Source organism: Panicum virgatum, chromosome 9K (assembly GCF_016808335.1).
Source record: "Panicum virgatum strain AP13 chromosome 9K, P.virgatum_v5, whole genome shotgun sequence".
In the NCBI taxonomy this organism is placed as follows: domain Eukaryota; kingdom Viridiplantae; phylum Streptophyta; class Magnoliopsida; order Poales; family Poaceae; genus Panicum; species Panicum virgatum.
Window position 1 is genome coordinate 63,650,488 of NC_053144.1, and position 61,145 is coordinate 63,711,632.

At 49.9% G+C, this 61,145-nt stretch overlaps 8 protein-coding genes across 9 annotated transcripts; 4 read left to right on the plus strand and 4 right to left on the minus strand.

The window, feature by feature from the left end:
* Nucleotides 1-3,486: 3,486 nt before the first annotated feature.
* Nucleotides 3,487-5,849, minus strand: LOC120648870. The gene is made up of 2 exons (XM_039925509.1): nt 3,878-5,849; nt 3,487-3,785 (listed from the first exon to the last, which is right to left on the minus strand). Exons 1-2 carry the CDS (start codon nt 5,808-5,810, stop codon nt 3,727-3,729), a joined length of 1,992 nt encoding a protein of 663 aa, XP_039781443.1. The 5' UTR covers nt 5,811-5,849; the 3' UTR covers nt 3,487-3,726.
* Nucleotides 5,850-9,330: 3,481 nt separating this feature from the next.
* LOC120648221 (probable BOI-related E3 ubiquitin-protein ligase 2) lies at nt 9,331-10,068 on the plus strand. Its single transcript, XM_039924955.1, has one exon. The coding sequence runs from the start codon at nt 9,429-9,431 to the stop codon at nt 10,011-10,013; it is 585 nt and encodes a 194-aa protein (XP_039780889.1). The 5' UTR covers nt 9,331-9,428; the 3' UTR covers nt 10,014-10,068.
* A 1,807-nt stretch (nt 10,069-11,875) lies between these two features.
* Nucleotides 11,876-13,762, minus strand: LOC120646924 (probable protein phosphatase 2C 29). The gene is made up of 2 exons (XM_039923457.1): nt 13,205-13,762; nt 11,876-13,033 (listed from the first exon to the last, which is right to left on the minus strand). The coding sequence occupies exons 1-2, from the start codon at nt 13,506-13,508 to the stop codon at nt 12,135-12,137; spliced, it is 1,203 nt and encodes a 400-aa protein (XP_039779391.1). The 5' UTR covers nt 13,509-13,762; the 3' UTR covers nt 11,876-12,134.
* A 20,381-nt stretch (nt 13,763-34,143) lies between these two features.
* Nucleotides 34,144-36,891, plus strand: LOC120646925 (54S ribosomal protein L51, mitochondrial-like). 2 transcript variants are annotated; one of them, XM_039923459.1, is made up of 3 exons: nt 34,144-34,421; nt 35,277-35,353; nt 36,435-36,891. In XM_039923459.1, exons 1-3 carry the CDS (start codon nt 34,342-34,344, stop codon nt 36,605-36,607), a joined length of 330 nt encoding a protein of 109 aa, XP_039779393.1. In that variant the 5' UTR covers nt 34,144-34,341; the 3' UTR covers nt 36,608-36,891. The 2 variants fall into 2 exon arrangements, with proteins under 2 accessions (XP_039779393.1, XP_039779392.1); XM_039923458.1 differs by having other exon boundaries at nt 34,148-34,421; nt 35,277-35,383.
* A 695-nt stretch (nt 36,892-37,586) lies between these two features.
* On the plus strand, nt 37,587-40,769 carry LOC120646926. Its single transcript, XM_039923460.1, has 5 exons — nt 37,587-37,846; nt 37,938-38,076; nt 38,543-39,193; nt 39,289-39,472; nt 39,981-40,769. The coding sequence occupies exons 1-5, from the start codon at nt 37,770-37,772 to the stop codon at nt 40,007-40,009; spliced, it is 1,080 nt and encodes a 359-aa protein (XP_039779394.1). The 5' UTR covers nt 37,587-37,769; the 3' UTR covers nt 40,010-40,769.
* Nucleotides 40,770-41,725: 956 nt separating this feature from the next.
* Nucleotides 41,726-43,880, minus strand: LOC120646927 (probable E3 ubiquitin-protein ligase RHY1A). Its single transcript, XM_039923461.1, has 2 exons — nt 43,564-43,880; nt 41,726-42,576 (listed from the first exon to the last, which is right to left on the minus strand). The coding sequence occupies exons 1-2, from the start codon at nt 43,798-43,800 to the stop codon at nt 41,992-41,994; spliced, it is 822 nt and encodes a 273-aa protein (XP_039779395.1). The 5' UTR covers nt 43,801-43,880; the 3' UTR covers nt 41,726-41,991.
* A 721-nt stretch (nt 43,881-44,601) lies between these two features.
* LOC120646928 (BTB/POZ domain-containing protein SR1IP1-like) lies at nt 44,602-47,650 on the plus strand. Its single transcript, XM_039923462.1, has 5 exons — nt 44,602-44,898; nt 45,188-45,257; nt 45,365-45,967; nt 46,054-46,602; nt 46,745-47,650. Exons 1-5 carry the CDS (start codon nt 44,852-44,854, stop codon nt 47,309-47,311), a joined length of 1,836 nt encoding a protein of 611 aa, XP_039779396.1. The 5' UTR covers nt 44,602-44,851; the 3' UTR covers nt 47,312-47,650.
* Nucleotides 47,651-54,524: 6,874 nt separating this feature from the next.
* On the minus strand, nt 54,525-58,833 carry LOC120646929 (CASP-like protein 16). The gene is made up of 3 exons (XM_039923463.1): nt 57,931-58,833; nt 55,500-55,632; nt 54,525-55,163 (listed from the first exon to the last, which is right to left on the minus strand). The coding sequence occupies exons 1-3, from the start codon at nt 58,149-58,151 to the stop codon at nt 54,951-54,953; spliced, it is 567 nt and encodes a 188-aa protein (XP_039779397.1). The 5' UTR covers nt 58,152-58,833; the 3' UTR covers nt 54,525-54,950.
* Nucleotides 58,834-61,145: the final 2,312 nt, after the last annotated feature.

Below are 61,145 nucleotides of genomic sequence, written 5' to 3' on the forward strand. Positions count from 1 at the left end.
GGTCTTTGTATTTCGTTTCTGAACTTTCCTTTTCAGAACAAAAAAAAGCTTAATATCTATCTATGCTTAAAATCAAAATGTTCAGAGACCTGGCACTGACACTCCAGATCCAGACCCAAGTAGGCAGTAGCCATTGCTCCCCCTTCAGATCATCCTCTGCCCTGAGCCCCTGAGTGAGGGGCCGAGTCCTTGGCCAGTTGGCCGCTTCTATATCCGGAAAGCGGCTACGGGCACTGGCCCATCATGTGCGCGCCCAAAGCACACCGGCCGCTTGTTTTAAACTGCGCGCATGACCACTTTTAGCACCAAATAACCGCCTGTCAGTGCCAATCATCGCTGCCGGCTTTTGCTTTGCTTAGGGCATGGATCGACGTGCAAATTGCCTGTACGATCGCTGCAATATTCTTCAGCTCTATCTCAGCATCGAGTAAGGAGTCAGGGCATGACCGGCACTCATTAGCTCTCCTAATCATGCGCCCGTGTCGGCTTCTGCACGATCTAACGATCTTTCTCTCTTTCGTGATCTGTTCTTGCTTTTCCTATATATTTCTCGCAACCGTTAGTTTCAATCCATCTGCTTTCATCGTACGGTCCTGGTGTATAATACACTCGGTTTTCGAATGGGAGTGTTAAGAAGCTTATTAAGATGTACGTATGGTGATTGATTAGGGCCTTCACGGGGATGGAATTAATGTGGTCCTCCGATCCATGGCTCCATGAGCAGGTGGCAAATTATGTTGTGTACATGCTTGTATGTAACTTTACAACACAAAGGAATTGTATGCTTATGAATTGCATGCATGTGTCGAAGCTCTGTAAATCACAATGTTCAAAAGATGCATGCATGAGACTAAACAATTCAGCCAAAAACTAGGAATCCACTTCCTTAAAAAAAAAACTAGGGATCGATCCAAGGGCTCAGTCTATCATCATTCAGGGTTCTTCATGCCATGTAGTGTGATTGTTTTCAGTACTAACTAATGGTATAAATGGGATTGGATTCAGGACCAGTATGGAACAAATTATTTGACACTGGACAATTATTTGTGACGAAGATGACTAGATGAGATCCCTGATTGGCTCCTTTATTGTGCTATATCTTTTTCTTCGCTTTGCTGTGGGAAGAAAGGTTCGATAGTTAGGCAAACGGTTAGCTTTTTTCCTTTCATTTTTTGGGCAATATACGCCCCCCCCCCCCTACCTTTATCTTTTTTTTATAACACCACGTTCTAATAAAGTTTACACTAACGTAGTTTGGTTGATTCAGTTGAGAATGGTTTATAAATTGGAGAAACACTATTCTTAACAAAAAAAATCATGCCAACCATATTATCAGAAAATAAAATAAGTAGAAATACAACGTTAGGAAGAGGAGGGATGAGACCATATTAGGGTCGAGAAAAAATTTCAGTAAAGGTGAAGCAATCGCAATTGTTACAAAAGCTTTTTATTGAATTTGCCAAATCGGCCTCGATTGATGGTAGGTATGAATTAGGGTGTTAAGGTGTGGTCCTCCATGACCATGCACACAATTATGTACATATGCAGGCTTGTAGCTTTACAACACATAAGTATTGTTTGCTTAGGAATTGCATGTGCTAAAGCTCAGTTTGTCAATCACAGTATTCATAGATGAATGAGAGACAGTAAAGATTTGAGGCAAACAAAGCAGAAAACCAGAGATGCAGGCTATCATACTGATGTACTTTGGTGATCTTCTTTGTGAAAAGCAATTATTAGTGAGATCCGATGTACGTGTCACGAGGATGGTTCTAGCGCTCCACATCTTTCTCTGTTGACGGCCTCTTGAGACCCTGTTTGGTTTCTAAAAGTTCCTAAACTAATTTTAGTCCCTGGGTTAAAACTTTAAGTTCCACCTTGTTTGGTTTTAGAGACTAGAGGGACTAAAAGTCATTAAATGAAGCTGACAAAATATCAAAATGCCCCCACTACATGCATGCACAGTCCCTCTGCATGCAAGTCACGGGTGAGCGGGGGGGGGGGGGGTGTCACGGGCGGAGGAGGGTGGCGGGGGACATGTGGGGACCGGGGAGGGGTAGGGGGAGAAAAAGTCCCAAAAAGCTCCTTTTGAGAGTTTTTGTTTTCTTTACCCTCTAAGGGATTTTTAGCTCCAAAAAAGTCCCACCTGTTTGTTTTTTTAGACCCATAAGTCCCTGGACTTATGCAGAAGTCCCACGAAACAAACAGGGTCTGAGTTGCTCTATCATTTCTTGCTTTATACTGTGCAAACCCCATGTCGCAAAGGAATTATTCCTTCCTAGGAACAATTCCATGTTCCTGAGAATAATCCCCCTTATATATATAGTTAATGCAAATATGCACATTTCGTGTGAATTTTCAGGGGCATAGAGGAATTGCATGTACTAAACCTTTTTTCTTCTTCTTTTCAAGATAACCGTTAACTTTCCTTCAGCATTTATTCGTTATGCTCGCTCTAGTTCATGCTATTGTAGTTTAAATGTTTTTTTAAAATGTAAATGACAGGAACAAATCCCAGTCTATCATGCAATGCAAACAGGACAGTACATAGCGTTTATCAAGAGTGTGGCGGTGAAGTCGTGGATGCACGAGTCGATCGACTAACCAAAAGTTCAAATCCTGGTGTGAGGCTGTGAGCCTTATTTAGATATTTGTAAGTTTTGTTACCGAAGCAATACTAGTTGGTACAGACCAACACAGAGGTAAGAATGGAAGTAAGAGACTAATTTATTAACTAGCTTTTCCACCGGGGCAACAGATGTGTTCCAAGCCAAGTTCCTCCACAGTCAGCATCACTTGGCCTCCAGCCTGAATCATGTAATTTTCAATACTTATATTAATTGAACTAAGGTTATCAGTGAAGTAGAAAAGTATGTATGTATGTATGTATATATATGAGGATAAAGGGTCATATAGCAATAAATGTGTGATACAGTTGTAACGGTTTTGTTTCATCCAAAGTTTATAAAAAAAATCATATGCGAACTCCAAACGGATCGGAGACAGATTTTATAGAACTTTAGAACCACTATAGTTGAGAATGTTTCAGTTGAACATTGTATTTCGATCACATTATTTTCTATCCACTTTGAATTGACATGTATTAATTGGTCGATCTGTGTATAATTCCAGTTGCACTTGGGATTTGCCGAAGTATGAAAGAACTGGAATCTCCATAAGGGTGATACAGATATTTTTATAGCCATATTGTTTAATTTATTAGTCCATTTTCATAAGAATCATGACTAAAAAGAAGAAAGGAACATTTTAGGAGAATCCTGGGCATTGCACATCACCAAAGTGTACCTAGCCTCTCCTGCTACGACGATTGTCTAAAACATCTATGCGAATTATGTATCATTCACACTTTAACCATATCTCTATCAGTTAGATCAACAGATTTTTTGTGTACAGAAATAAAGGAAGATTTCAGTAGATATTTAGGATGAGAAACTAAAATAAAATTATAAGTGTACATGGCTCGAATCATGGGACAACAAATTGTCGAGAAATGGAGAAATATAGCTCATGATCATGATTAAATCAAACAAGTGAGCCTACAAGAACAAAAACAGAACTGATCCCTGCGTATCGAAGATTAGCCATTGCACCGATCGAAGATTCTATCTTATAAGGGGCGGTGAAGCCCTAATTTTGCTGTAGTTATCATCAGCGAGCTAGCTAGCTTACTACGGTGGATCATGAGATAACAACAGGTTTGCACTTTTATGTCATCCGGGCTAATCTCCTCCAAGCATCCCCCGTGACAATTGGCAACTCCCTTCCTGAATTAAGAAACCATTTCATGATTAATGCTACTGATCAATTCAAGAAATGTATGTTGTCAAACAATTTAATTTCATCACGAATTACTAACCTGACTTGCAGATCTTCAACCCAGCGTTGTCAGCAAATTCCTCCTCGCTTTCATCGTCATCTTCGCGATCATCTTCGTCGTCCTCATCGTCCCCGTCATCATTTTCGCCGCACCGTGGCATGCAATCATCACCCCCTACCATGTTGCCTTTCATAGACACGCCGGCGAACAGCCCGGTGACGCTCATCTGCTTGCTGATCATCCGCGCGACGCAGTACGGCAGCTTTGGGTTCGCGCCGCGGGCCGCCCTGCGCGGGTGCCTCCGGCGGTCGAGCCACGCGCCGGCGAAGGCTAGGCAATCCAGGAGGCTCTCCCTGGCCATGGCCTTCATGTCGTACGCCTGCGCGCGGCGCCACAGGCTTCTGGCGTGCGCGTTCGCCGGCCGCGCCAGAGCGAGCGCGCGCGTCGCGTCGCTCACCGCCGCGTCGGCCTCGCGCCGCGCGAGCCGGCACTGCGCGAGGTTGCTGTGCAGCACCAGCCGCTCCCTCCTCCTGCTCAGGGGGCACAGCTCCAAGGCTTCGGTGTACAGATCAATGGCCTTGTCGAAGTCGCCGTGCAAGAAGCTGTCGTTTCCTTGCCTCTTCTTCTCCTTGGCTAAGATCTCTCTCTTCAGCAGCTCATCCCTAGGCATTGCTTCCTCTGTCTCCTTCCTCTCTAGCTTCAGCTCCCTCAGTTTGCCGATCGTTTCCTTTGCTTCCACGCCTAGTTCACGGCCACCGACATGGTCGCCATCACGAAGCAGCGCAGTTGCAATGGCATCGCCGAGTCGTCGCCTTGGACCGAGGTGCCGGAGATCGACCAAGTCAACGAGGCACGCTGCCGTGGCATCAGCAACGGCGTGCCATGTGTCGCCGTCGTCGAGGAGGAGGAGCAAGCAATCTACGGCCATGTACTGCCAGTCGTCGGACGAACGCGCGAGGTCACAGAGGCTGGAGAGCGCGTCGCGGCACGCCGCGATGGCGGCGCGGCCGACTGGGCTCCTGCAGAGAAGGCGCAGCAGCCCGACGCCGGCGGGCGAGTCGCCGTTCGCCAGGCCGCCCCACATCCGGGACAGCTCGCGCAAGAACACGGCGTCCTGGCATATCATGGCATGAGATGACAGGTCCCTGGAGGCGAGGCAGCTCAGGAAATAGAGCGACCAGCACTGGAGCTGGCTCGCCCACTCCTCTGCCTTCCTGTCCTCGGCGTCGGCGCCGCCGCCGAGCCCGCACGACATGAGGTCGCGCTGGTACTCTGGCCGCCTGATCGGCGCAAGCGCGACGAAGCTCGCGTAGACGTCGGCGATGCAGGTGGACGCGACGCGCACGGCGAGCGGCACCGCCTCAGCGGCGTGCCGCGCGACGGCCGGGAACGTGGCGTCGTAGCTGGCGAGGTGGCCCAGGGCTCGCGCCGCCGCGCGCCGCTCGACCCACGTCATGGCGCCGCCGAGGAGGGCCATCAGGGGACGCACGGCCCCCGCCGCGACGGCCAGCTCGGCGTGCGCGGAGGAGCGGATGGTGTACGAGCCGATGACGTGAGCGGCGTAGTACGGCACGTACACGTTGTCGCCGCGGCCGCACCACGCCGCGTCGGCGAGCGCGCGGGCGAGGAGGAGGGACATGCACCGGATCGCGCCGAGCGACGGGAGCTCCGGGTCGTCGGGCGCCGCCATGGCCGCGCGCCACACGGCGCCGACTGCCGCGGCACATGACTGGCCGTTACTGCCGTCATCCTCGCAGTATGGCAGCTCCCTGAAGAAATCGGCAAGGCTGGCGAGGCGGAGCCGGGCGTCCGGCTGTTTGATGGCGCAGAGGAAGCACCCACAACCGCTTGAGCTGAAGAAATCTTCAGCTTCCTCCTCCTCTTCCACGATCCTGGCCATGGCTTTGCCCTTGCTGTTGCTAGACTGCTTGCTTCTGGTGTTCAGCTCCATTTGGTACAATGTGCTTCCCATCTTAGCAACTTCCGGAGCTAGGTAGAAGAAAGGAAGGGGAGTGAGAGCAAGTAGGGTTTTGTAGAAGTAGTGGGGGTAGAGATGCAATTAGTCAATTGACATGGATTTTTTAAGTCCTTGTTAACTTCTTTTCATGAAAGAGCGTAGCCTTCTTTTATACATGTTCATGATCAGCCGGAAACAGAGAACTTTCTTGAGCAAATAATACTGGGGTGTCAGAGGTTGTAAACTGGACATCAGTTGGCAGTCAGTACGAGGTTGCAGATTAAAATTTACGCTAAGTTTAATTTGCATCAGCAGGTGCTAGTGTCAGATGACTCAGATGTCTTGACTGACACACACCAGTCGCTATTCCATTCTGATGGCAATTAGGGCCGGCCGGCAAGATGGGCACTACCGCACTAGGGCTACGTGGAGTGCTTCAGTTCCGCACTTCCGCCCAAACGCTCGACAGAGGTTTGGCACGCGTCGCTTTGTTTATAGCAGCCAGGCGCAGACTCTGATTGACTGAAGCTGTGTTCATGCATGCACTTATCTTCAGAAGCTGAACGTATTTCCAGCTTCCACTTGTGATAATTTGCGATGTGTGAAGGTCTAAAGTTGCGGCTGTTAATCCCCACAAAGCCAAGCCTAGTTTAACCAAACTTTTCTACCAGCAATTACCTAATGAAGGTAGCCAACGCGCGTCAGATTCCACCCAATTTATTATGCTGATTAGCTTGGCGTAGCACCTAGTAATTGTACCGTTTTTGCTACTAGCTTTACTAGTTTAGCTGGATGGCAGACTTTGCAAGAAATACGCTTTCTCTAACCAGTTTAGCTGTTTCTAAATGACGTTGAATTTTATTGTTGGTAATGTGTCAACCTCGATACCCTGTATGCAGTTTGGCTCGTGAAAAGGTATGCAAGCCATTTAACCAAGTTTGATCTTTGCTACAGGATCTGAAGAACAAGTTAACAATAATACATGATTGATGTGAATCTGATCTGATGAAGTCTCTGAACCATAACTAAGTAACTGTATTATTGTAGGTGGACCGCACAGATTTCTCAAGTCTGTTATAGATACTCCAATGATAAGTGATGTTCAAATCAGTTTAACCAATGAACTGTGATGCAGTAGTACTATAGCTTCCTTGTTTATTTCTGAAAGTGAAGTTCCAACTCAGAAAGGGAACAGTGATGCATTGCAAAGAGGGAAAATGCACTGTGGTCCTTGTGGTCCTTCAAGTGAAGAGAGTATGATTTGCATGCGTGCTGTCTGCTGCCCACCGAGGGGGAAAAACACGGGGAGAAAGGAATGCGAATAAAAGTACCTTTATTTCATCTGATAGACAGGCAACAAGCCATTAGTGTACTTGGTAGCGTGATTAAACAATGCTATGGGTAAATTACTCGAGCAGATCAATCTTCTCAGGAGGCCAATGGCAAGAGCCGCCATGGATACGCTTTGGCTTTGGTGAGTTCCCATGACGTTTATTTCTTCTTCTTCTTCTCTTCTTCTTCTACGTTTTTGTAGACTTGTTCATGATCTGTCTAGTAGAACTATGGGCCGGAGATGGGCTTGGGCTTTACTTTCTCTCACATCTGGCCTAGGCCGAGCTAAAGCCAATATGACGAAGGTACAACAGATCTTGTCCATTTATAAACAACAAAACAACACGGAGTACTCCCTTTGTTTCAAATTGGAATTCATCACAAATTTCTTGGAGATTCAAACTATTTTTATATTTAATAAAAATTATGAAAAAAATTATAAAGATTTTTAGCACCAAATAGATATACTATGGAAGTATATTTAATGAAAAATCTAATAATACTTATTTAGTATCATAAATATTAGTATTTTATTATAAAATTTTGGTCAAACTTGAAATATTTTGACTCTTCAAAAAAGTCGGAATGACTTGCAATTTAGAATGATGGGAGTAGTTGTCAATACTCATGAAAGGAAAGGAAAACATCATATAGTATTTATTACAGACATTTCATGTAGTACTTACTCCGTATATTGTTAGCTGTTTTAGGCCTTCTGGTTTGGGGAGAACGAGAGGCACCGCTCAGGCAGGATCTATTTTTGCATCCTCTTGGGAAATTGGCTCACTCCTCTAGTCCGTCCCCTAGGTAGTCCCTCCGACTACGATCTCCAGTGCCCTGGTCATCAGGTCATGTTTCTTCTCGAGTAACAACAAGCCTGGACCGCAGCACACTATTAGAGTGTCCATAATGATTAGCTATTTAGTTAGCTAGATATCATATGGCAATGAAAAAATAGAAAAGAGTAATCATTAGTGTCGAGCAAATAGCTCATCTATTCCACATAGTTCAAAAATATGTGAGAGGAACGTGTGAATCTCATAATATAAAATATTTTTTTATCTCTTACATCTATGTCAGCAGACTTACATAGTTACTACTAGTTATTACCATCCTTTATCAGGTCTTGTTTAGTTGCGTAAAGATTTGGGTGTAAACCACTGTAGCACTTTCGTTTGTATTTGATAATTATTGTCCCGTCATGGGTTAACTAGGCTCAAAAGATTCGTCTCGCAAATTACAATCTAACTGTGTAATTAGTTATTTTATTTAGCTACATTTAATACTTCATACATGCGTTGAAACATTCGATGTGACGGGAAATCTTATAAAGTTTTAGAATTTCGACCGATCGATCTGTCAGGATTCGGGTCTTCAGGACCTCTGTCTGTCCCCACGAGGCTCGTTCAGACGTTACAGGTTTGCAGACTCCTCCGTCCTTTTCCTACTCTGAACCTTCTCTCGCACCCGTCGCCGCCTGCAATTTCCATGAAGAAAACGCCAAGCCAGGGCGTGACACACACGGCGACGGCGACCGCCGCGCAAGCAGCCCCCAAATCGAGTTAATTCCCTGAATGCCATCAAAATTTAAGGCACTTCCTTGAATGCCATCAAAATTTAGGCTATCCCTTCATTGCCACTAAAATTTTATTCTAATCCTCTCAATGCCATTTTCGTTAGATTTCGGATGGAAACCGTAAAATCACTGTACAAATACGTTAAACTTCGATCTGTCTAATTTGTTTGTTCCGTTCCTACCCCGACGCCAACGCCCGCCCGCACTCCCCCCTCCACCTCTTCGGGTGTGCCGCCCACCCCTCCCCCCTTCGGATCGCGGCGCAGGAGGGCGACGCACCCCCACCGCTAGGAGCCCGCACTCCCCCGCCGCCACCCCTTCGGATCGCGTTGCAGGAGGGCGGCGCGCACGCGCCCCCGCCGCCAGGAGCCCCCCGCGCCAGCACCGCGGTCGATCCGCGCGCCGACGACGCGGCGCCAGGAGGGCGTTGCGCGCGGACCCACCCCCGCCAGGAGGCCCCCGCGTTGCGCTGCAGGAGGGCGGCGCAGGAGGGCGACGCGCCCCCGCTGCCAGGAGCCCCCCCCACACGCTCGTCGCCGTCGATCCGCGCGCCAGCTCTGCGCCAGCACCGCCGATCCGCGCACCAGCCCGCCGGCGGCGGGGATGCAGGGGCTGGCGCCGCTGCCGGTGCCAGGGGCGACCGGAGACGACGCGCGGAGCAGGGCGGCGGCACACCCCGGCGCTGCTGGCCGCCGCCCCGCGGCGGCAGGGCGCCCGTGCTGCGGATGGGCGCCGAGTGCCAGGCGTGGATGGGCGTCGCCAGGAGCCACGAGGCCGTCGTCGCGGGCCTCCGCGCCACGCTCGACCAGGTCCTCCTCCGGCCGCCCACCAGCTGCGCCGCGGGCGACGGTGGTGGGGCCGAGGACGCGCGGTCGTGCTGCTTCGAGGCGCCGCGGGCGCCGGCCGCGGGCGCCGGCCGCGGGCGACGGCCCTTCGTCGCCACCGTCGTGCAGGTCCTGCGGCGGCGGCGAGGCGCGCGTGCTGCTGCTCCCGTGACGGCCGGAGGAGGACCTGGTCGAGCGTGGCGCGGAGGCCGAGGACGCGCGGTCGTGCTGCTTCGAGGCGGCGCCGCGGGCGACGGCGCTTCGTCGCCACCGTCGTGCAGGTCCTGCGGCGGCGGCGAGGCGCGCGTGCTACTGCTCCCGTGCCGGCACCTGTGCCTGTGCCGCGCGTGCGAGGCCGGCGCGGACGCGTGCCCCGTCTGCGCGGCGGCCAAGAACGCTCGCTCCTTGTCCTGGTCTCCTGAAGCCTACGGCGTCCGTTCGCCCGTCCGTGCGCATGCCAAGAGCCCAAGACCCAAGGGGCAATAACGTCTTTTCATCTAATTTAACAGTCAATCTAACAGCTGACTCACGAAATGGCACTGAGGGGATTGGATTAAAATTTCAGTGGCAATGAGGGGATGGCCTAAATTTTGATGGCATTAAAGGAATTGCCTTAAATTTTGATGGCATTGAGGGAATTAACTCCCCCAAATCCGAACAAACCAGGGCACGTCAGGGTGTTTGTCCGGCCCTCTCGAGGTCAGCGTCAGCCGGCAGGCTCTCATCGAAAGCAACGCATCGTCCTAACAACCTCGACGGATCCAGTCAGGCCTCGTCCAGATGAAACGCAAAAAAAATTTGCGATGAAATCTTATTAATTTGAAGTACTAAATAAAGTTTATTTATAAAACTTTTTGCACAGATGAGTTGTAGATCACGAAACGAATCTAATGATGCTAATTAATTTATGATTAATTCATAATTAGCGGATGGTTACTGTAGCATCACTGTTGCAAATCATGGATTAAGTAGGCTCATTAGATTCGTCTCGCGATTTACAGCTCATCCATGCAAAAAAAAATTTAAATAGATTTCATTTAATACTCTATGTATGTGTCCAAACATTTGATGTGATGTTTTTTTGTTTACAAGGTATACGGGTTGTGATCTGTGCCTCAGACTTTTAGAGGCTTTCTTCTTTTTCCTTCCGGGTGCAGTGCAGATGATCCGGAACGAAGAAGGGAAGGGGGAGAAAATACAGACGCATCTGCTCGGCCTGGTGGGTTTCCGTGCGAGTCCCGACCACCACCGGTCACCAGTCGCGCGTGATGCTAACAGAAACGCACAGGACGAGAGCAGCAAAGGCCAAAGGAAATCTCCGTGCGTGCAGCCGTCTCGGACCCGGTCCGAGTCAACCGGTCAATGGAGACATCGACGGTTTCGTGGTGACAGGATTAGCTTGCGTCCACGACGGGGCCACGCCGTGGGCTCGCCTCTGTCTGCTTCAGGCGAGTGCTCCCCGGTTCAGCAAAGCTCCTTCGCAGCAGCCTTAGCCTAGCCTTTTTCGAGTTCAGAAATTCAGATATGTTCAGACATAAAAAGGAAAAATCCCTAAACGCGTTGACACTGAAGCTATGCTATATCTTGTGGTCTCTGCTGGAGGCTGCGTTCGTTTCGATTGGGAAGAAACTCTGTTGACTGAAAAAGCCACATGTTCCTGTTTTTTTTTTAGGGAAAGCCACATGTTCCTCGTCGAGATGATCCACGGCCGCCAGGACAAAGGCACGGTTTAGTTGAAACGCAAAAAAAAAATTCGAAAGAATCTTACTAATTTGAAGTACTAAATAAAGTCTATTTATAAAACTTTTTGCACAGATGGGTTATAAATCGCGAGACGAATCTAATGATGCTAATTAATCCATAATTAGCAGATGGTTACTGTAGCATTACTGTTGCAAATCATAGATTAAGTAGGCTCATTAGATTCGTCTCGCGATTTACAGCCCATCCATACAAAAAGTTTTATAAATAAACTTCATTTAGTACTTTATGTATGTGTTGAAACATTCGATGTGATGTTTTTTTTATGTTTACGGTGTTTATGGGATGAGAAGCCAAAACCCCCAACCGACTGCCAACAGTTCATGATCAGTTCACGGTCCGTCCACCGTTTCTTGTGATTCGCCAGAGCATCGGTGCCATTACTCCTTTTGACCGAGAGGTCAAGCATTATTAATGCCGGTTGAACCGATCCACGACAGCAGCCGCGCATATTCCAATGCAGACCGGCCCGTCGTCACGACCATGATGACCCGCTGACCGCTGACGAGTGACGGCCGGCTTGGCTGCTTCGCAGCTCACTCGGAACGAACACACCGGAAGAACAGGTAGGATAGGAAGCAGGATCGTTGGAGTGCAGTAGAACATTCACATTCTCTTAAAACAAAAGAAGGAAGGAATAGATGAAGGTTTACAGTTTGCTACACTTGATCGCCACGACACTGTAGTATGTTCGTCTGTTCGATGACACTTCTTTCTTTACAGGCAAATTCTCCTTGAAACGGGATTACGGGAAGCAACTCGATTCACGTACCTCTCGTTTCAAGAGCGAAATAAATCGCATGAACCGAACGAAAGAACAGCACACCAACCAGGATCAGTCTCAACTCAACGCCGCAGGACGGGCCTGGTCGGGTCCTCGTGGTGATGGTCGCCGGCGGGGCTGCAGGAGAACACGTCAACGGGCGCGTAGGTGCCGCCGATGTCCCCGGCGCCGGACCGCGCCGCGCCCCGGCAGCTGTCCAGGAAGAGCACCACGACGGTGATGTCGTCGTGGAAGTGCCGGCGGTGTCCCTTCTCGATGGTCCGGATCTTGTCGTACTTGACCTCCTTCTTCCGCGCCGCCTCCAGCTGCGCGGCGCGCACCAGGCGCATGGCCACGCCCTTCCTTGGGCTGCCCGCCACGATGCCCACCGCGTCGTCGTCGCCGAGCTGCTCCCACAGCCCGTCGGACGCGAAGATGACGAACCGGTCGCCCGGGCGCAGCTCCCGGGTCGTGATCGACGGCACGGCGCTCATCACGGGGCGGCGCAGCGGGAACGGGCACAGCGACTGCTGCAGCATCGGGTTGCCCCGGCACATGTCGGGCCTCTTGAGGTACACGTCGCCGATGGACCGGGACACCTGGATGATGCCCTTGATCCGCCACACGCCGTGGCTGTTGAGCACGATGTGCGAGTCGTCGGGGTGCATCTCCGCCACCTCCCGCCGCACGTCCTCGTCGGCGACGTTGTGGTCCCGGGACAGCCGCTCCGCCACCACCCGCTTGTTCCCCCGGCCGGGGGCGGCGTCGTCGCGGCGGCCGAGCACGGCGCGGGAGTCGCCGAGGTTGGCCACGTAGAGGGTCCCGTTCTCGATGGCGCCCACCAGGCAGCAGGAGCCCACGGACATGATCCGCGGGTGCGCCGGCCACGACTTCTGCACCATGCCCACGAACTCGTCTTCCGTCGCGCCGAAGGCCTTCTGGATCACCTCCGCCGACAGGCCGCCGTTCTCGGCCGCGTAATCTGCAGAAAAAACATCACGACGCGCGCGCAGACATGTCGTCAGAACTCGGAAGACAAGGTTTTGATTTGATCCCGGCCGGGGAGCAGAAATGCAATCGCTGGAGCAAGGACCTGGCTTGAGGAATCGAGAGAGAGCTCATCCATAGATAATCAGGTTCTGGCAGCTCTCACCTTGGATGAGGGAGAAGAGGCGCCTGTTGACGAAGCGCGCGGCCTCGGGCCCGCCGTGGCCGTCGTAGACGCCGACGAGCGTGGCGCCCGGCGCCGAGAGCACCTGCGCCTGGTCCTCGAGCGCCTCGTTAGCCTGCGCCACGGCGATGGAGTAGTCCCCCGACGCGTGCGCCTTGAGGGGCACGTCCCACACCAGCCCGTCCGCCACGCCCCTGCCTCCGCCTCCGCCTCCGCCTCCGCCGCCGCCGCAGCAGCACCCGCCGCCGCCGCCGCCGAACGGCAGCCACCGCCTAAAACCTCCCATGGACAGGAGGAACGCCCGATCTTAGTGTGCGCGATTCACTTGCGGTCACTGCCTCTCCCCGGCGATCGACCCAGAGATGGGTGTGTGGGCGCAAGCGCAAGGCAAGACTGCGACTGCGAGTGGGAGAAACGCAGGGCGTGTGCGGCTGCTGTGGACGGGCGCGCGTGTGTATAGGCGGGCGCGGCCGACGCGGCGCGTCAGGCAGCGCGTGTCCACCGGTGGGCCGCGGGAGCACGGCACGACGGGTGGAAGACGCGTTCTCTCTCCCAACTTTTCCCTCTGCTGGCTTTGGCTTTGGCTCCTTCGGGATCGGGGGGCGGCGTCCGGCTCATCAGAGTAGTCTTTGGTGCTGCAACAGGGAAAAGCTGGCGCGGCCGGTTGCGACGCGGTGTGGGCATGTCGGGCGCCTTTGGCTTTCGAGGAAGATGATGGCGCGCATCTCTATGATGGAGACTACCTCAATTCTCACCTGACGAGACATAGGCCATGTTTAGTTATCATCCATTAAATCCCGTAAACGCAAAAAAAAAACATCACATCGAATATTTCGACACATGTATGAAGTACTAAATGAAATCTATTTACAAAACCTTTTACATGGATGGACTGTAAATCGTGAGACGAATCTAATGAGCCTACTTAATCCGTGATTTGCAATAGCGATGCTACAGTACCATCCGCTAAATATTGATTAATCATGAATTAATTAGCATCATTAGATTCGTCTCGCGATTTACAACTCATCTGTGTAAAAAGTTTTATAAATAGATTTCATTTAGTACTTCAAATTAGTAAAATTCCATCGCAAAATTTTTTTACAAAACATTTAAACACGGCCATAGGTGTAGGACTAGGGCATCTGGACATGGATGCTGTGAGCAACTGCAGAGAGGATTAGGCTCGTCGTGCAGGCTCATGCTGTGTTTAGTTCCAAAAAAACTCCCCCCAAATTCCAAATTTTTCATCACATGGACATCACATTGAAACATTAAATATAGCAAATGACACATGCATGGTGCATTAAATGTAGGTAAATAAAAAAACTAATTGCATAGTTTTGATGTACACGACGAGACGAATCTTTTGAGCCTAGTTAGGTCATGGTAGGACAACAATTACCACAAACAAACGAAAAGTGCTACAATATACTACAGTATCCGATGTGACTTTTCACATCCACTTTTCCCCATCTAAACACACCCTATTTCTACGCATCTGACTGAAAGAAACTTGACAGGATGGATGGACTAGAGATTCGGCCGGGCCCATTTTCATTTGGCACGACCGAGAATAGGTCAATAGGCTGCTAGAAAAAGGAAAGCAAACCACCAGTGGGTTAGACCAATGTTTGATCTTTCAGCTACTAGCTACCTTGGTGATGGGTCTCCTTAACACGGATCTCATTTTTCAAACACCAGCACAGCTAACATCCTGCTACGATTAATGAATGTGCTTTAAACAAAGTTTGCTTTGCTTTATGCCCAACAAGAGTAATAGAAAATGTGCATACATATAACGACAAATAGCAAGGCGAAGACCCTTCCAAAAAGAAAATGACTTTCCTTGGCGTACCCGTCTATTGAAAATTTTTCCATGGGATAAATGCACTCGCTTAGCAGATCACACGTTTGGCCGATTTGAATTTGCATGCATCATGTTAGTTCGTGCTAATAAGTGCCACTTTGTATTAGGATTTGGAAGACTCAAACTTCATAAATTTTTACCAACAATTAGTCAAATCATATGAATGTTTAGTGTAACAACATATTCACGTTTAGCTGGATTTTACAGTCAAATCATATGAATGTTTAGTGTAACAACATATTCACGTTTAACTGGATTTTAATTTTGCATAAGATACTTGTTTCATAGCAATATAAATGAACAAAGCATATTTAAATAATTTCCTCAAATATTCATACAGTCTATAAAAAAAAATGAGAGACTACTATTCTATCTCCTCCAATATATTTATAGCAAAACTTCATTCAATGGCATTGATGCCAATTAATTTTTTCAGTAAAGATTTTTGTTTCATGTTTTTGTGCGTGTGTGTGGGGGAGGGCGGGGGGGGGGGGGGGGGGCATATGCCCGCTCGGACAACTGAAGTTGGAGGAGCTGCGGTCATGCTGCACGGACCCAATAACCATGGCACTCGCATCAGGCGCCACTGTCCGCAATACTGTACTTCCTCTCCCTGCTCAGCCTGGCGGCGGCCGCGGCGGCTACACCCTCTAGGAGCACGATGGCTGCAACGGGCTTGATGAGGATAAAAGTAACAGGTATATATCCCTAAACGCCGGATAAAACTAAATATCATGTGCTTAGCAGATTGGAAGGCCCAACTGACATGTGCCGAGTTACAACTGAACAGCCCGAACGCGGCACAGCCTTGGGGAAATGGCCCCAGGCCGATTCGAAGTCCCACTGAGGGGGGAGCCCGCCCTAACCAAGTTCCGGGAGGGGAACGTTCCGCCCCATCCGACACTCATGGGTGAGGTCTGCCTCGCCTGATCCTCGCGGGGGCTCCCCGATTCGTCCGACCACAGCGGACAAAGGGCCCGTGCCGCCACGTGGCAGCCGACCGACCCAGAGGAAGGAAGAGTGTTTTCGGTCAAAAGGAGGCCCCCGCGTGCAGTCACATTGGGCAAATGGGAGGCCTGACCACCCCACGCCATGATGGATGTCGAGTTGACAAGTCCATCCCGGGGGAGGATGCCGCCCGACCACTCCTCTCAGAAGTCAGCACCGGGGGACGTGCTGACCATCATGATGAAGGACACGACTGATCGACCATCACCTGCAAGTAGCTACGTCATCGGCAGTACACCATCCCCATCCCCGTCCGCCACGACTGGCACAATACCAGGGATGGGGACGGACACCCTCCGTCCAGCGGGGCCATCAGCGGACGTGCGGTGGCATCCCTGTCTCTGCACACGACACGCCTAGAATCGCCCTCCACCGTTCCGCGACCCTCCAGCTCCCCGTTCCTGGGGTCTTCTTCAATTTGCGATGGATTTACTTGTTCACAACAACTGGACTTTGGACTAGAGTGAGGAATACATTGTATGTTGGGTGTGGGTCAGTACCTGCCCTGTGGCCTCTATGCTTTGATCCTAGAAGCTTTGGCTCTTTGACCCTGGAAGCTTTGGCTTGCGGGGATGGTGCTGCTCTAGCTCGGGACAAGGGGGTGCAATGACTTATTTTAGAGACTGATATTCAAGAGTTTTTGAAGCTTTGGAAGGAGGGCGCCAATCAACGCTCAAGGATTGCATCCACAATCAGAGAAACTCGGGATCTTAGCTCTAGTTTTGTTGATTTTTCTATGGCTTTCACAAGCCGTTCTTGGAACCGAGTAGCTCATGTTCTAGCTAAGCAAGTTTCTAGTGATAATAGGCTGGGTGAATGACAGTTATACCGAACCTGTGTGGATCACCTGTTAGCTCCAAATTGTAATTCCGATTGATCTGAGTGAAATCATCAAATCGCAAAAAAAAAGTTGATGAAAGGGTCTCAACTTTTTTTGCGGTGTTACGGCCCTGTTAGCCCCCCTTGGCTCAACCGTTGCTTATTACTACATCTTTAAACCGCAAGACAACGATGAGCTTCAAAGCCAAGTAGGACGCCGGAGTCACACACCGAGCTCAGCTCCAGCCAGGCGGAGCCACTCATCCATTCGTGTCCATGCAATCTGTGTTGTGCTTCTCTTTCTAACCCTGGAATACATCGGACGCAACGCGTAATCCTGAGAACTCATAGAGCGCAACGGCGCGATGTCCGATCGGTGATGGAGGAGAAGGATTCTGACGAGCGCCGAAGGTGGCAGAGCCATAAGAAGGCCTAGCCGATGCCAAGCGCAGTGCTGGCAGTTGCCGTCGTAGCACCACCGGTTTCCGGCTTCCTTCAATTTCATATAGTACCTCGGCAATGATTGGGCTAAGCCGTTGGGCCGGCTACTAGCCCACATAACACCCCAAATCTCTTTCGCTGGGATCGAACATTAGGCTGCCCGCACTGGGTGCTCTAAACCATACGCATCGCATCGTCCAGTATTGGTTTTCAGTAAAAACCGCCATAGCGGCCAACTCTAAAAGCGACTGTATCGTTCCGTATCGAGATCCACGCGCCAAATCGAGTGAGCTTGTAGGAGGAATAGGACGCAACAACGTGGCACGGGGCCTGCAACCCGCGCGCCATCGCAACCACCATCGGCGAGGAGGGGGGAGAGGGAGAGGGAGGGAGGAGAGAAGAGGAAGGGGCGGTGCGCGCCATGACCTCCGTGAGCTCGAGCTCCGCAGAGGTCGTCGAGGCCCGCCGAGGCCCCCATGGGACCGCCGCGCGCCTCCGCCTCGCTGTGGCTGTCCCGCGATTCCTGCGCGTTCTCCATCCCCCACTCGCCATCATCCGTGTCCTCAGCGCCGGCCCGCTAGAAGTGCATCTAGGCCCCTAATGGATTTTGGTGAATTGAATGACAACATGATTAAATGACTAACAGCTTATTTGAGATATCATGAGCAGGAATTTATTTGTATATTAATTTGTGTATTGACTCATGTATCAAGGAATCAAATAAAAGAGAGCTTATTGGACAAAGTCAAGCATGTTGTGATATGAAATGAGAAACAAGTATTCATGCAATGTTGACATATGGTTTCTATTCATGGCTTGACATATTTGAAGCATATTTGAGATATAAATTGTTGAAAGTGTTGATTGCAAGGCTTCATGGAGTAAAGCAAAAAGAAGAAGACATACACACATGAACTATATATATATATATAGGCCTTATATTTGGAAGCTTGCAATATTTGAAATATGGTTATTATTCATGACTACAAAGCAAGACAAGCACGATATGAAGAAAGATAGAAGCATGTGCTCATGAGTTATTCGATGGTTTCTAAATATGGCTTGTCAAAAATTAAGTATGCTTTGTCTAAAGGATCAAAGGTTCATGATTGCAAAGCTAGACAAAGAAATAAAGATACAAGAATGATATATGGACTTCATTGTTGATGTGTAAAGTTTAACTCAACATGGCAAGGGTAAGTGATGAAGAAACCAACCGAGATGACTAGTGCGAGGGACTAAGTAAGCTTTGGTGAAGCGACGGCTTACCATGTGTGCAAGTGCTAAGGTGAAGTGCTAGTATCCGCGGGGTGTTCGAAGTATCATATCCAAGCCTTGATTGAGAGAAGCAATATAATGCATCAAATATTTTATTGGAGTGATTTGAGTATTCAAGGACAGTTTTGCAAAATAATTTGGAGCTCAAGTATGGATTTGCTCAAGAAGATGTTGTGCAATGTTGGTATCCCAAAGTTAAAGAAAATCAATGTATGGCAAAACTGAAACAATTCAAGGCTCAAGTGGATGAAATATGTTTTATATTTAATCTTGAGTATAGGTATGCCATACTATCAAGAGGGATGCAACATTGATTGATTGACTCGGTCAAAAGTGCTCATAGGACACCCAAGTGAGAATCCTGAGAGAAAACCCCCTGAGAACTAACTTTGTGCTACTTGGATGATCAAGTGTTGACTTGGTGGACAAAGTGGAACACATTAACTTGGGTTTGCGCTTCTCTGGCTCGGACCGGTCTGGCCGGTCTGGTTGTAACGACTAGCTAGTTTAAACAGACTGGTCTGACCGGTCTGCACTGACAGTAGCAACGACTAATTTCTGGAAGCAGGGTATTTATACCCCTTTGCCCCCTCTTGCGTGGGCTGCTGGTTCTTTGTCATCCTTTGAGCTTCCTAAAGAAATTTTTTGACCAGCTAGCTCTCCCCAACACTCTTTGTGAGTTGTGCTAACTAGATTGCATATTTTTGGATTGGGTTGAGAGATTGAGCGTGTGTGAGATTGTTGAGCATTGTGAGAGCTGCATTTTGAGCAGCAAGTGAGCAACCATACCTTGAGCACTCGAGATTTGTCAAAGCATTCAAAGTTCACATTTGTTACTCTTGGAGGGTTTCCTCCTAGACGGCTATGCGTCACCGGCTAGCTCCCAATGTTGTGGTGAGTAGCGGCAAGTTTGTGCGGGCGTGATCTTGCCCCCTTGGTGGAAAGGATCAAGATTGTGGAATCGGGGAAGCGGTTGAAAGAGATCCAACTCAAGGGATCGAGTTGAAAGAGACTCACACCCAACGAGTTCCTCAACAGAGACGTAGGATTCACTGTGGCGAATCTGAACTTCGGAAAACAAATTCTTGTGTCTCCATTGTGGGTTGTCTTACTACTTTGAGTTCTAGCATTGTTTTATAATTCCGCATCGATCTACTTTAGTGCGTTGTTTCTGTGTGTGCAGGGACTTGCAATACATTTATAATCACCTGCAGGAACACTACATCTAGTTGTATTAGTGCTAGAGCTCGAGGAGGGGAGAAACTCTGATATTCGTGCAGATTCTGCAAGTGACCGGTCTGACCGGTCACCCAAACCTATCTGACCGGTTTGTCTCTTGGTTCAGCGTCTAAGTATTAGACCGATCTGCCTGACCGGTCCGACCGGTCAGTGGCTGACAGTTTGTTTTAAGTGTTGTAATTTGCAAAATTTATTGAAATGCCTATTCACCCCCACCCCCCTCTAGGCGACATCCGAGGTCCTTTCAATTGGATGCGGTTCCCCTCCCCCGTGTGCTGGTCCGGGTCCGGCGGACAATAGAAGAGGCAACTTCTACCGCCGTGGCAGCATTCCGGCGGGAGTGGACGGCTCTAGAGAGTGAGCGTCAGTGCCTCGGCGACTGGCACATCCGCCTGGAGGAGCGCACAAAGGTCGAGGCCTCCCGTACAGTTGTCGCCCGGTCCGAGCTTGAGGCGACGTTGAGGCCTATAGAAAAGAGCTTCGGAAGGTGTTCGACCGGGAGCTTGCAGCGGCGGGACGGGAGAAAGCCTTGGAGCAGCGGGAGGAGGCTATTGCCAAGGAGGAGGTCAGCCTTGCGGCCCAGCGATCCGAGCTCGAGACTCATAGCCAGGGAATCGAGGTCCGCAGGTAGGAGCTCAATGAACTCTCCGAGTCTCTGCATCGATGGCGCCTGGAGCTGCAGGAGACTGCCAGCCAGCAAGCTGTTGCCGAGATGGACCTTGAGAAGGAGAGGAAGTCCCTTGTACGGCGGGAATCTCTCACCACTAGCATGGAGCGCTCCCTTGAGCACCAGTGCGAGTCTCTAAAGGCCCGCCATGAGAAAGCGGCGCAGAAGGAGGCCTCGCTCCAGGAGAAGACCCGCCAGCTGGAAGCAGCTCAGGCAGCACTGGATGCCCGGGTGCAGGAGGCGGTCCAGGAGGCAGTCCGGAAGCTGCAGGAGGACCAGCACATGGGGGCCCAGCGAATCATCGATTGGGCGGGGGAAGCAAGCTCAGCTCTGGTGCCACTTGGAATGAGTCCAATCCAAGTGGCGGAGCCGCCAGCTTCAATTGTTGATGCCCTCTCGGTGCTGGACTCTGCTTCAGAGAGACTCCGGCGCCTGGATCAGATCCTCATTGGCCACCTCGAAGCCGAGTACCGTGAGCTATGCTGGATGGTGGCGGAGTACATTTTGACCTGCCTCTGGAGCCACAACCCTGCCATCTCACTAGCCCCTGTTGTTGATGGTCTAGTGGCGGAGACGGAAGCCTCCGCCCGGGAGAGCGTGCAGGAGGTCGTCGACTTTGTTGCTGCTTATTTCAAGCGGGAGCCTGCAGATTCCTGAGTGGCGTACCTGCAAAATGACAGGGGACCGCTGGACCATCGTACCAGTAGAACCTTCATTTGTTTTGTGTATGTAAAAATACAGTATTCGTTGAAGTTTAGTAGAAAAATTTTCAACTTAGCTACTTGCTCATTCGCTTTGGTTTGTCGTATGCAGCACAGCGGCGCCCTGGCCCCCTGGTAGATAGGTTCGATTGTTGGAAACTATCTGCCATCTGAGACGGACCTTTGGTCTGCATGGAGTCGAAAACAGATGCTCCGGACCCCCTGGTAGGCAGGCTCAATGGTTTAGGCTAGCTACCACCAGTTAAGGCTTATCCTGCATACCACTCAAAGTCAAAGCTTAGTAGCGGGTCCGCGGAACCTACCCTGAGCCACCCCCCAAGCTTGTATGAGGTCCGGACGTTTGGGTACGCGGGTCCAGGCAGCAGGATGCTTGTTACAGAGTGGTGGAGTGTGTAGGCTTAGGGTACGGAACTAAGCTTAAGCGGCTACACAGGACTCCGGACCACACCAGGAAACAAGCACCTCTTCTTCGGACCTGGTTCCCGACGTTCCGGACCCCTCCTAGCAGTGGGGGAGGTCAGTCTGTCGTACTCGATCCTTTGAGATATGCAACCGGACTTGCTGTGTAGAAGTTAGGAAGCCAACCCTTGAGCTAGAACGAGGTCCGGGCCCCTAATTACCCAGCTCCGGGTACTAGAGCACTCGTTACAGGGTGGTGGAGTGTGTAGGCTTAGGGTACGGAACCAAGCTAAGCGGCTACACAGAACTCCGGAACACCCCAGGAAACGAGCACCCCCTCTCCAGAGTGGGTCCCTAGGGGTCCAGACCCTTCTTCCGGCAGAAAGGGAGTCCGGACCTGTATGGCAGTCCGGCAACTCAATTCGGATCTTGGTTGTAACGACAGGGGTGGAAGTCCACGCGGGGGTTAGAAAGGGAAAAGTTCGTGAATCGAAATGCCAAATAAAATTTGACACAAAGACAGGACTGGGAGCAAATCTTTCCTTTGCAACTTGATATACATGGCTTGCGCGATGGATGTTAGAGGCCGGGTTTATGAGGGCGGACCTCTACCGCTCTGGGCCGCGCGTTAATGCTAGCTGGTGGTACGATGAATGCCAGAGGCTGGGTTTACGAGGACAGACCCCCACCGCTCTGGACCGCACGCTGATTCTATCTTGTTACAAAGGAAAAGTTCATTTCCTGCTCTGTCTAAGCGTAGAACTTACGCAGATGCTCTATGTTCCACGGATTAGGCAGCAGCACTCCTTCTGTGGCAAGGCGGACGCATCCGGGCCGGCATACTTCTGTCACCTTGAAGGGACCCTCCCAGCTGGGGGAGAGTTTATGGAGCCCTACTCGGTTCAGGCTTCGCCTTAGGACCAGGTCCCCAACCCGGAGCTCCCTACTATACACGAACCGTTGATGATAGCGCCTGAGCGCCTAGTTGTAGCGTGCATTTCGGATTGCTACTCGCCATCTTCGTTCGTCAACGAAGTCTACGTCGTCACGCCGCAGTTGTTCCTGCATGGTTTCATCAAAGGCCTGGACCCTTGGTGAGCCCAGGTGGATTTTTGGGGGAAGGCATGCTTCGGCCCCGTAGACCAGGAAGAATGGTGTCTCCCCGGTGGCTCGGCTGGGTGTGGTGTCACACCTAGTTTTAAGGACAAAACCGAATGCATAGCTATATGTATGCCAGGATCAAGTTTCATACATATAGAGACATTATAAGTGAATAATCAGTAACAGTATCACGAAAAAGAGAACTAAAACAAATAAAAGACTATCAGAATTATACAGCTTATCCTGGAAACGAAGGCTCCAAACTTCACAGGCAATCGACTGGGGGTTGCGTACGCCTAGAACTCAGCAACATCTTCAAAAGACTTCACAACAACTTTTCCTTCTGAGCAGCAGTAAGCAAGGGTGAGTACACTTATGGTTGGTACTCAGCAAGGCCACAAGAAATAACCAAAAAGTGATTTAAATCCATCTTTAAGTTATTCATCATGTGAGGGTCCAAGCCGCTCTTGACCGTGAGCACGGCTAACCGGTTAGTTTTAACTCTGCAGAGGTTGTACACTTTCACCACAATTCGTGTAAAAGTTCCGAAGAACTTTGAACCCAACCACGCATATGTGCTGATCAGGCACAATACCACACTTCCGGGGTGTGATTGCATAGGGACGCTAGAGGCCTTTACAAAGAATCCCTATATGTATGTGTTGGTCCCTGCCATTGCGGTCCCTCAGAAGACACAGCTTCCTTCACCCGCTCCACAACACAAACTCATAACCACCAAGCGAAACAACCCCAACACAACATATAGTTCATCTAATTACTTAGCCAAGACCAGAGCCATATAGTATTGTGGTTGTACGGTTTTCTTGGGTGGTTCTCCATGTTCCAATTAATTCAAGTACTCTTGTATATAAGCATAGATAGAAATATGGTTAAGGTCACTTGCCTTTCTCCAACAAAAAGCTACTCTTACTACTCTTCAGCTTTTGCTCACTTGCAATTCTTGATCTTCAATCTTTGAATGGCGATCTTCTACTCGGAACAATCTTCGGGCAAACATACAAAGCAAACAAGAAGATACATCTAAGAACAATACACCAAAATAAAAGAAAGACTTTAAAAGGGCGTACTAAAGGATAGGGGGTCACTGTTACGGTTACGAGAGCGCAAGAAACGCGAAAAATGGAACTAAAACGGCAATTATATAGACTAAACGGTGCTTCAAGGATCTAGTCGCGATTAACTAAAAGGTTAAGGACTAATAGAAAAGATTTGTAAGACACAACAAAGTGTGCTCACAGAGGATAAAAAGGGTATAAAGCTATTGCACATGTCACAAGGATCACGTGAGCGCAAGAATCGCTGAAAACGGAGTTGAAACGTGAAAGATATGGCTAAAACAGTGCACCAAGGACTTGTTTGTGAGAGTTTTGAACTTCCAGGGGCTAGCTTTAAAGAAACCAGGGACTAAAATGAGATTAAACCTAAACTATAGGGGCTAGAAAGCAAAACTAGAGGTTCTGGGCGGCGGGTTAGATTTTAGGAAAAGGCAGGGGCTAAACCAGAAAATAAAGGGCTTCCATGTAAATACTTTTGAACATGTGTGGATTTCGGGTTGATTTTAGGAAGATGGAAGGGCTCTTTTGCAAAATGGACTAGGGTTGACCAGTATCCGCTCAGTTGACCCCGGATTGGATCTAATCTGGACCTTCGGATCTTGATTCGACGGCTCAGGACGGTTGGGGCGAGCGGCGGCGGCGCTGAGCGGCCGGTGGCGTGGCTGGCGGCGGCGCGCGGCGGTGGGATCACCAGAATAGGCGTTCTAGGCGCCTCAGGCTCGATTTGGCTCGGGACCAGGACGGGGAGCACGAGTATGCCACGGCAAACTCAATTTGGGCAGCAGCGCGGGCTAGAACGGGCGGGGTGGATCTCGCAGCGGCGCACGGCGAAGCGACGGCGACGACGAGCGGTTCCAGGCGGAGCAGAGTGAGAAGGAGGGGGAGAACGAGCCCGCGGGCTCCACTACCTCGGCGCGAAGATCCTGGGAGGCTTGAAATCGACAGGGAGCGGCGGAAACAGCGGCGCGGCGGTGACTCCGAGCTCGAGCTCGTCAATGGCGGCGGTGCTAGGGTTTGCGAGGGCGGCTACGGCGGCTGTGTCTCGGTAGGGTTCCCTGGGGGCGCAGCGTTGCTTATATAGGGGTGGGCAACGCCCCTTGGCGTGTGGGCCAAGAAGGCCACAGCGCGGCGTGTGCCGGCCGGACTCAACGGAGTCCCACTCAGCCACGGGAGGAGGACGACCCTGACAGGCGGGGCCCGCTTGTCGGTGGCTGCGGGAGGAGAAGGCCGGGACGGGCTGGGCCGAAGGAAAATAAAAGGTAACGGGCCGGCGATGGGGTTTTGGGCCGCGGGAAGGAAAAAGGAAAAGGAGGGAGAGGGAGATGGGTTGGGCCAACTGAGCTGAAAAGGGGAAGAGGGTAAAGGAAATGCATTTCCATTTTTGAAAGGATTCAAACACATTCAATTCAAATTTGAATTCAAGAATTCAAATTCAAACTGAACAACAAACAATAAAACTATGCAATGACAGCATGAATACATAACCAACAAACAACCTCATTTAATTTAGAAAAAATCAACCAATCTATTTTCTTTTATAATAATTTCCCTGTGAAGAAAATAAATGTTCAGAAAATTTTAAAATTATGAGAAAATTGTTGAATTACTTTTTAATTTTAATCACATCCTAAAATCCAAAAATTTCAGGGTGTGACATGTGGTCCGGTTGTCCCATAGCACGCACGGAAGCTCATCAACACATCTTGCACCATGCTTCTTCAATCAATTGTAGGTGCGGGTCTTGAGTCCCCTGAGGACCTCTGCATTTGCCCTCTCGACCTGTCCATTGCTGCGGGGATGTGCTACAGACGCAAAGCATAGCTGGATGTTGATGTCCTCGCAGTACTCTTGGAAGAGTCTGCTTTTGAATTGGATCCCGTTAACCGCGATAATGCGGTTTGGGACGCCAAATCTGCACACAATGGACTTGAGGAATGTGACTGCTGATCTTTTGGTGATGTTCACCACAGGGGTAATCTCTGGCCACTTTGTGAATTTATCAATGGCGACGTAGAGGAACCGGTACCCGCCGACGGCCCAGGGGAACGGCCCCAGGATATCCACGCCCCATACGGCGAATGGCCATGAGGGCGGGATCATTTGCAGAGCTTGAGCTGGTGTGTATTTTCTTTGCATGGAACTGGCATGTTTTGCAGGACCTTACCAGCTCAGCTGCATCCTGGAGTGCTGTCGGCCAGTAGAAGCCATGCCGAAAGGCCTTACCAACAAGCATGCAAGATGAGGAATGACTTCCACACTCGCCTCCATGGATCTCCGTGAGTAACTCGCGGCCCTCTTCCCGGGAAATGCACCGCATGAGGATACCATTGGCGCCACGGCGGTAGAGATCGTACTATGCGCTCAGCGGCTACATCATCTTCAAGAAGGATGTTGTCTTTCAAGTAGTCCCGGATCTCGGAGATCCATGCATCGGGATTTCCCTGAGTAATTGGGGGTGGCCCTATGAGGTATCCGGGATCCTCGGTAGCACACACGACCCCTGGCGGGCTCCACGGATGGATTGCCACCGGGATCGCTAGCTTCGAGGTGCTAGATCGATCCCCTTCACCCAGTTCGGCAGGCTGGGTGGTAGGTTTCAGCAGCTGTCTTTCGAAGATGCCCTCGGGCACGGGTGCCCAGGTAGATGCTCTCGTGGAGAGGTCATCTGCTGCTGAGTTGAATTCGCGGGGAACATGTTGCAGTTCCAAGGCATCAAAGTCCTTCTCGAGCTTCCTCACATGTATGAGGTATGCTGCGAGCTGGGGATTGTTGCAACTGCACTCCCCTCGGACCTGCTTAATGATCAGCTGAGAATCTCACTTCACCAGGAGCTGCCGGACCCCCATAGACAGGGCTTCTGTCAGGCCAAAGATCAAAACCTCGTACTCTGCCATGTTGTTTGTGGCCTTGAACTCAAGATGCACCATGTACTTCTGTTGATCTCTGTTTGGGTCGATGAGGACCACACCAGCTCCGGCCCACTGCTTGCGGACGGACCCGTCGAAGAAGAGTGTCCAGTGGGGCTTGGTGAAGACTGGTATCCTGACTTTCGGCTCCGGGGGTCCGGCGTTAAGGTCCGGACCCCCAGAATTGCTTGGGGAAGGAGTCCATTCTGCTATGAAATCATCCAGGATTTGGCTTTTGACTGCTTGGCGGGGCTGGAAGTCCAGCTGGAACTCAGCCAACTCTGCTGCCCACTTGGCGATGTTGCCTGTGGCATTGGAGTTGTGTAGGATCGCTCTCAGAGGATAAGAGGTCACTACGACAACTCTGTGCGCTTGGAAATAATGGCACAATTTCCTGGACGCAATAAATATGGCATAGATAAGCTTATGCGTCTCTAGATACCTGACCTTTGCCTCGTGGAGGACTTCGCTGACATAGTAGACTGGCTTCTGGATGGTCCGGACCCTGGCCACCGGGTCCGGCTAGCCCTTGTCCACCACGTCAGGTCCTTCAGACCCCCATGTCCGGGGTTCAGACCTTCAGACAGAGGTTTGGCTGCCGGACCCTCACGTCCGTGGTCCGGCCTATCATCCTTGGCCCGGGGGACCCCGGTGTCCCCTTGGCGGGCTTGCTCAGTCCTCTCGGCCACCAGCACCATGCTGACTGCCTCTGCAGACGCAGCAAGATACAAAAACAACGTCTCACCTGGCTCTGGAGCCACCAATACTGGCAGTGAGGTGAGGTGCTGCTTCAGTTCCTGGAAGGCTTATTCAGCCTCTTCAGTCCAAGAGAATGGACCAGACCTCAACAGCTTGAAGAAGGGGAGAGCCCTCTCTGCCAGCCTTGAAATGAAGCGGCTAAGAGCAGCCAAGGACCTGGTGAGCTTCTGTACGTCCTTGATGCGGCCAGGAGGCCTCATCGCCTCTATCGCCTTGATCTTGGCTGAGTTTGCCTCGATGCCTCGATGTGAGACCAGGAAACCTAGCAGCTTCCCTGCCGAGACGCCGAAAATGCATTTCTCGGGATTTAGCTTCGTGCGCGTGGTGCGCAGTCGGTCGAAGACGAGGGGCAGGTCCTCGACTAGGGTTGACCCTACCTTAGTTTTGACTACGATGTCATCGACATATACCTCAACTATATCTCTAATTAAATTACAGAAAGTTTTGCTCATAGCTCGCACAAACGTGGGTAAGGCATTCCGCAGTCCATATGGCATGACAATATAGCAATAAAGTCCATCCACTGTTACAAAAAGTAGTATGTTTCCTATCCTCCCTAGACATCTGTATCTGGTGGAAACTAGAGTAAGCATCTAAAAAAGACAAAAGGTCACACCCGGAGGTGGAGTCCACAATCTGATCGATACGTGGAAGAGGATAGGGGTCTCTGGGACATGCCTTGTTGAGGCTGGTGTAGTCGATGCACATTCGAAGCTTCCCATTGGCCTTTGGGACGACGATCGGATTGGCCAACCACTCGGGGTGGTGGACCTCCTCGATGAAGCCAGCCTGTAGCAGCTTGCAGACTTCTTCACGGATGAAGTTCTGCCGCTCCACGGACTGCTTCCGAGGTTTCTGGCGTACCGGTTTGGCGTCGGGGTAGATCCTCAGATGGTGATCGATCACTTCCCTGGGGATCCCGGGCATCTGTGACGGTTCCCAGGCGAACACGTCCACCTTTGCCCGGAGGAAAGTGATGAGCGCGTCTTCCTATTTCTCCTCCAGGTTTCCCGCGATGCGGGTGGTCCTGGAGGAGTCCGCTCCGACCTGCACGGTCTTCGCGGGTACATTATACGGATTAGACGGCTGAACCTTAGGTGCCCTTGCAGGCGCCCTGGCTCGCGAGGTGGAGGGGGTATCCTCCTCGGAGCGTGTAGCCTCCGCCGCCAGAGCATGCAGTTTCTCAACTGCAGCGATGGCAGCGGTGCGGTCACCCCGCACGGTGAGGACACCGGCAGGGGATGGCATCTTCAAGACCAAGTACCCGTAGTGGGCAATGGCCATGAAGCGGTAGAGCACCGGCCAGCCAATGATGGCATTGAACGGGAGGTTTACCTCTGCGACGTCGAACTGGACGTTCTCCGTGCGGAAGTTCTCCTCAGTCCCGAGCGCGACCAGTAGAGTGATGCTCCCCAGAGGGAACACCGGGTGTGGGCCCACTCCTGAGAATGGGCGAGAGGGAGCCAGCTTGGACTCCGGGATCTGCAGCTGCTTGAACGCTACATAGCTGATGACGTTGAGGCCAGCCTCGCCGTCGATCAATACGTGATAGAGCCTGATGTTGGCTATGATAGGGACGGTGACTAGAGGTAGTACAGCAACCCCGGCCATATTCTCCGAGCAGTCAGATGGCCCGAAGGAGATGGTGGTGTTCCTCCACCTGTGGTGAGGCGCCGCCCTCGGGACCCCCGGCTTCACCAAGAGGACCTCTCGGCGAAGGGTCTTGACATCTCTCCGGGAGATGAGTTCTGAGCTTCCGCCGTACATCACGTACAACTTCTTGCGGTGCTCGTCCTCGCCAGAGTCGGTGTCGCCATGGCTGTAGACGCCTTTTAGTTCTCGAGCAGGGGATTGGTACCCTAGCCCCTTCTCCACGGCAGCGGCCTCACTGTCGGAGGCTTTCTCCTTGCCAGGCTGCTGGCGAGGAGGGGGTGAGCCGTCCTTGAAGGCCTGCTCACGCCGCCCGCTGACCCGCTTCGCGAGTTTCTGGATCTCACGGCAGTCAGCGGCGCTGTGGCGAGCTGTGGGATGAACTGGGCATGAACCACCATTGCCACCCTACGGGCGCGGGCGCTTGCCATTCGCATTCTGGCCCCCAGCTGCCGCTGCTGCAGCTGGTGCTGCTGCCGCAGCAACCGCAGTTCTTGTTCTTTTTGTTGCCACCGCCCTGGACGGTAGCTCTGGAGCCACCAGCCTCGGCGACTCCGTCTTGGGGGGCTGAGTGACACGCGCGGCCCTCAGCGGCCCTAGCACACTTGTCGCCCAGGGAGAAAAGTGTGGTGACGCCTTCCACCTCGTGTGTCGCCAGTTTCTCGAGCATCTTCTCATCGCGTACTCCCTGACAGAAAGCAGTAATGATAGATGCGTCAGAGATATGAGGAATAGTACCTCGTACCTTGGTGAAGCGCGAGATGAATGCCTGAAGCATCTCTCCAGGTTTCTGCCTCACGGCGTGGAGGTGAGCCTCCACACCATGCTGCTAATAAGCACTGGCAAAGTTCGCCATAAATCTGGCGCAGAGCCCCTCCCAGGACTGAATCGTCCCAGGAGTGAGGTTCATGAGCCAAGTCCGGGCTGCCCCAGTCAAGGCTACATGAAAATAGCTCGCCATGACAGCGTCATTGCCCCTAGCTGCTGTGATGGCTGTGACGTACACCTGCAGGAATTCCGACGGATTAGTGGTACCGTCATACTTCTCCGGCAGTTGTGGACGAAACTTAGACGGCCAGGCCACCGCGCGGAGATGATCCGCGAGCGCGGCACAGCCCACCCCAGCAACCGGGGCAGCCGCTAGTGCCCGGGCGTTTCCCGGGAGCTTGGGTGCCGCTGCATCCAAGTCAGCGTTGAGATTGCAGCTCTCAATGTTGAGGCGGCATTCTCGCGCCCTTTCCACGGAGATGCGGGCGTCCTCACCCGCGCACCTGCGGTCGAGCTCCGCCCGCAGGTCTTCTGTTCGCGCACCCCTCACCGTGGGGGAGCGCACGGATGCCGACGTGCCGCCCTGGCGCCGGTGGTAGGGTACCACCGCAATGCCAGATGGAGGTCGTTGACCAGTCCTTGTGGAACTGGGGGAGGCCTGAGCCAGATGAAGGAGATAGTCAACGTCGTCCCGCCACTGCCTCAGGGCGTCTGGCGGGGCTGCAGCCGGAGGGTTGCAAAGCAACTCCCTAGCTGCCGCCAGCGCCTCGCTGCTCGAAGCATATGAGGGGGCCTTTGACGGGCGCCCTGATTCTCGCTGGCGTGCAACGTTGTAAGGATTACCGGGGTGTCCGACCCTAGAGGGGTGGGGGTGAATAGGGTCGCTAATCGCTTTCTATCCTAGGGCTCAATCTATTTTCATGAGATAAACCTAACACGTCCTACACATGCTAGTTATGACTAAGGTTTATCTATGCTACTCTCTATTTACGCCTAAAAGACTTGCAACCTATAGCCAATCCAAATCAAACTAACTAGGAAAGTAAAGGCACGCAAGATAGAGTAAATGCGAAAACGTAATACGGTAAGTAAAGAGGTAAGGGAGAGAATATGCAAACTCCCATGAAGACACCAAGACACACGATTTAACGTGGTTTGGTTAGGACACCAAGTCCCTCCCTACGTCCACGGCCACTTGTCCAACACGAACAAGTGTGATGCCGAGTCTCTCCGCTTGATCACCGTCTTGCGTTCGCCACCAAGGCTCCCGGCAAGCAAAGGCTAAGTGACCCCAAGTCACCAAGACAAGGCCACCGCCACCATCTCTCTCGAAGCGTCACCCACGGCACCGTCTTCACTATCGGAGCTTCTCACCAAGAGGGGTTTCCTTCCCCGCACAAAGTGTCGTTGCCTCTCCACACCAAGTCGGAGGGTCACACGACGAGTACAATGATTGCTTGCCGCAGCAAGGCTTCTCTCAAGGGAGCTCTCGCAAGAACTAATCCCTATTACAAGCACTAAGCACTCTCACAAGTGTGCTTAAGCCTATATGATGTACAATGATGCTCTATGGTGGTTGGAGATGTTCTTCAAGTGTAGTAAGCTTTCAGCAACTCCAGCCCTAGCAAATGACCCGGCCTTGGGGGTATATATAGGCCACACACCCCAAAAGAGCCGTTGGGAAAAGGCTGACGAAATCCCTTAACGCCGGTTGATCCGACGCTTAGTTTATGTCATCACTGGTTCCTCCTAGGTAGAGAAGGCAGCTCACATATGCCTCCTGGGTGGATGGCATGGGGGGTCCGGGGACCCCCGGCTATCTGCGCCGGGCGCTGCCTTCTCTGGGACACGTGGAGTCACTGGACCCTCCCCCGAGCAGAGAGCAGGTCCGGGGCTGCTGGCCTGGCGAGGTGGACTCCGGACCGCAGGGGTCCGGCTGCTCTGCTCCTCAGCGCGTAGTTTAGGATAACTACGCGAGTCCTTGCCCAGACACAGTTGGAAGGGGTACCCCGGTCCCGAGGTACCGACAGCCATCATCATCTTCACAAACATGTGAGCTGTTGGGTGCCTATCCGCAGAAAATGCTTTTGTAGCATCATTGAACTGCTCTAGAAATTCATAAAGCCATGCAGTGTCCTGCCAGTCTAGTTCACTAGGACAATCTTGAAACTGCTCTACTGCAAATCTGTTGAGGGCTGCTTTGTACTTCAAAGCTTCACGCAACATATCATATGTAGAATTCCAACGGTGGGGAACATCTAGAACTAGCCCTGACTTGCCTCTGAGACCTAATGTCTGAACGACTGAGTTGAATGTTTGCAGCCGTGAAGGTGTAGAGGTGGCAACCTTGATAATGTCCCTTATCCTTTTATCATTTGGAATGACTTGCAGTCCTGCTTGAACCATTATATTGAGCACATGAGCAGCACATCTGAGATGTAGATGTTCACCTTCAAAGAACATCTGTGGACCTAGAGCAGCACGCAAGTCTCTGATTGCTCTATTGTTCACACTTGCATTGTCTAGAGTCACTGAGAACACGCGATCAACCAAACCCCACTCCATTAAGCAAGCAGTGATCCCATCTTGCACAGCAAATGAGTTATGGGGGTAAGAGATCTACTTAAATGCAATGATCTTCTTCTAGAGCTCAAACTCTTCATCGATGTAATGGGCTGTAACTCCAAGATACCCCAAGTTTTGGTTAGACGACCATAAATCAGCTGTTAAACTGACATGAGACTTCGACTTTGTGATCTTATCTTGTAGCTGCAATTTCTCTTCTTCATACAATATCATACAATCTGCACGTACTGTTTGTCGACCGACGCAATGGAATGAAGGTTGACAATAGTTTATCATCTCTTTCCAAGTAGGATCATCTGCTTTTCGAAATGCAACCTCACCATAGAGAAAATACTTTGCAATGAGTCCTCTGAATACCACAGGATCGAATACAGAATTCTCTGTACCGGGCGTGTTCTTCAAAGATGCCAAGAATCTATCCCTGTCCTCTTGAGGGATATGATGGCAATGGTATCCAATATGCCTGTTCAAATGAGTTGTTCCTTTCCCTGACACAGAAAATAACTGAAGCTTACAATACTTGAAGACAGCCTTCTCCACTCCATCAATAAATTCCGTGTCAACATATGCCCAAACTTTATCTCTCTTTTTCCCTGACCTGCCTGACTGATCTGTGGATATAGCATCCTCAACCTCTGCTGCTGCGGTTGCTGATGAAACTCTTTTCATAATACCAGACACTGTAAAAGAGATAGCATTGTTGGATATTATTATACAGCTAGCAATGAGTAATATGAAACAACAGGTAGTGGCTATGAAGAAAAAAATTCTGCAGGTCACTGGTAGTATGTAATAAAAGCACAAATTCTAGATTTGATAAAGCTAGCAGTCCACTGGTAGTTCGTGGTACCCAAGTACAAATTAATTATTTCCAAGTGGAACTGAATTTGGCACTTAATAGCTACTGGACAGAAATATTAAACAATAAGAACTCAGGTTATATGCTCACAGAATCGAGTGGATCAAGAGCAGCAGACGGACCTCCAATCCAATCGAGCAAATTAAATCGCCGGAATCGAGTGGATCAACAGACATACGACCCCGTATCAGCACTAAACTATCCCACGCCCCTAACCTGATACACGGAGCAGCGAATCCCCAAATCAAACGCACCGCAACACCAATGCGTGGAGAAATGGGGGCCAGAGGAGACGGGCAGGCGTCATCACCTAGAGTTGGCGAACGGCGGAGGAGCGGCGAAAGGCTGGACCTTTGGGCGGATCCGACGGCGCCACCTCTCCTCTCCTCAGCCGCGGCAGCGGGTGATGCGGGAGCAGCCGCGGTGGTAGGTGCCGACGACGGGGGTGAGGAGAAGCGTGGCGGAGGAGGTCCGGTGACCTTGTCGGGGATGGCGGCGGAGACCCGCCGGGAGGGACGACGACGCACGTGCAGCGTAGGATCTGTTCAGGATCCTCCCGTCTCCCGTCGCCGCCCGACCCAACCTCCCTCGGCCCATGTAGTATACGGCGAAGGGCACGATCCGTTTAGGATCCTCGAGCCGATCCTTGATCATCGACTCGGGCATGTCTACAGCCCAGCTCTTTCACGGAACAATCCAATACAAACTCGATCCTGTGTACATGTTTTCGGCCTGTAAAAAATTTGTAAATGCAGGCCCACGAATTTGGAGGCCCTTCCGGCCCTTGGATTCACACGATCCGTTCCCAGGCCTACTTGGGCTAAACCCTAACGAAGAAGCGCCGCCGGTCTCGTCTCCACCTCCAACCCCTCGTCGGACGCCGTTTCGTCGATCCCTTCCTTCTCTCCCACCGCGAGATTGGCCTCCCATCCCTTGTCCTCGTTCGGTTTGATCCCTGGGGCGGCAGCAGGATGGCGCTGAGGGGGGTATGGCAGCTGCAGAAGCTTGTGGTGAACTACTGCGACTGGGGAGGGAGCAGCAGGGGGATCAGGTATGATATAGTTTGGTTCCTCACTCCGGTAATAGTAGTAGTAGTAGTAGTGTCACTACGCCATGGTGTTTAGGTTGCTTTCCCTGTTCTGTAGCAAAAATTATTGGAGATCCGGCTAATTCATGTTCTTCGATGCGGGAATTGGCTGGGTAATCAGTCGATTGTGGCGAAGAATGCGCTTCGTTTCAGACTAGTGTGGAGTGTATGTAGTTATGATTTGGAACCAAAGGGAACTATCGTGTTGCTTTTTTAGCTTTTATAGGGAAAATTCCTGTGCAGGCATTTCATTTCTAGACGGAAATTTGTTGTGGGACTAGCTGTACCTCAGGGAAGAAGTTAAGGGACGCCTATTTAGTTGAGATTTAGACCAAGTAGAGGCTAATGATTGGGATTTGTCTCATTAAATTCTTGCATTCTACTTAGGCCTTGTTTAGATGCATAAAGTTTTGGGTGTAAAGCACTGTACCACTTTCGTTTGTATTTGGTAATTATTGTCCCGCCATGGGTTAACTAGGCTCAAAAGATTCGTCTTGCAAATTATAGACAAACTGTGTAATTAATTATTTTGTATAGCTACATTTAATACTTCATACATGCGTTAATTTTATAATTCGATGTGACGGGGAATCTTGTAAAATTTTGGAATTTTGAAGGGAACTAAACAAGGCCTTAATTTTGCGTTCAACATAATTTTGCTCGAGCTATGTATTGCTTTCCTAGTAGAGCAGTACGCTGTAGTTTACTGGCAGTTGTATGGTGCTTCAGATTAAACGTGGTGCTGGTTTTAGTACTTTTTGTTACTGGATATCAATGTGTGAATTGCTCCTCAACAACTAACACTTTTTATGATTGCAGAGCATTCATGGAGGCACATCTTCCAGCCTTTAAGGAAAAGAACCCACACTTAGAAGTGGTGACTGAGCTTGTCCGAGGTCAACACCCTAACTTGAAAGGAATTTACAGTAAGATCTTTTTTTTTGCTTTGTCCATTCTCCACTGTAACATTGTTTGTGAATTCTGCGGAACTGAATTTCTATTAGGGATAACACATCTGATAGTGGCATTAGATATCTGGATTGGTATTGAGGAGACGCTCGCTGTAGGTTAACCTACCATGTTCAGTTGTAAATTGTACAGCGTGTCCATTTGTTGGTCTGTCCCTGTTCTCTCTGGTCAGGCTTGAATACTTGCTTGGAATACAACATGCCTGGTTGTGAACATATCTCGGTTTGGATATATCATTTTAACATAAACCCTCCATTGAAATTGTGCACATTTTATGAGCCTCATCCAACTGTGGGAGGATGGATGATCACACCCATCTTAGATTGGATGGAATAGGGCCATCTAGCAAGTGTTGTTGGATGGGAGAGATGTCAACGAATTCCGTGGATTGATACAGATTCTTGTAATGTCTTTCTTTTCTGTTAAATGGGTTGATCCTATAAATGAGGACATGACATGCACTACAACAACAACAACAACATAGCCTTTTTTCCCAAGCAAGTTGGGGTAGGCTAGAGATGAAACCCGAAAGAAATAAGTTCAAGGTTCATGCACATTGATAGCTAGTCTCCGATGTAGCGCGTCGCTAAGAGGGTTACGCCCCAACGAGTTTCTTGTAGGTTTCATATCCATTAGAGTGGCATTTTTTATGCTGGTTTGCCAAAACCTAACGCAACCCTCCTCCTTTACCCGGGCTTGGGACCGGCTATGTTGAGACGACTCAGGAGAGAGAGTCTTCCAGTCAGCATAGGCGGAGTTAGGACATGACATGCACTAAGCATGCAAAATCCTGTGGGATCGAATTGGTATTTTCCACTAGTAAAATAAATTATTAACAGATGGATAGTCCTAGGCTGAGGATATTCCTCAAACAAAGCTATCCTATACGGCTATACCTTTTCTTTTCTTGTCGCCTTGTCTTTGTCATTTCCATGGCTACCTTGGTTTTGGTTTTCTCAGGAAACGAATGATTTTTTTAATTTTCTAACTAGCGTTGTCATTGTGCAGAAAACCATAACGAGCGAGTGGTCTGCGTAAGAAATTTACCACCTGAGGAAATACTGTTGCAAGCCACCAGGTTAAGGAACTCTCTGGGCAGGAAAGTGGTGAAGCTGCGAACCAGACACGTCACGAAACGCCACAGTGTTCAGGGAACATGGACGACGGACCTGAAGATGTGAGCTGAGCTGTCAGGCAGGCTGTTCCGGTGTTCCTGATGGTGTGATTTTTTTTAAAAAAAAATCTCAGTTGACGTGTTTGCTCTCTGTTTGTTCCTAGTGCAATCTGCTAATAACATGTACACTTGGGATTTTCTTGTTAGTGCCAGCTTGTCACTCATCAGATATCAGTCGGGTGATATCTGTCTCGTGATGCTTTCAGCACACAAGAATTTGAGATCTGTTGAACACGGAAAAATCTGCTGTGGCATGACCAAAAGTTTTTAATCACTGGGTGGATGTGGAAATGATGGATGCCTGAAACTGTCATCAGGTTCAGCTATACAATATGCTGACAGTCCGCCAGTCAAACCTTCATCAGGTTTCAGCTATACAATATGCTGACGATCTGCCAGGCAATCTTCGTGCATTGGGTGAGTTCGCGCCCGTGACGCTGCTGATGTAAACAATTGAACTAGAAGATATGCCCTCTGACCAGCGACTACCGACGCGGTAGGCACCAGCAGAACGGCAGCGCCAGGCCGCCATAGTTGAAGCCGTCAACACGGGGAGAAGCCGCCGCGACGAGCCGCCCGCGCTCTCCCAGCATCTGACAGCAGCCTCCACCCGGCGACCAGCGTCGCTTACCATAACCAATTAACCAGCGTGGCCTGCTGGGCATAGGGCATAGGCTGCCCATAAATGAATAAACATTCCCTAACGGGAGATTAAAATGAATAAACAGGCGAGCTAAGCAGCAGCAATCCCCGCCTCGAACAGCTGAGAACTAAGCAGAATACACACGCATTTCCGATGGCAACAGCTTGACAGTATAGTCTCAATCTGATTATCTGATGGAACAGTCGTGTGTGGCATCCCACACGGCAGCGGAATAGCCACGTTCCCAGCACGGCAGCGCAAGCGCGGCCGCGGCGTTCCCACGCGCCCGCCGCCCGCCAGCCCACGGCCCCCGGCGAAGCGCGACGCAATAATAGGCAGCCACCAGCCGGGCACCAGGAAGGAAATAGCGGCGAGCAAAAGCGGGCGGAAAAGTAAAGAGAGCCAGGCTCGCGCCGTTCCCCCACCGCGCCACCCACCCACCAGTTGGAAATCCTGAATCCGATCCCTCTCTTTCTCTCTCGAGAGGAGTCGAGCGAGGCTCTCGGTTCCGATCCGGCAAGCGGGTATGGCGACGTCGTTCGACCGCTGGGAGAAGGACCCCTTCTTCCTCGCCGCGGAGGAGGTCCAGGAATCCGCCGACCGGTGCGTCGCGCCTTTTATTTTCCCCATTTCGGGTTGCGTTGCATTCTCGCGGATCTGGTGCTGATGCCTCGCGGTTTTGGTGTCTGCGCAGGATGGAATCGGTGTACAGGATATGGGTACAGGAGAGGAGCGGGGGCGATCCGGAGGCGGCGGGCGTTACCGGAGGAGGGCCTACGGCCGCCGAGCTTCGCCGCGAGCTGCACACGGCGCTCGGCACCGCCAAGTGGCAGGTGAATTGGTTGCTCTTGCTCCCGCCGTTCATTTCGCAGTTATCCTGTTCCGGGTTCAGATTGCGGTAGTTCCTTGCTAAATTCGTGAGCAACATAATCGGTCTATCCTAGACCTTCAGATGTCATACTGCTAGCTTTCAAAAGGGATGTGATACTGCTCCTCAAAAGTTCCCTTGCTTAAACGATTAATGGCCATTGAGCGTGGCAAATAGTTTGATTCATTTCTTGTGCTTATGAGTTGCTGAATTAGCAAAACTATTTAGGAACCACATTTACGTTAATGCATAGACGATAACACTACAACAGCCCTTTGATGGATATATTATCCGTCCATTTTATGCCAGGGGCCAAACCCAGTGGGTCATTATAAAATAAAATATGTGTAATTATAATACGAAAATTTGAAGATTGCTGCTTGAAATATCTTGGATTTAATAGCTCATTTCTTGATCTATCCTTTTTTTAGCTTGATGAACTGGAGCGTGCAATCAGATCGAACGACCGGGTTGTTTCGGCAGGAAAAGATACAAGAGCTAGGCATGATGACTTCGTTACAGCGATTGGCTATCGAATATTAGAGGTTGAGAAGAACTTGAAAGAATCCAATGTTGCAGAGGGGAGGGCGCCGTTGAGCTGGGTTCATTTGGATGAGGATGAGCGCAATGACCTTGCGGCTTTCCTATCTGCAGGCCCTTTTCAACAGAAAGATAAAGTGGTCACAACTTCGGCTGGTGATATTGAAGTGGGCAGCAACACAACAAGGATGAAAAATGATATATCAACTGACAGCTCCAAGGATTCAGCTGGTTCCACCGATTTGATTTCAGGGAGAGCAAAAGAGGATTTGCATTGTGGGCATAGAAGAGCAGCTAGTGCCAGTGCTGATATAAGATCATGGAGCATGTTGATTCCGAATGAATGTGAAGAAGGTTTGGAACAATCATCTGATGGCCCACACAAAGTGCCTTTGCTCAAGATAGTGAAAACAGGTGCATTAACGAGTGCCTTGCAATCTAAGCCTAGAACAAAGTGCAAAAATGGATCTGTGAGATGGGCAGGTGTGAACCAAAAAGACGTCGAAGAGGCTATCCCCCTTAGTACTTCTCAGTTGACTCAGGTAATTGATCTTACCTGAATGATGCAAAGATGCTTCGTTCTGTAGCTCTCTCTTTGGTTATACCTTAGTGCTCTAACCTTTGTATTGCTATTCAGGGATTAGATGGATGCTTTGAAAGGAACAGGAGTTGCTTAAGTACTTGTGATGAGGGTACATACAATAAGAAACTTTATGGTTGGCTTGGAGCCCTTCATAGACAGCTTCAAAGATCTCATTATCAAATTCGATATGGGCGCCCTGTTCAACTGATCTTTTTAGCACTTGCTGCTCTTGTGATATGTAAGTCCGTTTGTCCTATTCTTTTTTTAAGAAAAAATGATTCTTTGTCAAGTTGACAGAAATAAAGGCTACTATCAGTTCAATTAAAAAAAATTGTAGATGCTCTAGTAACTATACCAGTTAGCGTCCTGTTCAAGTGCTATAAATTTGTTCATTCCAATATCTGAATATATATGTTTGTTACTTGACCAGAGCCTTTGGTGAATAATTCTTTACAGAAATGTGGCAATTTGTTTTTGTTTCATATTTCTTACTTGCTCATGTATTTTATCACTTAGTGTGATTGTGTATACTAACTTACTAAGTACTGACAACATAAGGTGTAGCTTTTTACTTTGTCTTTTCTACACACATTAGCCTTACATCCTTATTAAATCCTTGTTACCAAATTTGTGTTTTGTATGTTGACCCGACCCATTTCTTGTTGCTTGCTGTCTTTACTGTTGCGCAAGAGTAACTTTGCATTTTACCTATTTTATATATATTTACTATTTCTTTTACTTTGCAGTTGTGTGCATATTGAGGACAATTTGGTGACTATTTTTATTGGGTCACAATTGGATTTCTAGCCTCATAAGATCAGCAGCTTGTATGGTACATTCATTGGCTGTTAAGTAACTTATGGCCAATAGGAGCTTGAGGCATGCACATGTGGGCATTTAGCAACCATGGCAGACTGTTATGATGATCAAGGTTGAAAACCATGTAGCGTGCTCTGGTTGGAGCAACTTATCTTGTCACATCTTCAGGGCAGCCTGTTTCATCCGTGGAAAAACCTCTCCTGGGCAGTCGGCTTCATCCTTGGATATGCACTGCTCGATGCCTGGCATGCTTGATGATGCACCTCCACAACTCAATCCTCCTGGGTGATCAGTTGGCGCCTATGTAATGGTCCGATATAAATTACTGGTCCACTGGACTGGTGATCATGCTGCTAGCAACAGAATTGCAGGTCTTGCTTCATGCATCAATGCCACTGCTTTACTGCCTGACTTGGAAGGGTGGTGATTTTTTGTGGGAGTTGCCATCTGAACTGTAGTTTGTTTCATAGGGCATAGGTTCTGATGAGAAATGTAAAAGATACCCAAAATAACTGTATGGTACTGCTTGTATTTTGCCCCCTTACAACAGAATTAGGAACCTGGCAGCTCCCAGCACCTATTCAGCCTTTGCAGAGTTGTAATAAGGTGCCAGCTTGTTTTGATCTTGTAGAAACTGCACGATACTGCTAAATTCAGGGAAGGGTGACAATTTTACAGAAAACATTACTAATATCTTTGGACCAACTAATTTTGTACTCCAAAGTTTTGTTACGACGGAAGGCATAATTAGCTTTTGCAGCAACTAGTTCTACTGCTGGTATTTGTAGCTCAGTAGGCATTCTTGCTCGTTTGTTGAACAAACACTAAATTCGCTGTCGCAGACTCGTTTTCAAGAGAAATCAAGAGATTCGAATCTCCCTCTGCTTGTGCTGTAGCTCAACTGGTCTGGCAGCTCTCGACAGTTACTATTGGCGACGGGCTACCCCTCCTCGCACCGACCTACCTCCTCACTTTTAGACAGCGCGCTCCAACCGCCGACGTGTTCACGAGACCACATGCTCACCGACATGAGGGAACTGATCCAGGCACCGCTCTACTGTTCAATGGAATGCTAACTTATGTTGTTTAGTTGGTGAAAAAGTTTGGATTTTGGTACTGTAGCACATTTCGTTGTTAGCCCATTCTCAGTGGAAGTTTCATGAACACGATTACCTAGAGTGACACGTCATCTAAAACTGTTTGAAACTAGGATGAAACACCCCTCCTTCAATGTATAGTTTCACCTATTGTTGTTTTCTAGGTTACATGCAAGACACAACATGTCTAGGTAACCGTGTACACAGAGTTTCATCACCATGAAACTCATTTCACCGCTCTCTTCATTAATACGCTGCCACATCATCAAAAATGCTGACATGGCAGCCTATTTAGTGCCCATAAAACTCCCACTGAGAATGACCTTATTTGACAAATAATGTTCAATCATAAATTAATTAGATTTAAAAAATTCATCTCGTGCTAATCAATTAGACTATGTAATTGGTTATTTTTTTCAACTACATTTAACGCTCCATACATGTGTCCGAACATTCGATGTGATGGGTAATGTAGAAATTTTTTTAGAAACTAAACAGGGCATGCATACGTTAATTCATGTTCCTCGATCCCAGCAAGATGCATGTCATACAAACGAAAATGCAAACACAGAACATCATCACGAGTAGAAGGTCATTTGATTTGATTCCTCACAAGATACACAGGAAAGAGTGCTTCCTAAGCTATACTTCTATCAGCTTCCATTCACACGCAATATTTAAGCCTCTTTAGGGCCGGCACAACAAAAGATATTCAGCGTACTACACATGAAATTTAACAGGCTGTCATCGCACACCAGATAACAGGCACCATGACAACAGCGAAATATAACAATGCATCTTCGTGCTGGTTATAATCCTATTCAGAACCAAGGGCTTGTCATCAGGATTGTGATCGAATATTCGTGCGGCAGTATGGGCAATCTGCACATTTACGCACCCATGGCTCCAAACATGTCGAGTGGAACCTGTGACCACAGCGCAGCTTTATCAGCTCATCTCCATCATAGAATCCATCAAGGCAAATGGAACACTCCGGCGAGGGCTCCCTGTTGTCATCTTTACTAGTCTCAAAAATCTCAATCTGCAGCCGCAGGAAAGCTGCCTTGCTAAGTCCGGATAACCTGTGTAAGTTAGAGGAACTGATGGTTGGCCTTTCCTCATCTGATTCACTGCTTGGGTGGAACGATGATGAGTTGGGTCCATTTGGCTGATGCCGTGTTTCCCTGTTTCTGAAGTCAATGATTCTAAACACATCGCTAGCTGAAAATTCATCTAACGAGATAGATGGCCTGGAGGCGGATGAACCGAGAGAAATGCCTCTTAGTCTCTCCAGGACACGTGCTTGCGCTTGCAGTACAGCACCTGGAAGACGTTCATTTGTCCTGAACATCAGCCTATCAAGTCTGTTCCTCCGAGCAGCAGAATCCCCAATGTTATTATTGTCTAGGTATGATAAGATCTGGTCCTGTAGAGAGCGAGAGAGAAACATTATCATTCGATGTAGCAACACAAACAATAAAACTATTTCTTAAATGAAGTTGGTTAGATAACCAAAGAGAAATGGGTTGCATGGCCATGCTTTAAAGCTTCCCTTAGAAATATCTGATAATCCAATTTACACGGCAGAGAAATCAAAAAGTTACTTGGTAGATTAAATGTGCACAGAACCTTAGAATTCTAGTGCCAGGATAGAATATAGTTCTATATATACATTGCAAACTAGCACATGGCTGGGTGAGGCAATTGTATATTCACCGCGATGCAAGAGAAATGTCATGACAAGACATAACCATTTCATAGATCAAGCCTTGCAAAAAAAAATGCTGAGGATGTTACCTAAGAAAACTGAAGAGTGCTTATTTCCACAAAGTATATGTACAGCTAACAATGCAATGGTGCAGATCAAGACCATAAGCAATGAAGCAAACCACTTCTACTACATGGTGCATACACCAATACAATGAGTTAGGCTCATTTCAATTCTTCTACAGCATGGTGGTGCCAGTGGGATCATGAAAAGCCAAACCAAAATGATTCCGGATCTCATATAGGATTACTATTCCATATGTTCACCAATTGGAGCAAATTTAACCACAGTAATAATCATGAGCTAGGCTCAAGGCTCATTTCAATTCTTCTACAGCATGGTGGTGCCAGTGGGATCATGAAAAGCCAAACCAAAACGATTCCGAATCTCATAAATGATTACCATTCTATATTCATATTCACGTTAAAAAAAGGATCACTATTCCATATGTTCACCAATATGGGTAAATTTAATAACCACAGTAATTATCAAGAGGAATTGCGCGCAAGCCAAAATCTGAACCCTAATCATCCCGACGAATTCTACAAGCCAACGCCGGGGATGCACGGATCCAACCACGACACAAGCGACACGACAACAATCAAGAGGAAGGGGAGAGGAGGCGAGGTCGGTGAGGCTCCTCACGGTGTACGACCCGCGGCGGCGCGGCGGCGGGGCCCCGGTGTGCAGGTGCTGCCGCACGTCCCCGGCGGCGTCGAGCTGTCGTCGCGGGCGGCACCCGCGGCGCCTCCTCCGGGCGGCGAGGCCGTGCGGGTCCCGGAGCGCGTCGGCGTGCGGATCCGGCTCCGGGTCGGGGTCGGCGGCGAGGCGCGCCCCGCGGGCGGCGCGGCGCGCGGTGAAGAGCTCGGAGGCGCTCGTCATGGGCCGTGCGGATGAGGCGGGGGCCGTGGCAGCGCGGCGAACAGAGATTGGTTGGTGGGTTGGATTAAGTTTCCCGTGGCCTTTTTTTTAGGGTTAGTTGGATCCATGGTACTACAATTTCTTGAAATTGGATTTTATGTTGAAATCCATATCATTGAGTGGCATGATTTTCAACATGAAACCCAAATTCACGGAGTTGTGGTGGCATGAATCGAATTTTCCCTTTTTTTAATGCAGCTGCTTGCTTGTTTTGGGGCAGGGCAAGTGGGGAGGAGGAGACGAGTGGAGGAAGGTGCGAGGAGGCCGCGTGTGACGGAGGACGACGGAGGCCGGTGGACTGGACGGCGACGAGGCGACGGGTGCCCGCGCCGGATCGGAAATTTCATGGATTGGACGTTTCGTCGTCGTCAGTCAGTGTGGTCAGTCATGGCCGTTGATGCTTCAAGGGGACGGCTAGACCGCGACGAGACCGCAAGCAGAGAATATCTTCCGTTCAGAGATGGGCCGTTCGGCGCCTGCCCATGGGCCGTAAGCCCGCGTCGTATGGTCCCTAAACTGATCTCATCGCCTTGTAGGAGGGCCCAAGTCGGGTGCTGGGCCGAGGCGCCAGGCCTGAGGTTGCCCAAAAAAAAGTTGCCTGCTGCCACACGTCAGTCAAAGTGAAGCACGGCTCGGCGCCTCCCGCACAAGAACTCAAGAAGAGTCGACGGCGAGAAAAGGCAAATATGGGTTGCAGCTAAATGCCAAAGGAAACAAACAACCCGCCGGATCGGTCGGGTTCGGCGGCCGCATTTATCCACCCACGGCCGCTGCGCGATGGTGGCGCGCGCCAGCGTGTGGCCTCCGGCGGCCGAGGCCAGTGGCGGGCAGCCGCGGCGCCATCCGGAGCCCGGCGGCTGGCGCACCTGCGTCACTCGCTCCGCGCTGCCGCGATTCCCTCGTGACGTCGACGCCGCCCCGGGATGGGAAGGTGAGGAGGAGGAGAATATGGGGGGTGGAGCGGGAGAGGTGAACGGCGGGCAGGCACGGTGACTCTGCCGAGGGTTGCGGGATGGAGAACCCGTTCGACAACCCGGCGATGAAGAGAACCAGCGACTGGTACCCTCCACCTCCTCCTCCTCCCTTGCTGCTTCTCCTCGCTTTCTCTGCTTTTCCATTTGGCATGTGTTGCGCATTTGATTCGGTGTATGTTCATGTTCAAATTTGAATTGTTGGTGTATATGAATCGTCTGTAACCGGCGCGGACAACCTGTTCAAATTGCTTTAGACTGAATGAAGCAGCAGTTTTCGCCAAGCAATATGTGATCTGCACTTCTGATCTTGTTCATCTTCAGACTGAAAATGAAGTTTGTGAATTTGAAGCTCTTGTTTTGGTTCATTGTTGCAGGATCCTTTCACAGGAATTCCCGAGCGATATCACCATCCAGGTTGGGGAGGCGACCTTCAACTTGCACAAGGTAACCTGAACCACAGCGCTCCCGTTTCTGTTCTTGGCTGGGATCTTATTACAGAGGAAGGTTTCGGTCCTGAGTCCTGACAACAAGTGGCGCGGGCGCTGCTGCAGCTCCGGTTGGCCTCGAGGTGCGGCTACATACGGAAGCAGGTGTCCGGGATCAATGGCTCCAAGGTCACCCACATCGACATCACGGGCATGCCAGGCGGCGCCCGGGCGTTCGAGCTCGTCACCAAGTTCTGCTACGGCGAGAGCCTCGAGATCACGGAGGACAACGTCGCGATGCTGCGGTGCGCCGCGGAGCACCTGGACATGACCGACGAGAGCAAGGGCGTGAGCCTGGTGGGCAGGACGGAGGCCTACCTGGAGGCCGTGGCGCTGACGAGCCTCGCCGGCGCGGTCGCGGTGCTCCGCAGGTCCGAGGAGCTCATCCCGGTGGCCGAGGAGGTGGACCTCGTCGGCCGGAGCATCGACGCCATCGCGCACATCACCTGCAGCGACAGCCGGTTCACCATGTCGCTGGGCAGCACGGCCGGCAGCTACAACGGCGTGAACGTGTGGAAGGCCGCCGACGACTGGTGGGCCGACGAGCTGACCTCGCTGCGGATTGACACGTTCCAGAGAGTCCTGATTGCGATGAAGGCGAGGGGGCTCAAGGGCGTTGCTTTGGGCACGCTGATCATGCTCTATGCCCAGAAGTCTCTGCGAAGACTGGTGAGATCTGAAGTTTTACACATTCACAAAGGCATCGGATCGGACATTGCTCCTGCATTCATCTGACATTGTTGAGCTTGTTGCAGAACATGCACGGGAGGGACAAGAAGAAGATGGACCCGAGGCAGGAGCACGAGAAGCGGGTGGTCCTTGAAACGATCGTGAGCCTGCTGCCCAAGGAGAAGAACACCATTTCCGTGAGCTTCCTGTCGATGCTGCTGCGAGCGGCGCTCCACCTGGACACGACGCTGGCCTGCCGGCTCGACCTCGAGAAACGGATGGCCGCGCAGCTCGGGCAGGCCGTGCTCAACGACCTCCTGATCCCGTCCTCCTCGCCCGAGGCCGACGGCACCACGTTCGACGTCGACGCCGTCCAGAGGATCCTGGCCGGGTACCTGGAACACGAGGGCGAAGCGGCCCGGCTGGACTACAGCACGGACGATGACTTCGTTTCGACGGCGTCGCCGCTCAACGACGTCGGCATGGTCGGCAAGCTCATGGTGGCCTACCTGGCCGAGATCGCCTCGGACGTGAACCTGCCCGTCGACAAGTTCACCGACCTCGCCGAGATGATCCCGGCACGCGCCAGGTTTAACGAGGATGGCATGTACCGCGCCATCGACATCTACTTGAAGGTAAAGAATTTCAGATCATAAATTCAAATTTTACTGCCTTGTTGATCGTGGTTTGTTCCTCAACAAGATGATGCTTACTGATTACTAGTAGTTCAGACTTCAAACAACGATCATGTTCATAATGGAGTAAGGATTCGTGCAGGCGCATCCGCATCTGAGCGAGGCCGAGAGGAAGAAGGTGTGCAAGGCCATGGACTGCCAGCGGCTGTCGCGCGAGGCGTGCGCGCACGCGGCGCAGAACGACCGGCTGCCGGTGCAGACGGTGGTGCAGGTCCTCTACCACGAGCAGCGGCGCCTGGGCGAGGCCCCCGCACACCCGCCCAGCCGCGCGTCGTCGTTCTCCGGCGGCGAGTCCCCGGCCCCGTCGCTGCCCTACAAGCCGACGCGGAGCCTCATGGGACGGCACGCCCGGGGCGGCGCGGCGCAGGACGAGGTGTCGCAGCTGCAGCGGGAGAACGAGGAGCTCAAGATCGAGCTGATGAGGCTGAGGATGCGCCTGAGGGACCCGTCGGCGCTCCCTCCGGCCGGCGGCGCTCCGCTGCCCGCGGGGCGGCGCCCGCCGCCGAGGAAGCCCGGCGGCGGCGGGTTCATGAACAACGTGTCCAAGAAGCTCGGGCGGCTCAACCCGTTCATGCGGCATGACGCCATGGATGGAGGCAAGGTGCGCACGAAGCCGCCAAAGGATCGGAGGCACTCGATCGGCTGGTGAGGTGGCTCGTCCTAATGGCCGCCGGCTGCTTCCCATCTTGGACCATGACGGCAATTTCGCCGGAACATGCAGTGCGACTCACGGATCAAATGGCTTTGAGTTGTGACTAGATACAGGTAAGCAAGTTACCATGTCACGGAGCATGGATTTAGTGGGCTGTAAATAATGGGTTGTACTGTTCCTAAATCTTACAGTGTAACTTCTGTGTAGAAATTTTGAGCTCTGCTAGTACAATGGTAGCACTTGTTACTTTCTTACTAATGAAAGCGCCTGGTGTGGCCGGAATTATTTTCGCTGTACAAAAGCTCGTACAAGCGTACAAAAAAAAAGTTTTGTTCCCACAAATTCCCACAATAGATGATGCCCCAGCAGAAGAAGACGCCCGGGAAACCGCGGTGTTAAAGTCTCTCTTGTCGGCCCATTATGATCATGTTTATCTGGCCAGGAGTGCACCCGCGGCTCGTGACAGGGGACAGGTGACGAACGACATTTTGATCATGACATGGCTTTTGGCTTCAGTGCACTTGCACAGCGTCAGTACATGTTGACAGCACAGAACAAACAATAAAGCACAAGACAGAAGCAACATGTTGCAATCTGCCTGTAACACCTGCCTCGCGGACGGTCCGCTCGGAGCCGGCGGACGGTCCGCCAGGCAACGCCCAGATAATTATCTGTATGATCGTGGGACCAGCCTGTCATTCATCCTCTTCCTCCTCACTTCGTCCAGAGCCGAGCAGAGCCCGAGCGCTCGCGCCGTCGTCGTTCCCTCCCGTCGATCTCCCTCCCATGGCCACCAAACCCCGATTCCTCGCGCGGGAACCTTCCTCGGCACCTCCTCCACCTTCCCCAACCCCTAGACCGGCTTCTTACGGCCGGAATCATCTCCCGCCACCGCCGGACACCATTGGAGGTGTTTGAAGCTTGCTCCACCGTCGATCCGCCTCTCCGGTCGTCCTCTGCTCGAACCGACCGCGGGAATGGATTCGTGGTGAGTTCCTTGTGCTTTCCGATCTTTTTTCCCTTTCGTGGTGTGTCGCCGGCTGTGGCAGCCCCGCCTAAATTAATCCGGCTTAAGTGCGCTAATCATCACCGAAACGGCAACCAGAGTTAACACGCACTTAAAACGGAGTAATCTAGCAATGCTGTCGGGTAAAATCCCGATTAAACCACTTGAAACAGGATCGACAAAGCAGTTCAGAGAATACAACATTCCGCAAATTTTATTATGCAGAGTATGAAACTGAATTATTATTACAAACCGAGTTTGAATTTATAAAAGTATAATAGAGTTCAAGAGTGACGGAAAACGAACGATAGTCTAGCGACGATAGAAGACGTCATGATGAAGCCCGTACATGACGTCAGCCACACCCTTAGATGTACCACCTGAAAAACAAAGCCACAAGCAAGGCTGAGTATACTAATACTCAGCAATGCTTACCCGACTAAGGGTATACTTAGCCCTTTATTTAGACATGCAAGGCTTTTGGCTTGAGGGGTTTGTTTTGCCGAAAAGCAGTAAAGAGTAGATCTTTAATTTCGGGTTTTAGTTTCCAAATTCTAGTTCAATTAACCATTCTAGGTGAGCATCTATCCAATAGCATACATGGTGGGAAACAAATATCTTTCATCATCCAACCAACCATTTTCATCATCATCATCATCTTTCACTTTTTACTCTATGTGGCAAAAGGGTTAAGCAGTCCCAAACCGTGAGAAGCGGACGATTCGAATCGAATTTATTAACCTGGCCAGGCAGACCTAACACACACGCATGGGGGTCGACGTCTCGCTTCGCCCACGCGATTTTTCCCCTTTCTTTCCGGGTTGTGGATCAGGGTCACCCACTTCGAGTACAAGAATACACGCCACCGTACGTCGGGTCGTGAGCCTTCTTGCACCTGCATGTGGCCGCATGAGAACAACGTTCAAAGAGGGTGACAGTAAAGTCCACTCGCCGGGCCGATCAGGTACTTAAGCTTACCGATTACCATATTTCTTGGTATGTGATTAGTACGTTCAAAAGCTTAACCACCACTACCACACACTGCGGCCTTATCTATTTTTACTAAACAGACGGTGTATCACAAGTACCACAACCCCGCTCGTGAGCCTTATAGTTGCAGTATGTAGTAAACATTCAACTCCTATAATTCTCGCGAGTGACAGGAAATCACTCGACTTCTACCGAACCATTAGCCTAGCCATCTAGCGACTTACACATACTAGTGTTCAAGCATAGGTACCTAGGATTATGCAGCTAAGGTTCCAAGCAACTCCTGTAAACTTAAATGCGCAAGTAGACAGAAATAATAATAAGTTGCATAAATTTAAAATAGATAGGACATGCTCCGGGGCTTGCCTGGGATTAACACTAGGTTAGTGTTAGTTAGAGGATAAGTGCTCGGCGAGCATCTTCTTTCGGTCATGCACATCGGGATCCGTCCATCCATCTTCTAGCTGTGTCCATCATTCACCGTCTTTTGGCTCGGCTTCAACGTCACATCCTTCACGTGGTTCATCTATCGTACCTAAATGAAATGCAGCAATGCATATGTATGAATGCACAGTTTCGAGTTGCTCAACAATGTAGATGTTATTATTTTTCGTTCACGATAAAGTTGTAGTCCAACATGATGTGAGTTTGGATGTGAAACTTCTTAATTAACATCTCCTGGGCAGTCATTTATAGAGTAGTAATTTTATCTATACTAACTCATAAAAGAGATGGGTGTGCCGTTCTTCTTTTATAGAAAGCAGAGAAACATTTCTACCCACAAATAATTCCCCGGGCTAGGGAATGTAAATGCTGGTAATGAAATTTGACCAGTAGGTTAGATTCCTTAAGATGAGCTTGTGGTAAAGTTTTCATAATTTATTGAGCTATACAGCAAGCATAGGAATCTAGATTCCTTTCCTAGGCATTTATCTAACTACAAATCTATAGAGTAAACTACTTAGTTTCAGTGGCTCAAATTTTACAAGCATGATCATGTTCTGAAAACCAAGCTCTAGTAAAAATATGAGATTTTTCTAATGAAGGAAATTAGGGTTTTTGCTTTACAAAGTTTATTCATGAATAACTCAAAAGGAGTAGTTATACATTACTAAAAATTCCCAAAAATTTTATGTAGCATGTAGAAACAAAGTTAAGGCTATTGTAAAAAATTTAGCTCAATAAAACTAGTATAGGACCCTGTGTATTTAATTCTATTTAACATAGGCATAAACCATGATCTAATGAAACCTATAGCTAGATTTCTCAAAATTTCCTCACATTTTTACAGCAATCTATTAATCTAGGGTGTAGCACACTTTCCAAAAATCAGCTAAATATAGTGGGTAGAACTTGAGATACATACAAAGGTGGATAAAACTAATATTTAATATAGAGATAAAACTATTGGTCAAATGCAAAAGTGGATGTAACAAAAGTTGTAGGTTTTGATCTAAGGATTCCAAAACATTTTAGTTTGCATTTTTATCATTTTTTTAAGATTTTATATGGGATTTACAAGTTTGCTGTTTTTGAAAACAAAAGAAAAAGAAAACAAACTCTTGCATCTAGGCCCCTGGAAGTTTTGGTTCTTCTAATTGGAGGTCCCTGGCGGGTCTGGACAGAACAGAGGACCGACGGCGGTCGGGTTTCCGGCGTGTTTGCTCGCCGGCGGCAAGGGAGATGTGGGGGAAAAGGGAGAGGGCGTCGAGGCGCACCTATGGGTGGTCTCGGGGCTCTAGGAAGTGCTCGGAGGCGGCGGTTCGACGGAGCAGGGCGGCCGGCGGTGGTGGAGCTCCGCGGCGGCGGCGCTCTGGTGAAGGAGGGGCAGCGAAGATTGGTTGGAAAGCTTCGGGGGTGAGGTGGGAGACCGATTTCGAGGGCTATCTCGGGCGGAAGAGGGTTGGGGAGTGGAGCTCCACGGCGAGCTGCTCGCGGCGGCGCTAATGGCGGCCATGGGCGGCTCTGGACGTGAGGGAAGCAGGGGTTTGGGGCTCTAGGGAGTGAGGGAGCGAGGGGAGGAGAAGCAAAATTGAAATCGAGTTCGACGGTTGGCTAAAGCGGCCAGGGAGAGCGACGGCGAGGCGACGACCGTCGACGACGGCGTGGGCGGCGTGGCGCGTCATCGGGCATCGGGGACACGCGTCGTGTGAAGGAGGTGCCAGAACGGAGTGGTTTTGGGCGAAACCAGGGGCGCGCGAGGTGGAGTGGATGGGGGCGCGGCGCGTGGCCGACAGCACCGGCGTGTGGCGGCGAACGGCGTCACGACGGGAAAACAGAGAAGGGAGATGGAGGTGATGGCAAAGTCGTAAATAACTCGAAGTTCCAAAACTTCATTTTGTAAACTCAGTTTTTCTCCATTTTCTTTACCTCAAATGAAAAATTTTTGAGTACCAAACTTGCTCAAAATTTCGAGATCTACAACTTTCGTTTTAGGCACTTTTTTATTTGAGGCTTCGTTTGAAAGATAAAATTTGAAACTTGAGTATATTTGAAAATGTACTATACACTCCGAAATTCAAATTTTTCTTCACTTTTTGTATAGCAACTTTAAAATATTTGAACACAAAAGTTATTTTATTTTCAAAACCCTACAACTTTGGTTTTGGACAAAAGTTCGTTTGAGCTATACTTTGGAAAGTGTTTTCAAACCTACTTAACTAATGTTTGAAATTTAAACCTCTCATTTGTTTGAAAATTGAATTAAACACAAGATTCTTGGGGCACCAATATAGCACTACTTACGGGTACAATTTGATCCAATAAGCCTCATGACAATTTGAGCATGAAATATTACAATCATATTATGAGATAGTCTTATATACACACACATATATACACATGCACAAACACACAAACACATAAACATATATACATACATACCTACACATACATTATTTCAAGGCTTCCTGTTTAATGATGCATGATGACAGATTTAATTTCTCCTGAATAATATTTTAAAAACCTGGGCCATCACACCGGCGCCGGTGAACGGCCGTCGCCGTCGCCACCGCACTTGCTGCCGCCTGCGTCGCGGGGCAGAAGTTATGTATCGCGGACGGTCCGCCTGGGAGGCGCGGACAGTCCGCCGGTCAGATTAGGTTTTGTCCAGAGATGATGTTGTCTCTGGTGGTTTAGCATAATTGACTGCGGACAGTCCGCTATAGGGGAGCGGACGGTCCGCCGTTGAAACTTGAAGTTTGTCCAGAAACGATATCTCTGGTGGGGTGCGCTGGATTGAACTGCGGACGGTCCGCCACTTGGGTGCGGACAGTCCGCAGTAGAGATTAGAGATTGTTCCAGAGACGTTGTTGTCTCTGGTGGGTTGGCGTAGGTGTACTGCGGACGGTCCGATAAGGGTGAGCGAACAGTCCGCCGTATAGATTGAAGTTGTCCAGAGCGGTACCCGGTTCTGGTGGGTCGGTAGAATGGTACGGCGGGCGGTCCGCCACTTGGGCGCAGACGGTGCGCAGGGCATTCCAGTTGTAGTAATACAGTTACGTCATTGAGCTGCACTCATTTATTTCATATGCATACGTGTAGCATCCGCAGCTGAGGGCGCCGTATTTGAGGTGATTGCGGCACCGCAGGAGCAGCCGGCGCAAGCCCAAGAGGAGAGGTGTGAGCACCCGGCCCAAGGCCCGTCTGACCCCAGCTCTGTGCAGCAGCCCGAAGGCAAGCCCCGGTGCATATCCTATTAATTTAAATTATGACACCTAGATGTGTATTTATTACTTGTGCATTATGTTTAGGAGTTGTTTGAAACCCTAGTTGCATGAACCCTATGTTCCCTTGAGTTGTACTAGTATGTATAGGACGGTAGAAAGGCTATGCTAGATAGGGTTCGGTAGAAGTCGAGTAATCCTTGGTTACTCGCGAGATATAGGATAGTTTATGTTTCCAGATATGAGTTACTAAATATGGATGAAAGTCTTGGAATGAAAGAAAGAATAGAATCTGAGACCGGGCGGGAGAAGTGTAGTTCCGCCTGTGTCGGTTAAGGACCGAGCCGTTGTTGGCCCTGCTGATCATGTTTGAACTGTACTAACCGCATGCCGGGAGTAGGAGGTAGTCGAAACCGGTAAGCCTTGTACTGCCTCACTTCGGAAGTACAGAACTGCATCACCACCCCGTAGGGCGAGTCGAGTAGTCGCGGAGAAACGGGTTGCATATGTTTACTTTTGGTGGTCTCACGTTGAGCTCGGCTGACTATATGAAGGTGGGGTGGTTCTGTAGTTCGAGACGGGGAGGGGAATGGTTGGTGCGTGTGGTCCGACGGGGCATACGCGTGCCGTGTTTGTTAGGTCCACCTTGCAAGGTTAAATCGAATCGATTCGCCGTCAGTCGCTCTCGGATATGAGCACCTTGGTCACTGCGTCGCAGCGTAGTGTTGTGATGGAAAAATGGTTATATCCAAATTGATGAACATATGAATTGTTATTTATTGTTCCACTATGTTTGCTCTAGATTTGGTTATGCAAATATTAGATTATGTTAATTTATATAGAACTTGGGCTAAAATAAGAAAAGTGAGGAATTACTTTAGTCGCTGTTTTCTGCAAAATAACCACCAGCCAAAAGCCTTGCATGTCTAGATATGTGGGCTATGTTATACCCACTGGTCGGGTAAGCCTTGCTGAGTATTAGTATACTCAGGGTTTGTTGCCACAATTATTTCAGAACACGCAGACGTAGACTTCTGTCCCTGCTGCGTCAAGTTCATCCGTCGGGATGCCGAGGGATGGGAGGTTGTGGAGCCAGACGTTTAGATAGGGATCTCCCTAGGTCACACTTTTGGTAGTTGTAGGCCCCTTTCCTCTAAGTTGAACTAGGATTTCCGTAATACAAAGTTTGTAAATTATGTATTTATCTACACTTGGTTTGTAAAAACTTAAGGTAAAGTCTTATGTATTTTTGTTGTATTTTTAATTATGTGTCGTGTTTGTACCATCTGCGCCCACCTTCACGTGGGACTATCGGTGATGTTTCGATCGAGACGTGGATTGAGAAAGGATCGTCAAATTAAGCCGTTAAGTTAATGAGCCCGATGTGTTCAAATGACGGTCATTACGCTTAATTAGAGTTTTAATTTGGCGGTTCCGTCACACTGCCATGAAAAGAGAGAAACCTCCTTTCAAAAAAAAAAGAAAAAGAAGAGAGAAACCCCACACAGGATGACAGAATGGCAGTCGAGCATGCCAACAGTCGATGGAAGGACCTCAACTCAAGGATTTCAAATTTTCAATGCTTCTTTGCAAATATCAGAGCAACCGCAATAGAACTTAAAACCTTGGCAATGAATCACGACGATTTCCTCAGCACCATTAGCTCTCTATATGGAATATACATGGTTCAGGGGTCATCAGGATTCAGGACACAGAAACTCTATCAGTTCCAAGCATTCTGCAGAGGCGTAAGTACTCGTAGAACTGCAAGGCTCCACAGCAATGCATTTGCTTCCCTATTTTCTTTGTACAGGTTAAACTAGATATGCCGGAGCTCAAAGCCGTAGCCTCCTCATGCGGGTACTTCAGCTTCCGGTTCTAATACTACTATTAGCTGGGCCACTCTCTCCAGTTGTCGCTAAAACCACAGTTGGGGTGCTCGAACTGCTCCAAAATCAGGCTCTATCCTCATTTACTATCCTGCTGCTACGACGCGATATGCGAATGCGGTCGACCAAAAGTTCAGCACAAAGGATGGTGCGAGAGAAAACGAACACATGAATGCCATCGATACTGCAGTCTGAAAACTAGAACAGTGGTTCTCCGAGCACATTAGCAGATCCTGGGCGATCAAGACGGTGATTCCTGCTGCAGCGCATGCTCCAGAGAAGATTACTCCACATGCGATCTGCAATCACAAAACTGTAGTCATGGGAACAGAATACAGAAAACCAAAAGACAAATGTACTCCCTATCTCATACAACCAAATCTGCAGTTCAGGAGAGGCAATTTCATTCGACCGAATAACCCGACAGCTTATTTGCTTTATTTGTGATACACAATTAATATTCTACATATGCACACCACTGTATTCTTAATTAAAAGAATGCCGGAATGATCCCAGTTATATGGTAATTTTGTCTGTCTTGGGTAGTTCTTTGAGAAATTGTTCAAAAGCACTTATCTGTAAACCTTACAAAATTTTATAAGAATCACGTAGAGCAAGGACAATGTTTCACGTACCAAATCTCCAATGGCAAAGAAAGCAACAAGCCGACGGTTTCGTAAACAGCGTTTGACAAGCAGTGCGTATATGTCCACAATGGCTACTGACAGGCTCCAAACACATTGCAAAATAGCTGCTGCAATAAGGTAGCTGGTCAAAAAAAGTAACTCATCAGTTTGTTACACGCAAAACTAAACCAAATTTAATGGGGGCAAAGGCTAGAAGTTGACGAGAGTAGGGCCGGGGTTAATAGGAAGTTAGAGCTGTGGAGACGCACGTTAGAGTCGAAAGGGTTCAGACTTAGTAGGACCAAGACCGAGTACATGATGTGCGATTTCAGCGCGACTAGGCATGAGGGGGAGACGTTAGTCTAGATGAGCAAGTGTTGGTCCAGAATGATACTTTTCGATATTTAGGATCGGTGCTACAAAAGGATGGCGACATTGATGAAGATGTTAGGCATAAAATTTCAGCTAGCTGGTTGAAATGGCGGCAAGCTTCTGGCATCCTTTGTGACAAGAGGGTGCCACAAAAGCTAAAAGGCAAATTCTATAGGACAGCAATTCGTCCGGCGATGTTATACGGTGCTGAATGTTGGCCTACAAAAAGGCGACATGTCCAGCAACTGAGTGTAGCAGAGATACGGATGTTGCGGTGGTTTTGCGGGCACACAAGGAGGGATAGAGTCCGGAACGAAGTTATTCGGGATAGGGTCGGGGTGGCACCAATTGAGGAGAAACTTATCCAGCATCGGCTGAGATGGTTTGGACATGTCCAACGAAGGCCTCCTGAGGCGCCGGTGCGTAATGGGGTTCTTGAGCGGGTCGATAATGTAAAGAGGGGTAGAGGTAGACCTAAACTGACGTGTGATGAGTCGGTTAAGAGAGACCTTAAGGATTGGAATATCTCTAAAGAGATAGCTTTGGATAGGAACGCTTGGAGACTAGCTATTAATGTGCCTGAACTTTGAACTTATTTCTTTCGGGTTTCATCTCTAGCCTACCCCAATTTGCTTGGGGAAAAAAGCTATGTTGTTGTTGTAAAGGCTAGAAGTTGAGGATGCCAAAGAGAAATGCAGAAAAGAGCATACAGAAGACATGAGTTTGCTGCAGCAATCATAGAAAAGAATAACATGCAAAAGAATTGTCATTTTCACCCAAGAGAATACTGACCCTGTTTCTCTACAGTTAACAAAAGTACCCACCCACGCCTAGCACAATCATAGCAAAATAAAAAAAATAATATGCAACGAAATAGAACCATGCATATATCAATTTCTACTGCCTATAATTAACAAATGAGTAACAAAACAGGAGATACTGAATGCCCAACAAACTAGGAAAATATTCCTTTCAGATAAACAAAGGTTTACCTTACTCTTAGCATTCTAAGTTAGTTCAGGTAAAATCACACTGTACTTAATTGTACAGATGATCGGTGTTCCATATTGCAAACCGATCAGCAAGATATTCTTTTTTCGGAATTTCTTCATAAATGACTACGTAATCACTCGAAAGGTTGGGCCGCATCCATAGATTATAGTTTTATAACGGAGTGAGGCAATGAAGTGCCCTGATAAGCCGTGCGTATTACATGAAAAAAAGCTGCTTTCTAAACATTTATGCTGGTAAGCAAGAAAGAAAGGGCTGCTTATGCCCCAGTTGGCCAAAAGAAAAATAAAAAAGAAAGGACATTTACTGGTGCTGCTCGCTAAAAGGAACCAGTAATATTAATATAGTGGTGTTGGTTATATGTTATTGGGATCCCTGAGTTACCCAAGACCCCGTGTTCACTCTAGCCTAGCTCAATGTTATTCAACTCAGCAGTCATACAGTCTATACATAAGTTTGTCAATCTAGATCCAAAACAAGCCCCTCCCATCTCCAGCCTTAGCAGGGACCATATCAGGAAATGGTGGAGAGAACAGATGGGTGTTAAGTACACAACAAACCTTCCTGTATGTTTGTTGAAAATACAGCGCCATACTCGAGCACCGTTTTGCACTAAACTGTTGACCAGTGATTAAGATTCGCTTGTGCACATTTCTTATGTACCAATAAATTGAAAAATAAACTAATTTGCTTGTCCTAAACTCCGTGTACTCTGAACAGAGGGAGCATCCATTTCAGCATTTGAGCCCACTAGCTATAGGAAATTTCGACAAGACATGAAGTCCCAGGAGCTTTAACTCTTCAACAAGACAACAACCAAACCCCAAACCCACCCAACTACCTCAAACTTCAAATGTGAATACCCTTTTACTACCCTCTATAAGGTAGCTAGCTGAGCACCAGAGGAGATCACACGGTTTTCCTTTTTTGTAAACCACCAAATAAACCACGCCAGAGGACAATGCAATTCCAAAATTCTAAACAAGCGACCGGAGAACGAAGCGCGGTAGCAAAAGCGGGACGGAGGAGAAGGCGAGAGCCGGGCGGGAGGGGGTACCAGAAGGCGGTGACGGAGGCGAAGTCGCTGGTGGATGACATGACGGCGAGCGAGACGGCGGCGAGGAGGAACTGCGTGACGCGGAGCGCGAGCCCGCTGGGCGTCCCCGGCATCCCGGGCAGGTCCTTCATCAGCACGCCCTGCGGCTGCTGCTGCTGCGCCGGGTTCGCGGGCGCCGCCGCCACCTCCATCGGGTGCACCACCGGCCGGCTCGCGAACATCTTGCCGGCACCCCGCGCCGCCGCGCCGCGCCTCGTTCGGAACGGCCTCGCTCCCTACCCCCGCGCCGCGCCCCGCGGCGTGCAGGCGAAATGCCCGTTCGCCTCGGCGCGCCCGAGCTCCGGGTCGGTACCGGGTGGGAATCAGGGAATGTCGCCTCCCTGGCTCCCCCCTGCTCTGCTCTGCTCTGGCGGCTTGGCTGACTGGCTGCGCGGTTTGTTTATTCCTCCGCCTACGGCGACGGAAAGAAACGCTAGATTTATGGGGGCGCGGCGCAACCGCCAACCGCGGACGCGGCGTGCTGCGCCGTGGGGCCGGCGGTGGCGGTGAGCCCATGTGGCGCGGCTGCCTGCCTGCCTATAAGCCGAGACCCGAGAGGACCGCAGCCGAGTGCCGAGCCCGCTTCCGGGAACTGGAGCGCAGCGCAGGTCTCCGGCCGAAACTTCGCGGCAAGTTCACGCACGCCGAGAATGGATGCCTTCGCCCCCGACGCAAATCTATCACAGGCACGTAGACGTAGTTTTAGCGAGGAAACTGCCACTGGCACTGCGCCGCTGCCGGGCAAAGGGTTCGGCTCATCGGCCGGCCCGTCCAACGTCCAGGTGTTGGTGTTCCAACAGCAGAACTGGCCCGGCCAATCTGTTGTTCGGTGCCTGTCTCTCGCCGCCGGTAAGAGGGCGATCAGCCTCGAGACTAATCCCGGACACTGGCGAAAGGCGCCAGACCCGGCTGGCTCTCGGCGCTTTTATCTTCTCGCGCGACGCGAACCGAGCCATGACGGCCGCCCAACTTTTGGCCGCCGCCGCGATGGCGATCGCGTTGGGGGGGTATGGGGATCCGATGACGCGCTCGGGGCTCCAGGACGCGGCGCGGTTGACGAACTGACCGGAAGCTAGACTAGATATCGGTTAGGCAGTTTCGGGTCGTGGTCGCGAGCCCAACTGACGAAGGATCCAGTGGACATGTTCCTTCAGGAGATTTCCTTTCCGCACATGGCTTCATCCGATCCAGTGCGCGTAGTGTCGCGATCACGCGGCGCGGGGCGTGTCATCCACTTATCCTCGGATGGCATGACATGAGCCAGTCCCCAGTCGGACGCCTTGACTACTGATCTGGGTGAGCTAACACCAACCAACGTGGTGGGGGCACCAGATTAGAATTTCAGTGCGCAGCTCAGAATAGATCCTCAGACGACTCTCTGTACCCAAGCGCAGTAGATTAAGACTGCGTGTGGCTTTGTTGATTTGATTCGCGCATTTATTCGCAACGTGCAGCGGCCGGCTGGGTTGCTGCGACCACCCTTTGGAGGCTCTGACAGTGAGACGGCAATCCTTTTTGCAAGGGAGGAACTTGGAATTTTTGACATTCGTGTTGGATGCAACGGGAGCCACTCAACCAAGTTGGACAGCTAGTCAGCTCGAAAAGAATTCTCCACTGCTAGTTAAACAAGCAAGAAAAAAGGAGAAGCAAAACAAAAGATACTCGTCAAAGCATGGACAGCTAGATCCTCTACGTACGTACGCAGGCAGCAAATTCAGGAATAACCAGCTGAAACATATTGGGGGGGGGGGGGGGGGTAAAGGAAGTCTAAGCACAAGACTTAGTCCAGTTTTAATGGAGGTTTAATGAAGAATTAAATTTCATGCCACATCTTCAATTTCACCGATATGGCGAAGAAAGAAAAGTAAGGAGTTTCATAGAATAAGAAGAGAAATGTCATCCTTATAAATTTTTTTTTGAAAGATCTAAAAAAAATTGCCAGCATATATATAAATAAGAGGAATAGAGTTTTACATGCACAAGTTGCGCAAAAACCAACTCCCAGATGAACAGAACGATCATCCAGGCACAACACTAAACGGACTACTCAGCAAGAGAAGAGAAGAGAGGGCTTTTGCCCCCTCCAAAACCGCCTCATCCCGCCACAGAGTTCTCACCATTGCGAAAAATACGCTGATTTCGATCCTTCCAAATGGTCCAAAGCACCAGTGTCGGTGTCAAGAAAACAGGGTCCCAGCCCAAGAGGCCGTTGGAGACGCTCGATCGTCGCACCACACGTAGATAGGACCATGAGTGGGCCCAACTGAGTTTCATACCCTGAGGCATCCAAGGGAGCAAGCGGACTACCTTGCTCCTAAGAAAATGGACTGGCAGCTCACAATACGTGTAGCCTTAAATAAACTACTATTATCTCATTCTAACACAAGGACGCACACACCCCAAGATAGAGGTGGCGACATGCATGGAATAGCTATAAATAGGACCTCAAGGTGTGGTCCTACGGATAAGACATTTCATAAAGGTGTGGCAGGCATGTGCCTTTCTCTTTCCACCCACTCCCGAAGTGAGAATATGTATCCCGGGATGTGTTTGCACCATACACCCTCGGGGCATGTATTAAACATCGTGGGGGGAGGGGGTAGTTGCACCCCCTCTCTCCTTGCCCACTTGATCACGGACTCCAATGTGATAAAGGGGAGTTCCTGCCACACCCAATGCATGAAGGGCGAAGGGTGGTGCATGCATGCCTAGGCAACTACATGCTCAGAGACATGCATGTACTAAAGAAGGGGTACGTCACATCGGCCGGGAGGTGGGGGGAGGGGAAGAGGAGATCAAGAGAAGGGAAATGGGCCTTTTTTTTCTCCGTCAGTGTTTCTAAGCTAAAGAGCAAGCTCTGCTCTAGTTTATACACAATCACAAAATATACAGACAAGTAGGACATAGAGATGTTATCCTCCGGGATACCCGAACCTAGGTAAAATTTTTGTGTGCTCACTGTTCATGTTGTACAGGAGATCGTCTGCCGTGCGTTTGTATGGTCTGGCGAAGCTTACTTGTCTTATAGTTTAGGTGCTTTATCTGTTTTTGGTTTTTGAGAATACGCCTCCTCGACGACCAATGGTTAACGGCAGTTCTGTGGAGTGGTTTTTAGTGTTCAGCATCTGGCCGAATCTCTAAATGGGGGTTCTGCGAATCCTTACTTGTGGTATTCA

Bases quoted from the DNA above. Each gene is read 5' to 3' on its own strand.
- LOC120646927 (XM_039923461.1), bottom strand. From the start codon at position 43,800: ATGACGAGCGCCTCCGAGCTCTTCACCGCGCGCCGCGCCGCCCGCGGG. The intron at 42,577-43,563 runs GTGAGGAGCCTC...CGCTCTCTACAG, and splicing joins GCCGCCGCGGGTCGTACACC to GACCAGATCTTATCATACCT.
- LOC120646929 (XM_039923463.1), bottom strand. From the start codon at position 58,151: ATGTTCGCGAGCCGGCCGGTGGTGCACCCGATGGAGGTGGCGGCGGCG. The intron at 55,633-57,930 runs GTACCCCCTCCC...TTTTTTGACCAG, and splicing joins GCCTCCGTCACCGCCTTCTG to CTACCTTATTGCAGCAGCTA. The intron at 55,164-55,499 runs GTACGTGAAACA...TTGTGATTGCAG, and splicing joins TCTTTGCCATTGGAGATTTG to ATCGCATGTGGAGTAATCTT.
- LOC120646928 (XM_039923462.1), top strand. From the start codon at position 44,852: ATGGAGAACCCGTTCGACAACCCGGCGATGAAGAGAACCAGCGACTG. The intron at 44,899-45,187 runs GTACCCTCCACC...TCATTGTTGCAG, and splicing joins ATGAAGAGAACCAGCGACTG to GATCCTTTCACAGGAATTCC. The intron at 45,258-45,364 runs GTAACCTGAACC...GCGCTGCTGCAG, and splicing joins CGACCTTCAACTTGCACAAG to CTCCGGTTGGCCTCGAGGTG.
- LOC120646926 (XM_039923460.1), top strand. From the start codon at position 37,770: ATGGCGACGTCGTTCGACCGCTGGGAGAAGGACCCCTTCTTCCTCGCC. The intron at 39,194-39,288 runs GTAATTGATCTT...ATTGCTATTCAG, and splicing joins GTACTTCTCAGTTGACTCAG to GGATTAGATGGATGCTTTGA. The intron at 39,473-39,980 runs GTAAGTCCGTTT...TTTACTTTGCAG, and splicing joins ACTTGCTGCTCTTGTGATAT to TTGTGTGCATATTGAGGACA.
- LOC120646925 (XM_039923458.1), top strand. From the start codon at position 34,342: ATGGCGCTGAGGGGGGTATGGCAGCTGCAGAAGCTTGTGGTGAACTAC. The intron at 34,422-35,276 runs GTATGATATAGT...TTATGATTGCAG, and splicing joins GGGAGCAGCAGGGGGATCAG to AGCATTCATGGAGGCACATC. The intron at 35,384-36,434 runs GTAAGATCTTTT...GTCATTGTGCAG, and splicing joins TAACTTGAAAGGAATTTACA to AAAACCATAACGAGCGAGTG.
- LOC120648870 (XM_039925509.1), bottom strand. From the start codon at position 5,810: ATGGGAAGCACATTGTACCAAATGGAGCTGAACACCAGAAGCAAGCAG. The intron at 3,786-3,877 runs GTTAGTAATTCG...TTCTTAATTCAG, and splicing joins GTTGAAGATCTGCAAGTCAG to GAAGGGAGTTGCCAATTGTC.
- LOC120646924 (XM_039923457.1), bottom strand. From the start codon at position 13,508: ATGGGAGGTTTTAGGCGGTGGCTGCCGTTCGGCGGCGGCGGCGGCGGG. The intron at 13,034-13,204 runs GTGAGAGCTGCC...TTTTTTCTGCAG, and splicing joins CCTCTTCTCCCTCATCCAAG to ATTACGCGGCCGAGAACGGC.
- LOC120648221 (XM_039924955.1), top strand. From the start codon at position 9,429: ATGGGCGCCGAGTGCCAGGCGTGGATGGGCGTCGCCAGGAGCCACGAG.